General features: G+C 43.6%; 1 protein-coding gene and 1 pseudogene across 1 annotated transcript; both read left to right on the top strand.

The window, feature by feature from the left end:
- The first annotated feature begins 24,318 nt into the window (after positions 1-24,318).
- LOC115506905 lies at positions 24,319-25,063 on the top strand (annotated as a pseudogene).
- A 2,860-nt stretch (positions 25,064-27,923) lies between these two features.
- Positions 27,924-60,117, top strand: F9 (coagulation factor IX). Its single transcript, XM_030305992.1, has 8 exons — positions 27,924-28,180; positions 34,295-34,458; positions 34,660-34,684; positions 39,719-39,832; positions 46,590-46,718; positions 49,273-49,490; positions 58,552-58,666; positions 59,323-60,117. The coding sequence occupies exons 1-8, from the start codon at positions 28,093-28,095 to the stop codon at positions 59,868-59,870; spliced, it is 1,401 nt and encodes a 466-aa protein (XP_030161852.1). The 5' UTR covers positions 27,924-28,092; the 3' UTR covers positions 59,871-60,117.
- The last annotated feature ends 831 nt before the right edge of the window (positions 60,118-60,948 follow it).

Genomic DNA, 60,948 nt, shown 5'->3' on the forward strand with positions numbered 1-60,948 from the left:
TTCTCTCCCTGAGCTAGGCAAAGCGCAGAGCGAAGTGAAAAGGAGAAGATGAAATTGTACCGGCAACGCCCCTAGAGATCATCATTTTTGGCGTGAGATTCTCTGGCCCAGCTCTGCGCAGGCTGGCTCTTTGGGCCCTCATCTTCTGAGCATGCTGGCTTGTCTTGCTGACCAAGAGCTCATCTGACAGCAGTAATTATTTCCCAGATACACTGCAGCATGAGGGTTATTTATTTTGTGGATGGCTTAAACAAACCTGGGAGGAGAAGTCTCACACCTAGTAACTCAGTTGCTCCAACACTATGTTCAGTCATTGTTTTTTTCAACCTCTACAATACAGAGCAGTCTGTTAATTACTTTTAGTATTCTCTGCATATTTAATCATCATTCTCATTCCATAGGCTTTGGTGAAAAAAAGGATAGTCACCAACTGTTTTTACTCAAAAGTTCTTTATGAGTCGATTGTAACGGTTTCCCTTTCACAGGCCGCACTATTCAAAACTCGGAGTTATCTCGACCGTGAAAGTGTAATGGGGGCGTTTCTCAGGACCACCCTTTGGTGGATCCCTTTGAACCCGAGGCATGCTCTGAGAGCTGTGTCTGCATTAAATTCTGAACCATCCTCTGAGCCCATTTTGAAGCCACAGAGATCAGAACTCGTGAATGACGAAGACTTAATCAGAGCATTTAACGCTCCCAGATTTCTTTCAACTGATGATGTCACATTTCAGAAAAACTGAACAAATCAGTCAGTCGCAACAAAAGTTATTATGGTCCTTGGAAATTTGTGATCACAACCCAACCCTCTTTAGTGGGATCTGTGAATGGATTCACATAAATTATGGCCTAATACACGGAGGGTACTATTTGTTACAGTACAACTGCGGGTGAGGTACAGAAATAACCGCAGTGATTTGGACTTATAATTACAGAGGGGCACACAGGTGCAGCACAAAAAGCTTAGGCTTGGGAATTAGACAAACCTGGAGCCAAGTTCTGATTCTACCATTTTCTAGATGTGACTTTCAGCAAGTTGCCTCATCACTCTCAGGCCCAGTCTGCCTTATGTAAAGTATGGAGAGCCGAACTACCAGCATTACAATGTCGTTGGGATGAAAAGAGAATAAGAACGTGAGAAAAAGCTCTGGTAGATGGTTCACGTTCAGGGAGTATCACTGACATGGTTAAATACATCTTAATGATTCAGACTCCGTAGCGAGTTGTTCACACATCCCGTATTCTAGCAAATCTCAACTACTTGGAAAGCAGAACAGTGCTGCTGCTGGTGGTGGTGGTTATGGCAGTTTCCCTTTATTGAGCTATTTATGTATATTACTCGGCAGTTTCCCTTTATTGAGCTATTTATGTATATTACTCTGCTGAGTACCTTACACTGATTGTCTTATTTAATCCTGACAACTCTAAGAGGTAGGTGCCAACATAGTAGCTAGCCACAGGGTTCTGAAATGAGGAAGTTCTGGATTTGAATTGTGGCTCCCCCAATTCACATCTGTGTGACCTTGGACAAGCTACAGAACCTGTATGACTACAGAGTGTCAATTTCCCCCATCCGTAACAAACATCATTCCTATTGCCTGGAACTGTCACTAGGATTTAAGGGGTTAGTGTATAAAAGATCCTGGCACCTAATAGGTGTTCAGTGATAGGCTTCCTTCTTGCTTTATATTTTAATAAGGAATGGGCAAAAGAATTTTTATATTACCTTATCACTCCTTAAATTTAAAAACTAAACCAAACAAATCGTATACACTGACCCCTTAAATCCTAGTGACAGTTCCATGCAATAGGAATGATGTCAGCCATCTTGAAAGAAGTCAGGCAATGGAAAGAAATTGGAAAGATTTTTTTTTTTTTTAGCTTTGCTTTTTTCCAATGTTAGTCCTGAAAAAAGTGCTATTTTTATTTGAATGTGGTATTATTTCTCAGTTTTATTCACTTGACAATGATAACTGCTTCAACAGTTCTTCTCTAGGGTCAGGATTACTGGAAGAAAGCATATAGTGACATTTGAACAAACCATTTTTTGAGGCTCCATTTTGGCCACAGAGAGACCATGCAGATGGCAGGCAAGCAGAGTCAGAAATTAATTTAATGGCTAACTCCATCTTAATGGTAACGTGCCACAACTGTCGACTCCTAGAAAGTTTTTAATTGGCCTTTTCCCAGGAAGAAACAGGGCACAGCCCTTTACAGTGCTTTAACAAGCTGGCCCTGCCACAATCTGACACATTCCCAGTGTGCACAAACTCATTTCCTCAACTGCCCCCCTGCGCTCAATCCATACCTTTTTCCTCACTCTCACTTCTTTTCCACTGGCCCCTCACCACCCCAACTTTTTTTTAAGGTTATTTATTTTGAGAGAGAGAAAGGGAGAGCACAAGAGGGGGAGGGGCAGCGAGAGAGAGAGCGAGACAGATTCCCAGGCAGGCTCCCCGCGATCAGCGCACAGCCCGATACAGAGCTTGATCTCACAAATAGTGAGATCACGACCTGACCCGAAATCAAGGGTTGGATGCTTAACTGACTGAACCAGGGGCCCCTGGCCATTCCAACTTTAAATCACCCTCTCGGATGGACAGATAATCTCATCCGTACAAACTTGGCTTCCCTTCTGACCGAATGTTTCTATTCTCTCTCCCTCTCGCATAGGCCGATAACTTGCACGATAGCACCCTTTTCGATCAATCTGGCCCCATAGAAAATCCTGCCCATACACTGCCTCTGTGTACAGCTTCCCAAACCTGTTTGACCGTGGCTTGTGTACAGGCCTGGACTGACAGGGATGAATGAGAGAGGGGGACCAACACTGTAAGAATCGTCCCTACAAAAAGCCTGAACTCGAGGGCAAATAAGATTCTTTTTTTTTTTTAATTTTTTAAGCATTTTATTTTTGAGAGAGAGAGAGGCAGAATGTAAGGAGGGGAGGGGCAGAGAGAGAGAAGAAGACACAGAATCTGAAGCAGGCTCAGGCTCTGAGCTGTCGGCACAGAGCCTGATGCGGGGCTCAAACTCACGAGCTATGGGATCATGATCTGAGCCGAAGTCGAAGGCTTAACCGACTGAGCCACCTAGGCGGCCCTATAGCAGGTAAGATTGCTGAGGAATAAACATTCCCATTAGGGTCCCTCCACGTCGCTGTTTTCACCCCTTCTCCTTGCATTGTACCAGTTCTAGTTTCTTTTAAGATCAGCCCCCAGTACCACAACTTAATGCCTGCTAACTCTTCTGCACCTAGCCGTTTAGACTGGCACCCCCATTAGCCAAGGCAAGTGACTGCCGCAAAAGAACAATCTTTGTGACTCACTACTGAACATACCAGTAGCTTGTGTAGGTTCAAAAGGCTCAGCATGACATCTGCCCTTCCATTTAAGAAAAATACTTTGGGGGCACCTGGGTGGCTCAGTCAGTTACACGTCCGACTCTTGAGATTGAGCCCCAAGTCAGGCTCTTTGTGGATGGCACGGAATCTGCCTGGGATTCTTGCTCTCCCTGCCCCTCCCCTGGCACGTGCTCACTTGCTCCCTCTCAAAATAAATTTTAAAAAAATGTTAACAAATAATTTTTTTAACTTAAAAAAGAAAAATGCTTTGGCTTCTATGGGCACAGCTACAATGTTCACCTTGAGACTTCTGTGACATTCAAACGAATTGTCTATACTCCTCGTTACCAACAGGTAGCTTACTATATGTAGAAGTTTAGGTAGCTTACTAGATATATAATATGATATACTTTATTTTCTATTTCGTGATAAAGTAAAAACTGTAACTAAGATAAAAGGTAAAGAAATCAGGGCCAGGTTTAAGGGGAAAAAAAAAGGCAGAAAGGTAAAAACAAAGCCAGGAGTAAAGTTAGGACACAAAATGTCTACTGAAAGTCTGGAAGACTTGCTAACAGCAAGCTACAAAATTGGCGAGTGTGAAGGAAGAAAAGTAGTTACGTGATCTACAATGTCTCCAGGAAATAAGGCAGACAAGAGAAGCGCAAGTATTCCTAGTGTCAAGACCAGACGTGACATTACACCATCTGTAGTAACACCTTTCACAGGGCTGTTTCCTATTGGATCGCTCGCTACAGGCTGCTGATTTCAGGCCAAAGCACAGTCCCGCCAAAGCACTTCTAGAGGGAGGCAGAGTGATCGGACCCAGGGAGGCAGATCCGCAAAGGTCTGGCTTAGAGAAAAGCTGTAGCCTTTCCGTAGGAATGGGTAGATGACATAATTTGTACGCAGTTCTCCATAAATATGGTTCCCACAACTGAGCTTTGGTCTTTAGCATCGGCAAGTCCTAGGAAATGTTGCCTGACAAGTCACTGAAATGGAGCTTTCTGGACTACCAACTAAGCACAGACTCGTGTACTTCAGCAGTGAGTGTGGTTACAGGAAATCAAATACTCATGTCAGTTATTTAAAAATACATAAAATGATCATAAAATGTCTAACCTAGCACAGCGTACATTTCTGGTATGTACTTTAAAATAAATCACGGGGGGGTAGGGTGGCGCCTGGGTGGCTCAGTCGGTTAAGCAGCCGACGTCAGCTCAGGTCATGATCTCACGGTGCATAAGTTCGAGCCCCGCATCGGGCTCTGTGCTGACAGCCCAAAGCCTGGAGCCTGCTTTGGATTCTGTGTCTCCCTCTCTCTCTCTGCCCCTCCTCTGCTCATGCTCTGTCTCTAAAATATAAATAAATATAAATATAAATATAAATATAAATATAAATATAAATATAAATATAATAAATCACAGGGGCATCTGGATGGCTCAGTTGGTTAAGTGTCCAACTTTGGCTCAGGTCATGATCTCACAGTTCATGAGTCTGAGCCCCACGTTAGGCTCTGCTGTCAGCCTGCTTGGGATCCCCTGCCCCCCCCCCCCCCCTTCTCTGCCCCTACCCCACTCACATGTGAGCACGCACACACACAGTCTCTCAAAAATAAATGAACATTTAAAAAATTAAAATAATTCACAAAGTATGGCTGATAAATAAATCATAAGGATCTCCATGATGCCCTTCTCTTAGTGTCCACCTTCTTGTCTAACACCTTCATCCAGACCATGGCTGGGACACGTGACTTGTTTCTAAATAATACAAATGGCCAAAGTGATGAGACGTTACTCCTGTGATTAGGTTACGCTGTACAAACGTCATTTTGTTAGCGGCCTGGCTTCAGAGACTCCTCGCTGGCTTAAAGTAAGTGGCCATATTGGGGAAACCTACATAGGAAGGAATCGGGGGTGGCCTCTATGACCTGACGGCAGCTGCCAGTCAACTTAAGGCCAGGGGGCCCTCGGTCTTCAAAACCCCAGGAGACTGAACTGCAATCACCTGAGTGAACATGAAAGCAGATTCTTCCCCAGTTAAGTCTCCAAATGACTACACGGCACGCTTGGGACCTTGACAATCACCTCGTAAGACCCCAAAAAGAGGACCCAGCTAAGGTAGGCCTAGACTTCCGACCCACAAAAACTTTGAAATAAGTGCATGTTGTTTTAAGCCATTAAGTTTGTGGTAACCTGTTGCACAAAAATAAATTTCTAATATTCCAAGATAGACTCGCTCTAAAACATATGCCAAAAGAGCATTTCATTTGTTAATTAAAAGACAGTTAGAGGGGCGCCTGGGTGGCGCAGTCGGTTAAGCGTCCGACTTCAGCCAGGTCACGATCTCGCGGTCCGTGAGTTCGAGCCCCGCATCGGGCTCTGGGCTGATGGCTCGGAGCCTGGAGCCTGTTTCCGATTCTGTGTCTCCCTCTCTCTGCCCCTCCCCCGTTCATGCTCTGTCTCTCTCTGTCCCAAAAATAAATAAAAAACCTTGAAAAAAAAAAAAAAAAGACAGTTAGATGGTGAGGACCCCTTGCCAAAAATAAAAACTTTAGTTTTAGAATAAAATACAGAGGGGCGCCTGGGTGGCTCGGGCAGTTAAGCATCCAACTCTTGATTTCAGCCAAGGTCACGATCTCACAGTTGTGAGATCGAGCCCTGAGTCAGGTTCCATGCTGGGTATGGAGCCTGCTTAAGATTCTTTCTCTCCCTCTTCCTCTGCAAACCGCCCCCCCCAAAAGTTTAGAATAAAAAACAAAAACTCTTTCTGGCTACAAATAGATAGTAGGGATAGTTGATTAAAGTCTCCCGGTTTCTGCCAACATAACCATTTCATTTTCCATGGGCTGTGTCCTTGCTGGGTGCAAAGCACCATTACTGGGCTCTAGGAGAGAAGAACAGGAATAAAAACCAAGATCCCATGCCCTTGAAAAACTCGCAAGCTGCTCAGAGACACCAAATATACAAAATGAAACAACTTACAAACAAATGCCAAATAAACAAATGCCAAATAATTGTACTAATGCAAATTAACAAAGATGTGGGGAATTTCATCGGAAAATAACAGGCGTTTTAAAATTAATTTCCATTCAGCTTTAGGTGTTTTGGGTGCTTACATCTGATTGTGGATACGCCTGCTGTTCTGAGGGTTTACCTCAAAACAAATAGGAACACCACAATGTGCCTCTTATCCCCTCAATTCTTCCAATGCGCTGTAGGAAAGAAGCTGGTTCATTCTGTCATATCAATGATGCAAAGTTTACCTCCCCTCACAATGGCTCCAGAGCAGAGGTGAGAGGGGAAAAGCTGAGATTTTATGGACTCTTCTACTTCCTGAGCACCACTGTAACTGAGGACATAAGCTTCAGGAGTTTTATTCTTAAAAAAATACACGCTCATTACAAAAAAAAAAATTAAATCATAAATAAGGAAAAAGGAAAAATAAAAACCTACAACCTAGCCCAAGCAAAATACAGTTTGAAAACTTTGGGGTAATCGACTTCCAGAGAAGATGGTTGAGTAGGAGGATCCTAAGCTCACCCTTGTCCCAAGAATACACTTAGATAACACCCACATCAGTGTAAATAACCCACAAGACCTGAAGACTGGCAGAACAGACCCTCCACAGCTAAATGTAGAGAAGAGGCCACATCGAAGAGGGTAGCAAGGGTGGAGACGCAGTCAGAGGCTAAACGGATCCATGGGACTGTCCACAGGAGGGAGGGACATGGCAGCCGCAGGAGAAAGAAACAGACCCGCACACCAGGCAACCTAGGCACGGGGAACCCACACGAGGAAGATGAATCCCTGTAACATTTGGCTTTGAATACCAGAGGGGCACAATTTCATGAGTTCTTATAATCAGCAGAGCTTAACACCTGGAACTTTGAAAATCAGCTGGCTTAGCTCCGGGAGAGCCAAGAGGGTGAGAGGAAACTGAGTCCCCACCCTTAAAGAGACAGCACAACAAACAGGTCCCAAATGAAAGAACGGGACAAAAATCACAGCAAGATAGTTAAACAAAATGGAGATAAGGCATATGCCTCATAGGGAATTTAAACGAATGCTGTTAAAGACACGCACTGGAGTTGAGAAAAGAGTAGAAGACTTCAGTGAGACCTTCAAAAAAGAGCCAGAAAAGATTTAAAAAAAAAAAAAATCAGAGATGAAGAACTCAAAAACTGAAATGAAAAATACACTAGAGAGAAAAAACAGTAGACTAGAGGAAGCAAAAGAATGGATCGGCAAACTGGAGGACGGAGGAATGGAAAGCAATTAGGCTGAATAATAGAAAAAAAGATAGTAAATGAAAAAACATCGAATAAATGAAAAACATCGAACATAATAAAATATGCATTACAGGGATCGAGGAGAAGAGAGCGAAAAGGTGGCAGAAAAATAATTTGAAGAATTTGAAGAAATAATCTGAATAACTTGAAGAAATAATAGCTGAAAACTTCCCGAATGTGGGGAATGAAAGAAAAATCCAGATCTGGGAGGCACGGAAAGGGCCCAACAAAATCAACTCAAGGAGGTCCACACCAAGACATAGTAATTGAAACCGTAAAAGGTAGTGATAAGAGAAATTTAAAAGCAACAAGAGAAAACAGGTGCATACAAGGGAAACCCCATAAGGCTATCAGCTGATTTGTCAGCAGAAACTCTGTAGGTCTGATGGGAGTGGCATGATACATACAAAATGCTGAAAGAAAAAAAAAACTTGCAACCAAGAATAGTCTATCCAGCAAGGCTATCATTCAGAATAGGAGAGATAATGAGTTTCCCATGCAAACAAAAATTCAAGGAATTCATCACCACTAAAGCAGCCCTACAAGAAATGCTAAAGGGGATTCTTTGAGTGGAAAGGAAAGATCACAAATAGGAGCAAGAAAAGTAGGAAGCACAAAAGCAGTTAAAATTAGTACCTATAAAAATCAGTCAGGGGATTCACACACACAAAAAGTATAAAGTATGACACCATATACCTAAAATGTGGGGAAAGGATGAGAGTAAAATCAAACATAAACAACCATCAACTTAATATTGACTGATATATGTATAGGACGTTATACATAAATCTAATGGAAAACAAAACCCGGAAACTGGTTACAGGTATGCAAAGAACAGAGAAAAACAGAGAAAGGAATCCAAGTATATGACTAAAGAAAGTATACAATTTAATGGTTTTTATTACATTCACAGAGTTGTGGAACCATGTAAAATTAATTTTAAAACATTTTAATCACCACCAAAAGAAACTCTGTACCCATCCCGTTTCCCCTCAACCCCGTTCCAAAGCCCTCAGTGACCAACTCATCTACTCTCTGTCTCTATGGATTTACCTATTCTGGACATTTCATATAAATGGAATCATACAGGGGCGCCTGGGTGGCGCAGTCGGCTAAGCGTCCGACTTCAGCCAGGTCACGATCTCGCGGTCCGGGAGTTCGGGCCCCGCGTCGGGCTCCGGGCTGACGGCTCGGAGCCTGGAGCCCGTTTCCGATTCTGTGTCTCCCTCTCTCTCTGCCCCTCCCCCGTTCATGCTCTGTCTCTCTCTGTCCCCAAAATAAATAAACGTTGGAAAAAAAAAATTTTTTAATGGAATCATACAAAACGTGGCCTTTTGTGACAGGCTTCTGTCAGCTGGCACAATGTTTTCAAGATTCACCCAAGTCGTTGCATGGATCAGTCCCTAACTCCCATTTATGGCTGAATAATATTCTCTCACAGGGCTATACCATATTTGGCTTATCCATTCACATGTTGATGGGCCCTTGAGTTGTTTCCACTTTTTTGCTATTGTGAATAACACTGCCATTAACATTTACGTACACGCTTTTGTGGGGGCATAAGTTTTAATTTCTCTTCAGTACGTACCCAGAAGTAGAACTCTAACTTCTTCAGAAATCAACAAATTATTTTCCACGGCAGCTGCACCATATTACAGCACCAAGAGCGATGTATGAGGATCCCAATTTCTCCACATCTTCCCTGAATTTATTTTCCATTTTGTTGATTAGAGCCATCCTAGTGGGTTTTAAGTGGTCTCTAATTGTGGTTTTGAAAAAAAAAATTTTTAATTGCAGTTTTGATTTGCATTTCCCTAATGACTAATGTGAACGTCTCTTCATGTGTTTTTTGGTCACTTGTAATATCTTCTTTGCAGAAATATCTGATCAGATATTTTGCCAATGTTAAATTGGGTTGTATTTTTATTGCTGAATTGTAAAAATCATTTATACATTCTGCTTAAAAAGTCCCTTATCAGGGTGCCTGGGTGGCTCAGTCAGTTAAGGGTCCGACTTGAGCTCAGGTCATAATCTCGTGGTTCGTAAATTTGAGCCTTGCAGCAGGCTCTGTGCTGACAGCTCGGAGCCTAGAACCTGCTTCAGATTCTGTGTTTCCCTCTCTCTCTACCCCTCCCCTGCTCATGTTCTTGCTCTCTCTCAAGAATAAACAAACATTAAAAAAAAATAAAATAAAAAGTCCCTTATCAAATATAATTTGCAAAATTTTTCTCCTGTGTGTTGTAGTTTTTTTGGAGACAGAGAGAGAACATGAGGTGGAGGGGTGGCGGGGGGCGGGGGGAGAGAGAGACAGACAGACAGACAGACAGACAGGGAGAGGGAGGGAGGGAGAGAGAACTTCAAGCAAGCTCCACACTCAGCATGGACCCCAACACGGGCTTGATCCCACTACCCTGGGATTGTGACCTGGGCTGAAATCAAGCATCAGATGCTCAGCCACTGAGTCACCCAGGTGCCCCTGCAGGTTGTGCTTTCATTCTCTGCTAGTGCTTTCTGATGCAAAAATTTTGATGAAATTCAATTTATCAATTGTCTCCTCTGTTTTTGTGCATGTAAGCTTCAGGTGTCCTAAGAAACTATTGCCTAATACAGTTTCGTGAAAATTTATGCCGAAGTTTTCTTCTAAGAGCTTTGTAATTTTCATTCTTACATTTAGTTCTATGATCCATTTTTGAGTTATTTTTTTTTATATAACACAAGGCAGGGATTCATTCTTTTGCATGTGCATATCCAATTGCCCTAGCACCATTTGTTAAAAAGACCGTTCTTTGACCCACTGAATTGTCTTGATACCCCTGTCAAAATCAATAACCATAAATTTGAGAATTTATGGACTCTCAGTTCTAATCCACTGTTCTGTATGGGAGGCTGAATAATGGCCCCCCAAATATGCCCACATCCTAATCCCTAGAAACTATGAATATGTTGCCTTATAGAGCCACAGGGACTTTGTAGATGTAATTAAGATCTTGAGATGGGAAGATTTCACAGGACCATCTAGTGGGCATAATGTAATTACAAGGATCCCTGTAAGAGACAGACAACAGGATCATAGTCAGTAGGAGGCAATGACTATGGAAACAAGAGACCGAAATTAACGCAAGGAAGGAGCTATGAGCCAGTAATGTAGGCAGGCTCTAGAAGCTGAAAATGCCAAGGAAATAAATTGGCCTCTCTGAGCTTACAGACACAACTAGCCCCAAAAACACTTTGACTTTAGCCTCGTGAGACTGATTTTGAATTCGTGACCTCCAAAAGCATAAGATAATAAATTTTTTTTAGAGCCACTGAAATTGTGGCAATTTCTTACAGCAGTAATAGGAAACTAATACAGTCTGTCTATCCTTATGCCAGTACTATATTGTCTTGATTACTATAGCCTTGTAGTAAATTTTTAAAAGAGGAAGCACAAGTTCTCCAACTTTGTTCCTTTTATTTATTTATTTATTTATTTATTTATTTATTTTAATTATAGGCATAACAATATAGAGCAGAACTCTAGGACTTATTCATCATGCATGACTAAAACTTCATACCCGTTAAACAGCAACTCCCTACCGTTTGGGCTATTCTGGCAAAGTACATGATGTTAATGGCTCAACAGTCAATTGTTTAACTGGTACCAAAATTCTCATTGTTGGATATTTGATATTTGGATTGTTTTCAATAGTTCGCTATCACAATAACTGCAAAATATATCCTTTGAGACCAGTTTTTTTGTACACTTATAATTATCTCCTTAATTTCTATGTCAAAAATACGCATTTTTGAGGCTTCTGAAAAGGCCTAAATGACCTCCAGAACTCTATTCCTACCAATAGTATATGTGAGTATACTTTCCCTATACGTTCATCAATCCTGTTATCAAATTGTCGACTTAAAGATTAGAAGTTTAGATGCGAAAGACAAAGCTATAAAGTTAGTATAAAAATGTAAAAGAATAGTTTTATGACCCCGTGGCAAGGAAGTATGTCTCAAACAAACCTTAAAAAAACCCCAGAGATTATAAAACAAAAACTGATGAAATTAATAAATTCAAATTGAGGACTTCAATTCAACAAAGCATAAGAGAATCACAAAGTCAGTTGACATGTGACGGAATGGAAAACATTATTTGCAATGTCTAAAGCTGATAATGGATTAATATCTAGAACATTCAGAAAAGCCTTCAATTTTATAATTCTAGTACAAAAGTGGGCAATGATTATAAGCAGGCAATTTACAAAAGAGGAAACCCAACAGTCTGAAAAGCACAAAGGGATATGTTCTAATTCATAGTAATAAGGAAAACACCAATTAAAACAATAAGATAGCACTTTCTCTATTAAACTATCAAAAATTATAAAGGAGAATAATGCCAAGAATTGGCATCAATATGCAGTATAGACATCTACACGCACTGCTGGTGGGAGTGTAGATTGGTGGAGCCAATCTGAAGAAAAATCTGGCAGCAATTAGATCAGGAATATGTATATCCTAAGACCCAGACATTCTGCTCCTGAATATATATCCCAAGGAAATTATCCCATTATTCCAGAGGGGTTGTGGCAGTATCTGGAAGTAGCCATCTAGATGTCAATACCTCGGAGAGATGTTAGGGAAAAAATATGGTATATGCACATCAGGCAACAGTTGGAAGCATCAGACCAGATAAGAGCATAGAAATAAAAATGAATCTTAATATGAAGGCACTGAATTAAAAAATTTAAGAAAAACAATGAGATATGTAATACACACGCATTTGTATACATTCAAATATATGCAAACAGAATTGACAGCTCAATAACAAACTCATATGTACAGAGTCAACTGATTTCTGACAAAGGTAACAAGATAATAAGAAGGGGGAAAAGGTAGTCTTATCAATCAATAGTACTGGGAAAAAAATACATATATATTTTTTTTAATTTTAACGTTTATTTTTGAGAGAGAGAGAGAATGCAAGCAGGGGAGGGGCAGAGAGAGAGGGAGACACAGAATCGGAAGCAGGCTCCAGGCTCCGAGCTGTCAGCACAGAGCCCAGTGTGCGGCTTGAACTCACAAACCGTGAGATCATGACCTGGGCCAAAGTTGGACGCTTAACTATCTGAGCCAGCCAGGTGCCCCAAAAATCCCTATTTGTAAAGAACAAAAAATTAACCTGAAATATTAACCTCACTTCATACACAAAATCTTTTCAAGATATATCGTAGGGGCACCTGGCTGGATTAGTCAGCAGAGCATGCGATTCTTGATCTCAGGGTTGTGAGCTCAAGCCTCACGCTGGGTGTAGAGATTAAAAATAAAATCTTTTTTTTAAAAAGATGTATCACGGGGCGCCTGGGTGGCTCAGTCGGTTGAGCATCCGATTTAAGCTCAGGTCATGATCTCACAGCTGGTGAGTTCGAGCCCCACGTCGGGCTCTGTGCTGACAGCTCGGAGCCTGAAGCCTGCTTCGGATTCTGTGTCTCCCTCTCTCTCTGCTCCTAACCCACTCGCATTCTGTCTCTGTCTCTCTCAAAAATAAAGAAATGTAAAAAAAAAAATTAAAAAAAAAGATATATCATACACTAAAAACTAAAAGCTAAAATGATAAAGTTTTTATAAACTCAAATTAATGTTCTCAAAATGGAATGTTTACCCTCCCAGAGGTACCAATAGTTCAAAAAGAACTTCATGAAAAAGCAATGTTTATCACAAATGAAATACTAATGGAGTGTTAGTTTTCTATTGTCACAAAACAAACTGCCATAAACTTAGTGGCTTAAAACAATACCCCTTTATTATATCACAGTTCAGTAAACAGAAGTAAGTACAAGCAATCTCAAGTCTCACAAGGCCAAAGTCAAGGTGTCAGCCAACTAGGCTCCTATCTGAAGGCTCTAGGGCATAATCCACTTTCAGACGCATTAAGGTTGTTGACAGAATTAAATTTCATTTGGCTATAGGACTGAAATCCCTGATTTCTTTTTCAAATTTATTTATTTATTTTGAGAGAGACAGAGCACGAGCAGGGGAGGGGCAGAGAGGGAGAGAGGGGGAGAGAGGGGGAGGGAGGGAGGGAGGGAGGGAGGGAGGGAGAGAGAGAGAGAGAGCGAGCGAGCACGAGTGAGCCCCAAGCAGGCTCCATGCTGTCAGCGTGGAGTCTGACACAGGGCTCAGTCTCACAAACCAAGAGATCATGACCTGAGCCAAAATCAAGAGTCAGATGCTTAACCAACTAAGCCACCCAGGCGCCCCAGAAATCCCTGATTTCTTGCTGGGTCTCAGCCAGAAATGGCTCCCAGCTCCTACCTAGAGAACACTCTTTGGTCCTTCCACATGCACCCCCACCCCCACCAATCTTCAAAGCTACGAATACTTCATTGAATCTGTCATGTACTTTGAATATGACTTCTCCTTTTGCTAGCAACTAGAGAAAACTCTCTGCTTTTAAAGGACATACCTGATTGAGTCAGGCCCACCCAGATAATCTCTATATTATAACACCAACTGACTTGGAACTTTAATTACCAAAATAATATTACAAAGGATCTGAATGTTAAATTGGCATTGGAATCACAGCCCAGAAAAATTAACCAGAACATGTGGGCTAGGCCTAACAGCTGACCGCCTACTGAACAGGACCCAGAGTCTACTAACATACTGGATAAAAGGTCCAGAAAACAAATGAAAACCAATCATTACACAAAGAACCAAGAAAATCACAACTTGAATAAGAAAAGACAATCAAGGGGCGCCTGGGTGGCTCAGTCAGTTAAGGGTCCCACTTTGGCTCAGGTCATGATCTCACGATTAGTGAGTCCGAGCCCCGCGTCGGGCTCTGTGCTGACAGCTCGGAGCCTGGAGCCTGCTTCAGATTCTGTGTCTCCCTCTCTCTCTGGCCCTTCCCTTCTTGAGCTCTGTCTCTCTCTCCCTCTCTCTCAAAAATCAATAAACACTAAAAAAAATTAAAAAAGAAAAGACAAGTGATAACAACACTGAAATGAATCACAGGTTGAAATTATCTGACAAGAATATTAAAGCAGCCATCATAAAAATGTTTCAACAGCCAAATACAGATTAGCTCAAAAAATTTTTAAAAAGTAGAAAACCTCGGGGTGCCTGGGTGTCTCAGATAGTTAAGCGTCTGACTTCGGCTCAGGTCATGATCAGGCTCTGTGCTGACAGCTCGGAGTCTGGAGTCTGCTTCAGATTCTGTGCCTCCCTCTCTCTCTGCCCCTTCCCTGTTCATGCTCGCTCTCTCTCTCTCTCTCTCTCTCAAAAAATAAACATTAAAAAAATATTTTTTAATTTTAAATTTTCTAATTAGAAAACCTCAGCAAAAAAGTAGAGGTTATAAAAAAAAAGAAGAAAATGGAAATTATAAAGCTAAAGAAAAACACAATAAACTAAAAACAAAAAAACACATCTCCAGATGGGTTCAACAGCACAGTGGAGATGACAGAGGACAGACTCAGCAAATTCAAAGAGAATGCAGAACTCACCAAACACTGAACAGAATTTACTTGATACGAGAGAAAATACAGACTAATGAAGAGAGACTCAGAGACCTCTAGGACACTAAAATAGACGCAACATTCATGTCATCAGAATCCCAGATGCAGAGGAAAAAGAAAGTGGGGCCAAAGATACAATAGCTGAAATTCTCCCAATTTTGGCAAAAGAAGCAAAGTTACAGATTCAAGATGTTGAATGAACCCCAAACAGTACAAAGCCAAAGGAACTCACGCCAAAATATATCACAACTAAACTTCTGAGAGCTAAAGACGAAGAAAAAATCTTGATGGCTGCCAGGTTTTTTTTGGCACATTATCTACAGAACGGGGGCAATTTGAATGACAGTAGACTTCTCCTCTGAAACACGGAGGCCGGAAGGAAATGGCGCAACATTTTTTCAAGTCCTGGAAAAGAAATGTCAACCACAAATTCTATATCTATGTCTATATTCTATATAGTGAAATTATCCTTCAGGAAAGAAGAAGTAACATCATTGTCAGACAAAGGAAAACGGAAAGACTTTACTATCAGGAGACCTATCTTTAAAAAATGGCTACAGCAAGTATGTATGTATGTATGTATATATTTACTTATTTATACATACTCTTTAGGTGAACTTGATTTTTTTTAAATTTTCATTTATTTTTTTTCATTTATATCCAAGTTAGTTAGCATCTAGTGCAGCAATGATTTCAGGAGTAGATTCCTTAATGCCCCTTCCCCATTTAGCCCATCCCCCCTCCCACCACCCCTCCAGTAACGCTCTGTTTATTCTCCATATTTATGAGTCTCTTCTGTTTTGTCCCCCTCCCTGTTTTTATATTATTTTTGTTTCCCTTCCCTTATGTTCATCTGTTTTGTCTCTTAAAGTCCTCATATGAGTGAAGTCATATGATGTTTGTCTTTCTCTGACTAATCTCGCTTAGCATAATACCCTCCAGTTCCATCCACGTAGATGCAGATAGCAAGATTTCATTCTTTTTGATTGCCGGGTAATACTCCATTGAATATATATACCACTTCTTTATGCATTCATCCATCGATGGACATTTGGGCTCTTTCCATACTTTCGCTATTGTCGATAGTGGTGCTATAAACATGGGGGTGCCTGTGCCCCTTCGAAACAGCGTAACTGTATCCCTCGGATAAATGCCTAGTAGTGCAATTGCTGGGTTGTAGGGTATTTCTATTTTTAATTTTTTGAGGAACCTCCATCCTGTTTTCCAGAGTGGCCGCACCAGTTTGCATTCCCACCAACAATGCAAAAGAGATCCTCTTTCTCCACATCCTCGTCAACACCTGTTGTTGCCTGAGTTGTTCATGTTAGCCATTCTGACAGGTGTGAGGTGGTATCTCATTGTGGTTTTGATTTGTATTTCCCTGATGATGAGACTGTTGAGCATTTTTTCATGTGTCAGTTGGCCATCTGGATGTCTTCTTTGGAGAAGTGTCTATTCATGTCTTTTGCCCATGTCTTCACTGGATTATTTGTTTTTTGGGTGTTGAGTTTGATAAGTTCTTTATAGGTTTTGGACACTAACCCTTTTATCTGATATGTCGTTTGCAAATATCTCCTCCCATTCTGTCAGGTGCCTTTTAGTTTTGCTGATTGTTTCCTCGCTGTGCAGAAGCTCTTTATTTTGATGAGGTCCCAATAGTTCATTTTTGCTTTTGTTTCCCTTGTCTCCAGAGACGTGTTGAGTAAGAAGTTGCTGCGGCCAAGGTCAAACAGGTTTTTGTCTGCTTTCTCCTCGAGGATTCTGATGGCTTCCTGTCTTATGTTTAGGTCTTTCATCCATTTTGAGTTTATTTTTGTGTCTGGTGTAAGAAAGTGGTCCATGTTCCTTCTTCTGCATGTCGCTATCCAGTTTTCCCAGCACCACTTGCTGAAGAGACTGTGTTTATTCCATTGGATATTCTTTCCTGCTTTGTCAAAGATGAGTTGGCCATACGTTTGTGGGTCCATTTCTGGGTTCTCTATTCTGTTCCCTTGATCTGAGTGTCTGTTCTTGTACCAGCACCATACCGTCTTGATGATTACGCCTTTGTAGTACAGCTTGAAGACCATAAAGGAAGTTTTTAAAAGAGAAGCAAACGATAAAAGAATTGGATGGGAAGCAATGGATAGAAAGACGAAGCAATGGAAAAAGCATACATACATATTCATTAGGCTTATCCCTCTCCTCATGAGTTTCACAAATCATGTTTGATATTTAAAACAAAAGAACTAATATCATCTGACTATCAAGGCAATGACATTTGAAAGTGGGGAAGGAGAAGGAACCAAAATCAAGGTAAGGCTTCATACTTCATTTGAAGTATTAAAACGCCAATGCCAGTAGACTGTAATAAGTCACATATGCATATTGTGAAACCCGGAGCAACAGCTACAACAATGACACAATAAGATACACATAAAAATTCTAAATAGGGTGCCCGGGTGGCTCAGTTGCTAAAGCATGGGACTCTTGATCCCAGGGTCATGAGTTCGAGCCAGACGTTGGGAGAAGAGTTTACTTAAAAAAAAAAAAAAAAAGAAAAGAAAGTAAACATCAGAGCAAAGGAAAAACTGGCAGTGAAGAAGGACATTCAATGCTAAAAGGATTAATCCACCAGGAAATCATAAAGATCCTAAATGTGTACACCAAAAGGCAGAGCCTCAAAACACATGAAGCTAAAACTGATCAAGCTGGAAAGATTAGTTGGCAAATCCAAAATTATAGTTGAGGACTTCAACACCCACCTCCAAGCAAGCGACAGGAGTGCTAGACAAAAAATCAGCAACACAGATCACATGAACACCACACTCAACCGACAGGAGTTAACTGACATGCAGAGAACACTCCACCCAACAGCAGAATACCCAGTTTTTTCAAGAACCGTGGAATATCTACAAATATAGGCCATATTCTCGGCCATAAAACAAATTTTAAAACTTTAAATTATACAGCGTATTCTCTGACAATAATGGAATCAAACTAGACATCAGTAAGAGAAAGCCAACAGGAAAATATCTAAACACATGAGAACCAAACAGCTCCCTTTTAAGTAAGCCGTGTGTCAAAGAGGGAGTCTCACGGGAAATGCAAAAGTGCAACAAACTGAATAAAAAAAACACGTAACACATCAACTTGGGGGGATGCAGCCAAGGCAGTGCCAAGAGAGAAATTTATAGCAGTAATGATCACATTCCAATGAAAGATTTCAAGTAAACAATCTACTTTCCTATCTCAAGAAAACACAAGGAAGAAGAAAACAAAGCGAGCAGAAGGAAGGAAATACTAAATATCAGAGCAGGGATCAATGAAATTAACAGCAAAACAATAGAGAAAATTAATTAAACAAAAAGGTGGTTCTTTGGAAAAATCAGTAAAGTTGATAAACCTGTAGCAACACTGAGAACAGAAAAAGAGAAGAAACAAATCACCAGTATCAGGAATAAAATAGAGTCTGCTACTACCGATCCCGCGACCGTCAAAAATAATAAGGGAACACAATATTACAAACAACTTTATGCCCATAAAGTCAACAAGTTAAAGAAACAGACAAATTCCTTGAAAGCAACAAACCAGCAAAACTCAAACAAGATGAGCAAGTTGAATAGCCTTACCACCACGAAAGAAACTGAATTTGTAATCAAAAAGTTCCCCAAAAAGAATTCTCCAGAACCACACTGCTTCACTGGCGAATTCTACCAAACATACAAAGAATGCATTCATGCCGGAACATAAACTGTTCCAGAACATACAAATGATGAAGCATTTCCCAACTCATTTTAGGAGGCCATTATTACCATAAACCAAAACCAAAGTACAAAAAAAGAAAAGACCAATATTATTAATGAAATTACATGCAAAAATCCTCAACAATAGTCAACTAAATCTATCATATGTATATATATATACATATAACATATATATAACATAACATATATATGTATATACATATAACATGTTTTATATATATATACATATACATACATATATATACATATACATACATACTTATTTATTTATTTATTTATTTATTTATTTATTTCATGACCAAGTGGGATTTTCCTAGGTATACAAGGCTGGTTCAGCATTTGACAGTCAATCACTATAATCCACATTATCAACAAGATAAAAAAGGAAAATGCTATGATCCTATCAACTGACAAAAAGTATGACAAAATCCAGTACACATTCAGGATTTAAAAAAAAAAAAATCTTGGCTCAGGAAAGAGGAGTATTACCCTCAACTCAATAAAGAACATCTAGAAAAAGCCTACATCTCACATTGTACTTACTGTAGAAAGACTGAATACTTCCCCACTAAGATCAGGAACAAGACAAAGATTTTTTTTTAACTAAAGCTTTTTCATTTTAATTTCAGTATAGTTAACATAGTGCTTTATTAGTTTCAGGTGTACAATACAGTGATTCAATAATTCTACATATTAGTCAGTGCTCATCATGATAAGTGTACTCTTTAATCCTCATCACCTATTTCACCCATCCCCCCTTCCTCCCTCTGGTAACCATCAGTTTGTTCTCTACAGTTAACAATCTGTTTCTTGGTTTAAGATAAGGATTTTTAAAATTTTTTTAAAGTTTATTTATTTATTTTAATTTTTATTTATTTATATATTTTTTAATATGAAATTTATTGTCAAATTGGTTTCCATACAACACCCAGTGCTCATCTCAACAGGTGCCCTCCTCCATGCCCATCACCCACTTTCCCCTCTCCCCCACCCGCCCATCAACCCTCAGTTTGTTCTCAGTTTTAGTCTCTTATGGTTTGCCTCCCTCCCTCCCTAACTTTTTTTTCCTCCTTCCCCTCCCCCGTGGTATTCTGTTAAGTTTCTCAGGATCCACATAAGAGTGAAAATATACAGTATCTGTCTATTTTTGAGAGGGAGTGAGCACATGCACATGAGTGCATGCGAGTGATGGAGGGGCAGAGAGAAAGGGAGACAGAGAATCCCAAGCAGGCTCTGTGCTGTTAGCCCTGAGCCCAATGGGAGGCTCGAACCCATCAACTGTGAGACGATGACTTGAGCCAAAACCAAGAGTCGGATGCTTAACCCACTGAGCTACCCAGGTGCCCCAAGACAAGGATTTTTTCTCACCACTGTGATTTAACACAGTACTGAGAGTTCTAGCAATTACAGTAGGAGATATAGATATAGATATAGATATAGATATAGATATAGATATAGATATAGATACAGATGTATGTATGTATATATACATAGGCATACAGACTGGAAATGAAGAAACAAAATTATAACTCTGCAAATAATATGAAATTGCAGATTTTATCATAGAACACGTCAAGCAATCTACAAAAAGAAAAATAAACTCCTAGAACCAGGAGTGATTTCATCAAGGTCAGAAGATACAAAATTAATGTGTAAAAATAAACTGCATTCCTGTTTGCTAAGAATGAATATGCAAAGCCAGGTATTAAAAATGCAATATTTAAAATTACTCTAAATAAAATGAAATACATAGATTTACACCTACCAAAACGTGTACAGTTGATCCTTGACAACACGGGGCTTAGGGGCGCCAACCCTAAATAGCCAAAACAATCTTGAGAAATAACAAGGCTGGAGGTATCACAATCCCAGATTTCAAGATATACTACAAAACTGTAGTAATCAAAATCCTTGTATAACTTTTGAGTCCCCCAAAACTTAACTACCAATAACCTGTTGACTGGAAGCCTTACCAACAACATAAGCAGTGGGATAACACATATTGTGTATGTTATCTTACATATTGTATTCTTACAACAAAATAAGCTAAAGGAAAGAAAATATTAATAAGCAAATCATAAAAGGGGCGCCTGGGTGGCTCAGTCGGTTAAGCGTTCGACTTCAGCTCAAGTCATGATCTCACAGTCTGTGAGTTTGAGCCCTGCGTCAGGCTCTGTGCTGTCAGGTCAGAGCCTGGATGGAGCCTGCTTCAGATTCTGTGTCTCCCTCTCTCTCTGTGCCACCCCCACTCACACTCTGTCTCTATCAAAAAAACGAATAAACATTAAAAAAAAATTTTTTTAATAAGCAAGTCATAAAAAAGAAAATATATTTAAAGTACTATAAAAAAAATCCACGTATAACAAAGTAGCAGAAAGAGACATTAAGAAAACACCACCATTTACAACTGCACTAAAAAGAAGAAAATACTTAGAAATAAACTTAACCAAAGAGGCGAAAGACCTGTAACTCAGAAAACTATAAAACACTGAGGAAAGAAACTGAAGATGATGCAAACAAATGGAAAGATAGTCCACCATGGATTGGAAGAATATTGGCAATTGTTAAAATGGCCATATTACCCAAACCAGTCTGCAGATTCAATGCAATCTCTATGAAAATACCAACAGCATTTTTCACCTACCTAGAACAAATATGGAACCACAAAAGATCCCAAAGAGTCAAAGCAATCTGGAGAAAGAAGAACAAGGCTGGAGGCATCACACTCTCAGATTTCAAGATATACTACAAAGCTGTAGTAATCAAAACAGTCTGGTCCTGGCAAAAAAACAGACACAGATCAATGGAAAAGAATAAAGAGCTTCAAAATAAACCCACAATTATATGGTCAATTAGTCTATGACAGAGGAGGGGCGCCTGGTGGCTCAGTCGGTTAAGCGCCTGACTTGGGCTCAGGTCCTGATCTCATGGTTCATGAGTTCAAGCACCACTTCAGATCCTCTGTCTTCCTCTCTCTCTAGCCCTCCCCCACTCATTCTCTTTCTCTCTCTCAAAATAAATGAAATTTTTTAAAAACTCTATGGCAGAAGAGGCAAGAATATACAATGGAGAAAAGACAGTGTCTGCAATAAACTGTGCTGGGAAAACTGGACAGCTACATGTAAATGAATGAAACTAGACCGCCTTTTAACACCCTACACAAAAATAAACTCAAAATGGATTAAACACCTACAGGCACCCTGAATGGCTCAGTTGGTTAAGTATCTGACTCTAGATTTTGGCTCAGGTCATGATTTCCTGGTTCATGAGTTCAGGCCCCACGTCAGGCTCTGCCAGGGCAGAGCCTACTTGGGATTCTCTCTCTCGCCTTCTCTCTCTGCCCCTTCCTCCCTTCTCTCTCAAAAATAAATAAGCTTGTAAAAAAAGTGCATTAAAGACTTAAATGTGAGACCTGAAACCATAAGAATGCTACAAGAGAACAGTCAGTAATTTCTCTGACACTGGCCACAGCAACATTTTTCTAGATGCGTCTCCTGAGGCAAGGAAAACAAAAGCAAAATGTAATTACTGAGACTACTTCAAAATAAAAAGCTTTTGCACATCAAAGGAAACCATCAAGAAAACAAAAACTACTGACAACCTACTGAACAGGAGAGGATATTGCAAATTATGTATCTGACAAGGTGTTAATATCTATAATATATAAAGAACTTATAGTCAACATGAAAAAAATCTGATTAAAAAATGGGCAGAGGACTGGAATAGATATTTTTTCAAGGAAGACATACAGATGGCCAATATACACATGGAGAGATGCTCGACATCACTAATCATCAGAGAAATGCAAATCAAAAACCACAATGAGGGGCGCCTGGGTGGCTCAGTCAGTTAAGCATCCAACTCTTGATCTTAGCTCAGGTCTTGATCTCAGGGTCATGAGTTCAAGTCAGGTCATGCTGGGAGTCTACTTAGAATCTACTTAAAAAAAAAATGAGATATCACTTTACCTGTCTTAGAATGGCCAAAACTCAAAAAGACAAGAAACAACAAGTTTTGGCAAGGATTTAAAGGAAAAGGAACTGTTGGTGAGAATGTAGATTGATAGACTCAATATGGATAACACTGTGGAGGACCCTCAAAAAATTAAAAACAGAAATATGATACGACCCAATAATTCCACTATTGGGTATTTACCGAAAGAAGACGAAAACACTAATTTGAAAAGATCTATGTGCCCCTATGTTTACTGAAGCATTATTTACAATAGCCAAGATATGGAAGCAATCTAAGTGTCCTTCAAAAGACAAATGGATAAGGAAGATGTGGCCATATGTATGATGGAATATGATACAACCATAAAAAAGGATGAGATTGTGCCATTTGAGACAACATGGATGGACCTAGAGGCTATTATGCTAAGTGAAATAAGTGAAACAGAGAAAGACAAATACCTTATTATTTCACTCATAAGTGGAACCTAAAAAAAAAAAATGAATAGACAGAAAGCAACATCAGACCTATAAATACAGAGAACAAACTGATGGTTGCCAGAGAGGAAGAGGTTTGGGGTTGGGCAAAATGGGTAAAGGAGAGTAGGAGATACAGACTTCTAGTTATGGAATGAGTAAGTCATGGGAATAAAAGGCACAATGTACGGAATATAGTCAACGGTACCGTGACGGCAACATATCAGGAAATATGGTAGCTTCACTTGAATTGAACACAGCATAGTGTATAAACTCATCAAATCGCTATGGTGTACACCTGAAACTAATGTAATATTGTGGGTCTACTAAAAAAAAAAAAAACTGCCCATAAGCAGACCTATGCAGTTCAAAGTGTCTTGTTCAAGGATAAGTTGATATAGAAGACCTGTATGCTAACAATTACAAAATGCTGATGAAAGAAATCAAAGATCTAAAGAAATGGACATACGTGTCCATACCATGTCCAGGGACTGGAAAACTCAACAGAGTGAAGATGTAAATTCCTCCAAATACACACACAGGTTTAATAGAATCCCCATCAAAATCCCAGCAAGAGTTTTTTGTAGCTACAGGTTATTTTTAAATGTATAGAGAAAGTTATGGGCCCTAGAATAATTCAAATAATCTTGCCTCAAAATACTGAATCTCCACTGTGAGTCACTGCAGTTTCGTATTTTTTTTTTAACGTTTATTTATTTTTGAGACAGAGAGAGACAGAGCATGAACAGGGGAGGGGCAGAGAGAGAGGGAGACACAGAATCCAAAGCAGGCTCCAAGCTCTGAGCTGTCAGCACAGAGCCTGATGCGGGGCTCGAACTCACGGATTGTGAGATCATGACCTGAGCCAAAGTCGGCCGCTTAACCGACTGAGCCACCCAAGCGCCCCTGCAGTTTCCTGTTTCAATAGTATGTTGGCAGAACCCGGCGCTCGTCCCCCACCCCAGCTCTCCGCTCAGAGCCAGCCCTCTGCCATCTCCTTACGGTGCCCGTGAACCTCCCCATGGCCCCCGAAGCCACTCCAGCACCACGCAGCCACGCACCCTGTCCTTGGCCGTCCTCGGCCACCGCCCTGACGGCTGCCTCCCCCTCACGGGTGTGCCAGAAATACCACCAGGACTCAGAGGCCACCCTCAACCACCACAGCAACCTGGAGCTCTACGCCTCCCCCGTCTACCTGCCACGCCTTACTACTTTGACCGCAAAGGCGTGGCCTTGAAGAACTCTGCCAAACGTTTTCTTCGCCAGTCGCACGAGGAGAGGGAACATGCCGAGAAACTGATGAAGCTGCAAAACCAACCAGGTGCCCGAATCTTCCCTCGGGGTATCAAGGAACCAGACCCTGATATGACTGCGAATAGAGTGTGCATTACACTTGGAGAAGAGCCTGAATCACTCACCCCTGGAACTGCACGAACTGGCCACTCATAAAAACGACCCTGTCCGAGGGACTTCACGGAGACGCGTTACGTGAACGAGCTGGTGAAATTCACCGAAGAAGTCGGCGACCACATAATCAACCTGGGCGAGACGGGGGGCTCTGGAATCTGGCAGGGCCAAGTGTCTATGACAAGCACACCTTGGGAAACAGTGATAAGGACAGCTACGCCTTAGGCTGTCTTCCCATTGCCTCAAGGGTGACCTCCCGGGTCAGCCAGGCAGTGCGTGCGTGTTGGGGTTACGTTTACCTTTTCTCCAAGTTGTACCAAAACATCTACTTCTTTCATTTGTACCAGTCCTTGAAATAAAGTAATTTGGTAACCCCCCCCCACCCCGCAACAAAATAATCTTGCCACACAATCCAAACGTGGGAGAAATCACTCTCCCTGATATAAAAGCTTACTAGACAGCTTTAGTAATGAAGACAGGTGGCGTTGGCAGAGGAAGGCACACATACGCCAATCAAACGGAACAGGAAACCTAGAAATCGACCCAAAACAAGATATTCAACTGATTTGTGGGAAAAAAAAACAAAAACGCACAAGCAATTCAACAAGCAAGGATTCTCTTTTTAAGAAATGGTGCTAGAGGAATCAGACACCCACAGGCCAAAAAAAAAAAAATCGACAACAAAAAAAATCAACCTAAACCTCATACATTAGAAATATTAACTCAAAATGGAACACCAGAACATTAACTCAAAATGGAACACCAGAATAAATCTAAAGCATAAAACTATACAATATTTTTAATGGGAAAAAAAAACTTCAAGATTCATGTTAGTGGAAGAGTTCTAAATGCGACACTAAAGGTATGATCGTTAAAAAATGTTAAATTGAGCTACATCAAAATTTAAAACTTTGGCTGTGCGACTCAGTTACGAGGATGGAAAGATAAGCAATGGTCTTAGACACAGTATTTGCAAACCATGTATCTGAGAAAGGACTCACATCTACATTTTTTAAAAAACTCTAAAATTGAACAAGAAATCGATGAACATACATTTCACTGAAGAGGATATACAGATAGTAAGTTATAAGGTGTTCAACATCACGAACCATTAGGGAAATGCAAATTAAAACACAGTGAGCTATCACAACACGCCTATGAAAGTGTCTAAAGTAAAAAAAAAAAAAAAAAAAAAACCAAAAAACAAAAAACAGTGACAATACCAAATGCTGGCAAGGATGCCCAGAAACTGGATCATTCACCCATTGTTGGTGGGAATGTAGACGTGGCAATCTGTTTTGGAAAACAGTATAGCAGTTTATTTAACATTTATATATTTTTGAGAGACAGAGAGAGACAGAGCATGAGCAGGGGAGGGGCTGAGAGGGAGGGAGACACAGAATCCGAAGCAGGCTCCAGGATCCCAGCTGTCGGTACAGGGCCCGACACAGGGCTAGAACTCAACGAATCGCGTGATCGTGAACTAGGCCGAAGTCAGCCGCTTAACTGACTGGGCCACCCAGGCGCCCCAGTGTGGCAGTATATTTAAAAGCTTAACATTCAACTTTAGCTTAAACATACCATATGACCCAGAAATTGCATTGCTGGGCATTTATTCCAGGGAAATTAAAAAGTTACATCCACACAGAAAACTGTACATTTAAGTTTATAGCACATTATTATGATAGCAAAACCTGGAAACAATCGAAATGTTCCTCAGTAGGTGAATAAACAATTTGTGGTACATCCACATCATGGAATACTTCTCAACAACAAAAAGGAACCGACTATTGAAGCATGTAGCAACCTAGATGGATCTCAAATGCACTGTGCTCAATGAAAACCGCCAGTGTCAAAAGCTCACATACTCTGTGCCTATTTATACAACATTCTCATTACAGAGACTGAAAACTGATGAGTAGTGCCAGGGGTTAGGAATAATTGGGAGGAAGGAGGTGGGTGTGATTATAAAATAGTAGCACAAGAGAGATCTTTGTGGTGATAGAACTGTTCTGTACCCGGACCGCAGTGGTGGTTACATAAATCTACGCGTGATAAAATTACGTAGAATTACACACACACATTATGCCAACATCCATTACCTGATTTTGATGTTATACTACATTTATGTGAGATATAAACATTGGGAGTAACTGGGTGAAAGGTATATGAGACCTCGCTGAACTGTTTTTACAATTTCCTGTGACCCTAAGGGTACCTGGGTGGCTCAGTCAGTTGAGCGTCTGACTTCGGCTCAGGTCGTGATCTCACAGCTGGTGGGTTCGAGCGCCGCATCAGGCTCTGTGCTGACAGCTCGGAGCCTGGAGCCTGCTTCGGATTCTGTGTCTCCCTCTCTCTCTGCCCCTGACCCACTTGCATTCTGTCTCTGTCTCTCTCAAAAATAAATAAACTTCAAAAAACATTTTTTTTAATGAAGGTAAAATGGAGACATTTTCAAACAAAAGTGGGGAAAATTCATCATAAGAAGCCCTACACTATCAAAATTGTTGGAGTATTCAAAATGATGAAAAATTATAACTTGGATCTAAACAAAGAAATGAATTTCATAATGTTAAATATGTGGCTAAATAGAAACTACTTTTTCTCATTTTTAAATTTCTTTGAAAGGCTGACTGCTTAAAGCAGAATCATATCACGTAGAGTTTATAACATGTACAAATAAAATGTATCACAACAACAGCACAAAGAATGATAGGTAAACGTTGGTATACGTCGATGTTTTGTATTGTATGTGAAGTGGTAGGACATATTAACACAAACTATTATATACTACTACTTGTCCATCATATCATAGAAATATGTAAGTGTATACGCACACATACACACACATACATACGTGTGTTCTGAGTAGGGTCCTTACGTTTCACCTTGGGTACATGGCACAAGAAAGTTGAGTCGTCGTGAGAAGGAACATACTAAGAATCTACCAAGCGGCCCAACATATGTGAGCAGTGAGTTTTAAGGTAGGTAACCAAATGACTTTGTTGTCTCTCTTTACTTTTAAACCATATGCCATTAGTGCTCCCTGACAAGAATAAACATGGATCCCACTGATGAAGTTTGCTGCCACGGCCACTCCAGCCATTGTACCCGCTGCACCACCACCACCCCCCCACCCTATTCTAATGATGTGTCATTTCCTGCTTCAGTCTCCCATCAGCCACTGCGGTAGAAGTCCACAGAATCAGAGGTGAAGTTTAAAGATTGACACTGCCTATACTCTTCACTTAACCCAAGAAGCCACTGGAAATCGCCCAAAGACCCACTGGGGGAGATGGACACTGTTTCCCAGAAGTAAATACAGCTCAGCTTGTACTTTGGAACAATTGGTCAACCTTGCCACTTGCACAATCTGTCGGCAAAGGTTATGCGGTGCCTGAACATGATCATGGCAGAACCACCGGGCCTCATCACCATCTGCCTTTTAGGATATCTACTCGGTGCTGACTGTACAGGTTGGTTTCCTTTTTCAAGATACACTGTATGCTTGTCTTTTAGATATAGAAATGTCTGGTGCTATCGTTTCCACTAAATAGTGATTACAGGATTTGACAGCAACATTTAAGATCCCAGTCATCAGCATGTGAGTTGGTCAGTACCGGTTCTCTAGTATCTGTGTCTTCTTAATTGCGAAAACTAGATTTACAATGCCTATGGTACTTTTTTCTTTTTTAACGGACACTGTTAGCCCTATGATTTGACCAGGTAAATTTGCTTTGAAAACAGTCATCTCCTGGGTTAAAGAAAAGTAAAAGTGGGAAAACGTTTTAACCAGGAAACAGCAGAATATGAAACACATTAACTCTGTCATGTGGTTTTTTTTTTTTTTTTTTTTTTTTACTCACCACTTTGAGATCAAAACGGGACACATGAAAGCCACAGTGGTTTTATTTACAGAAAGAGCTTGATTTTTAAGATATCTGGTACACTTCAAAATGTTAGAACTATAAAATGCGGCAGGCTTGTGGCTTTAAATATCCATAAACGCATACACTTTCAATTTGAAGTGTTACTTAAAACGAAGTCTTCGTTACTAAGTTGTTATTCATCCCTAAACTTTTTCATGGATTAGGAGAAATTCTTTTGTCTCTGCTTCTAAACATCTCGGAGTTAATACAGGGGGAAACCCAATACTCACTTGAGCAAAACGAGTCCAAGGCTGACATAAGGAGTGGGAACAGAGTGAATGCGATGCATATCGCTTGGTTTTTTCACAACTTCAGTGACTTTTTAAATTTTTTTAAATGTCTATTTACTTTTGAGAGAGAGACAGACAGAGATTGCGCGCAAGCAGGGGAGGGACAGAGAGAGAGGGAGCCCAGAATCGGAAGCAGGCTCCAGGCTCTGAGCTGTCAGCACAGAGCCCGACGTGGGACCCGAACTCATGGACCGTGAGATCATGACCTGAGCTGAAGTCACCCAGACTGAGCCACCCAGGCACCCCTCAACTTCAGTGACTTTATGCACTTCCCAAAGGCAGGCACGCAGGGGAGGAATTACCCCATTTAGGCAAACGGCGTGTTCCCACAGGAAGCATTTATCACCCTTACTTGTCAACCCACTATAATCAAATCTAGCAGCTGACAGTGCCGGGATCAGGGTGTCAACCCCAAGGGTCCCCAGAAAGCAGACTGGCCCCGTGCTTCCCACTCCAGACATGATGGCACACTGAAATGCAGAAATGATGGTACGAGAAGGCAAAGGTTAAATCAAACTGGCAAAGTGGGTACGGTGAAGAAATTTAGCTGGAAAATTCACCAAGTGGGACAGAAGGCTAAGTCTTTACACATAGCTCATCAGTGTGAGATCTAGGGCCACAAAAGATCCAAGCCCTTCCTTCAAGATAAGTGGTGAGATAACGGAGGTTTCTGGAAGGCTACTGCTCCCTTGAAGACCTCAGATGTTGGGGGAGAAAAAAGGATAAGTATGGAGCGGGGACGGGGAGTAGGATTTCAGAGCTGGGGAAATAATGGCTAGAAGAGATAAACCTGAAGAGAGGCTAAATATATGACCGTCAAACAATTGTGTAGAAAGGCAGAGTGATTCTGGAGTCACTGCAGTCAGAGATAACAGGCCCTGGAGGAGAGAGCCGAGGGAATTTCCCAAAGGATGGACAGTTCTAATGCAGCGCTCTCTTCTGCTGTCAAGCGGTCACTGGCTTCTAAGAGCTGTTTCTATGAATGACTTACGGAGATGTTACATTTTCATGACTGCTGCCATTAGGCATTATTTGCATCAGTTTAGAATTTTGAAATCAAACCCGTTCTGCAGAACTAATTCGATTTTGTAACGTATACGGACTGAAGGGGTCTTTCATTGAGAACGAATGCATGAAATGAATGAATGAAAGAAAGACAGCCTCGGTCTGTATGCTTTGCAGAACTTCACAAGACTGAGTGACCACGGTGCCAGGTACTGGGGTGAGGTATTAGGGGCGCAGGGATCATCTGGACTCCCTCTTTGACCTAAAGTATCGTGAGGTCAGGTGAGAGATTTCAGTGTAACGTGACAACATGTGTACCAGGAGCACAAAGGGATACGTTAACTGGGGAAACACTCGGCACAGAGACAGTATTTGGGGCTGGGTCTTAAAAGAGGAGTAGGTTCACTGTCCTTTAATGTCTGATCTAGGGCATCCTACGCAAAGAGACTCACTCCCGTGCAAAGATCCAGATCCACAAAGAATGTGAGGTCTTTCAGGAACTCAGGGTGTTTTGAATATTAAATATGACAAGCGAGGTAGGATAGCTAGACAGGGTCAGGTCACCAGATAACAAAGGCCTGAAACTAAGGAGTTTGGACAACAGAGCCCAACTGTCGGGTCAACGGACGTGGAAACGTGAATGGCGCCGATGATGGCTGATCTAGAATGCTCGGTCTGGCAACATTGTTATCATTTTTTTCTTATTGCATTTTTCATTTTCACTCCTGTGTAGTTAACATAGAGTGTTACATTAGTTTCAGGTGTACAATATAGTGATTCAGCAATTCTCTACATTACTTGGTGCTCACCGCGACAAGCGCACTCTTTAAGCGCCATCACCTATCATGAGTCTGGCAACATCCTAGTGAACTGTTGGAGGAAGGGGTGGCGAGACATGGGGTGACCGTCTTGAGGCCACTGCAATCATCCTGGGAAGGCATGAGGGGCCGGAGCCTGGACATTAGTTGTGCAGAGAAGAAGGAAAGGAAATCAGGTGACATCCAGGACGTAGAAAGGACAGGGCTTTTACCCCTCTGGCTGTGGAAGGGGAACAGGTTCAGACAAGTGTGGAGTACACATCTGGGGCGTCTGATGTGATTCCAGGACACAGAGTGGTACCTCCGAGCGTGGACTGGGCAGTCTGACTGCCAAAGTCTAAACCCTGGTTCTGACACTTCAGTGTGTTACCCAGGGCCAATTACTTAAACCTCTGTGAACCTCCATTTTCCTCCTTTACAAAAATGAGATGTAGGGATCAATCTCATGGGGCTGCTGTGAGGATGGAATGAAATGATGGCTGCAAAGCACAGAGCATCACATCCAGCACTGCAGAAGCATTAGATAATCATCAGCTCTGATTCGTCGCATGACAGTGTACAGTTAGGGAGCTGGGAAGATGATCTGGAATTCAGAAGATATATCTGACTAGAGATGGCTATTTGGAGCCCGCCGTTGTCGGGGCGCCTGGGTGGCTCACGGGGTTAAGCGTCCGACTTCAGCTCAGGTCATGATCTTGCGGTTCGTGAGTTCGAGCCCTGCGTCGGGCTCTGTGCTGATAGCTCAGGGCCTGGAACCTGCTTCGGATTCTCTGTCTCCCCTTCTCTCTGCCTCATGCTCTGTTTCTCAATAATAAATAAACATCAAAAAAAATTAAAATGCAAAAAAAAAACCCCAAAAAAACGGAGCCCACCGTTGTAGAAACCGCACTTACAACCGTGTGTGAGGATCCAGGGAGGGAGCACGGATAATGTGGTATCGAGCACAGCGCCTGACTGCAGTGAGCGCTCAGAAAATGGTGTTGAGGGGCGCCGGGGGGGGCTCAGTCGGTTAAGTAGCCGGCTCTCGGTTTCAGCTCAGGTCATGATCTCATAGTTCATAGGTTCAAGCCCCACGTCAGGCTCCACGCTAAAAGCACGGGACCTACTTGGGAGTCTCTCTCTCTCTCTCTCTCTCTCTCTCTCTCTCTCTCTCTCTCTCTCTCTCAAAATAAATAAACTTTAAAAAAAGAAAAAGAAAATAGTGTTGAAAGAGTCAGGGCTGGACTAGGGTGAGGCAATCAAGGCACACACAGCATAAATGTACTTGCACACACTGAGAGAGAGCGTCTCCTTAAGTTCTGTGCCCCAGATGCCTCGGGTACCTTGCCCGAGTCCCAGCCCTGGTAGAGTCAAATGGCATGAAAAGCCTGAGGCAGGAACCTGGGAGAACTCTGGACATTTAAGGGGCAGGCAGGCAAAGGGGAGTGAATTGATTCGAGTGGTGGATGAGTAACAGGAGCTACAGCAAAGAGAAGAACCAGAATGGGATGGCCTCGTGGAAAGAGAACCGCGGAGAGACGAAGCATTAGAAATGTTACGGGGCGGTCAAGAAATGCGTGGAGTCAAAGTTACCCTTCAGGAGGTCACTGCCGATCCCGACAGGAGTCATTTCAGGATACGCATGGGAGCAAAGAAGGGAAAGAGCCCCAGAAAAGGGCACCAAGGAGCTACAGAGGGAATTGAGCAACAGGAAGGCAGGCCAGCACGAGAGGAGCGGGGAGAAAGAGGGCAGAGCCCGCGTCCGCCACGTGCTGCGCACGCGTATCCGCTCACCGATCCCCGTCCCACAACACCGTGAGCTCAATGTTCCTATCGTATGACTGCCTACCCGTTTTGCACTTGGCCGAGGTAAAGCTTCGGCGCTCACGTCACTCGCCTGGCGTCCCCCCAGCCGACGGGTGGTCGACACGGGACTCATATCCGGGTGGGTCGGACCTGGCTGCAAACCCCTGTTTCTCCGCCCGGCCCACGCTGAAATTGGACGCAGACCCAGAGGCCATGGTAGGGGCGCCCGGGGCCAAGCAAACGGATCGCCAGGCAGAGAGGAGGGCCCGCTGGGCAAGGCTGGGTGGCGGCAGTGGGTGGCTTTCTCCCACGGCGCCCGGGCTGCCTCGGAAGGCAAGATGGGCAGGTGGCCGCACTGATCTGGCGGCAGGGAACCGCAGGATCCCACGGCACGGGAGAGGGAGCGAAGGGAACCGAGAAAGTTGGCAAGGGTTGGAGAGGAAGAGTCTGCTGCATCCAGCAAAACAAGCGACGCCCCAGAGGACTTGCAGAGCCACAGAAAAAGCGAGGTTGCCGAGGGACTAGAAGTGTCCGTAAAGTGACCAGCTGCAAGGAAAGTAAGGGAATATGGTTTAGTCTGTCTTTGTCTTTCTCTCTCTCTCTCTCTCTCTCTCTCTCTCTCTCTCTCTCTCTCTCTCTCTCTTTTCTTTGAATTCATGAGCAAGCAGTCCCAAAATGCCTGGAAAGTTCATCTTGTAAGCACTTGGTCCTGTTGACATGGGATCGGTCCCTCGAAGAAAGGAACAACTCCGGCAACTTCTCGAGTTCCTGTTATTAATAATAGACGTGGAGGGGCACCTGGGTGGCTCAGTCGGTTAAGCATCCGATTCCGGCTCCGGTCGTGATGGCACGGTTTGGGAGTCGGAGCCCGGCATCGGGCTCCGTGCTCACAGCACAGAGCCTGCTTGGGATGCTGTCTCTCCTTCCCTCCCTGCCCCTCCCCTGCTCGCACCTTATCTCACTCTCCAAATAAATAAATAAACTTTAAAAAAAATGATAGAGATGGATATGTTTTCTGTATCTATCTAGAGAGACAGAGACAAAGAGACAGAGAGAGAGAGAGAGAGAGAGAGTGAGTGAGTGAGTGAGTGAGGGGAGGGAGGGACGGAAGGTGACAAATAGGTTAGAGACCTCAATCCTCCAGAGTTCAGGACTGCCCCACAGGCAGGCACATCCTGAATCCCAGAGACAGACTTGTCACTGTAATTCCCGTAACACGTGCCAACCAATGGTGTTGTGAGTCTGGAAATAAACAAATTAGTGCAATGGTTTTTCTTTAACATCTAGTGAGAGACACTGGGGTTGCATGTGCAGCGGGCCCACAATCAGGCTTCTGTTTTTCCCAGAGAAATTTGCTGCAAAGTCATTTGGGCAACCGCATCCTGAAAACACAGCCCGGCCACAGTGACGGATCACCTTGCACGGATCTGCAATTAGCTATTTTCAAATGAGGACAAAGTGTGAAGTTAACTGCTTATTTGAGAACTTTCTTTTTTCATCCAAAGTAAATCCAAATACAATTGAAAATCTGACCGTTCATTACTGGAGCTCTCTTGACTAAAAGCCAAATTGAATTTTAATTCCTAAAGCTCCGTGTGTATACAGTGCTGTGAGGACATCATAGATTTTTGGCTCTAGGCCCCAAAGATAAATTGGCTTTGGGATTCCTTGGATTAAAAACAAAGCCCTTCTTAAGAGATGTATTTAATTTTCACGATGCTTTCTTTTTCCTAAAGCTAAAGGACGGTTCTTTTAAATTGCAGTTTTTCTTGATCATGAAGATGCCACAAAAGTTCTGAGCCGGCCCAAGAGGTATAATTCAGGCAAACTGGAAGAGTTTGTTCAAGGGAACCTTGAGAGAGAATGTATGGAAGAAAAGTGTAGCTTTGAAGAAGCACGAGAAGTTTTTGAAAACACTGAAAAAACCGTGAGTATCTTCCTCGTAACATACTTCAGATGCTAAGAACAGAAAACCTAAAAAGAAAAAGAAGAAGAAAAAAAAGAACCCTCTCTCTGAAATTTTTAAATAGCTACACACATAGATGTATGACAAATGTTACAGAAGGGAAGCAATCAAATCCAAAACATTTTAAGTACTGCCATTAACTTGTCCTCTTTTTCTTTATAGACTGAATTTTGGAAGCAGTATGTTGGTAAGCAATTAATTTTTTCCTCTGGCTGGGACACGAAACATTTGAGAATTACGTTTCTTTTCTCTGTGTAAACAGACAGTACGTTAGACTCCGTCCAAAGGGTCCAACTCTTTTACTCAAGACCCAACGGTGATACGTGACAGGTTTATGCCAGCATGGGAGGGATCAGCGGGCGGATAAGCTCACTCCGCCCCAGGGCTTTCAAAACATGGCGGCCGGAAGGAGGAAGCTCAGGTTCCTGTGTCTGGGGACTGAATCAGAGTTCGCAGTCTTCAGCAGAGAACGTGAGAATGCTGACGGACTGAGATGTGTATTGTCTAGTACAAGTCCTCCTCCTTGTGATGGCCCCCAAGGCTCCCCGTGATGGTCCCGGCCCTCCCTTTCCACTGGCCCTGGGACCCTCTCCTCCTGCTCACCTCCTCACACACAGTGGGAAGTAGGGGGGAGAGGGGGGTGTTCCCCAGTCATCCTGGCCTCCCTGCGGCTCCCTGCACACCCCGGAAATGCCGCGGGAACGCTTTGGCTTTGGCCTTTGATCCGGCTGTTCCTTTATGGTGTCAGGTTCTCTTCCGCCAGGTTCCCCTAGGCGCGCTCCCTCCCCTCTTTCAGCTCTTCACCCGAGCGTCACCATCTCCATGAAGCCCACCTTGATCATCTATTAGTACTTCAGCCGCCTCCCCATAACCCCATCACCTAGCAACCGCATCCTGCTCTATTATTTTTCGTAGCACTTTTCACCATCTGAGGTAACATATAATGTTCTTATTTGTGCCACTTATTATCTATTTTCCCCACCTCGTGCGAATGTAAGCTTCCCGTTGGCGGGGGCGTCCAAGTGTTTTGTTTACTGACGTACTCCCGGTACAGAAGCGCTGAGTAAATATTTGTTGAATGGGTCGACCAAAAAGAGGAAAAGCCAAACTTTCATGACAACTGAGCTTCGCAAACTCACGTAGAATCCAGCAGCAGGATTCTGAGGCAGCGTGAGCCCCCAGGTTGACGTATCTGTCTGCACGGATAAAACCTAGAGAGCAAATTCACGGAGTTTCCAACACTTTGAGATCTAGTTCTATTTTCCAGTTGCTATTCTGGGGACACTATTAGACTTATTCATAGGCTGGTAACTCATAATGTCTCCGCTTTTGTTTTTATTTTTTTAAGATGACTTTCTAAGTAGTCTCTACACCCGACATGGGGCTTGAACCCACAACCCTGAGATCAAGAGACACGTGATCTAACCGGCTGAGCCAGCCAGGTGCCCCGTCCACTTTTGTTTTTAAATCGTGAGGAACTGGGGCGCCTGGGTGGCGCAGTCGGTTAAGCGTCCGACTTCAGCCAGGTCACGATCTCGCGATCCGGGAGTTCGAGCCCCGCGTCAGGCTCTGGGCTGATGGCTCAGAGCCTGGAGCCTGTTTCCGATTCTGTGTCTCCCTCTCTCTCTGCCCCTCCCCCATTCATGCTCTGTCTCTCTCTGTCCCAAAAATAAATAAAAAACGTTGAAAAAAAAATTTTTTTAAATCGTGAGGAAGGACGAGGTGCACTCTATTACGTTCACTTTGCCTTTCCTTGTTAGTAATGAATGCGACCGTGGCAATTCTCTCCTCAGGTAATTCCCCTGCAGTTAGCGCAAAGAAGTCTTTTTATTCTCCGTTTCTATTATATTTACAACTTTAAATCTTGTGATACATTTTTATTTTTTTCAAGATTCTATTCTTAAGTAATCTCTACAACCCAACGTGAGGCTCGAACCCACAACCCGGAGATCAAGAGTCGCATGCTCCACTGACTTGAGCCAGCCAAGTGCCCCTTGGGACGTGTAGTTTTTTAAGTTTATTTATTTATTTTGAGAGAGACAGAGCGAGCGCTGAAGGGGCAGAGAGAGAGGGGGAGAAAGAGGGAATCCCGAGCAGACTCTGCGCTGTCAGCACAGAGCCTGACGTGGGGCTTGGACGCACACGCCATGAGATCTGAGTCGAAACCAAGAGTCAGACACTTCACCGACTGAGCCACCCAGGTGCCCTGTGAGAAATTTTTAAAGCAAATCAATTTCTACCTCCCTTCCCCCCCCCCCCCACCCCCCGGCTGTACTTAAACCCCCACGACCGCTTCTTCGCTCACCCCACCCCCCAGCAGGGTTGGCCCAAACCTCACAAGCACCGCACCGCATTTTGAAGCCGGGCCCCTGCCTTCTAGGTCACAGGCCGCACTGTTTACTGTATCTGGGGCCAAGATTATCTCGGAAACATCAGAGGCGCGACTCTGTCCCTACCGCTTCGTCCACCAAAAACAAGAACAAAAAAGCAAAGAGAAAACCAAAACGCCATGCCGTCTTTCGCTTGCAGCAGGAAACAGCCGATGCTATTTCTCACCGGGCGGGCTTTTACAGACTGCGGGGCGCAGGGCCCTCACTCGCCTGCTTTATTCTCTGCTATCAACTCACCCCGGACAGGGCCCGGTTGGAGCAGAAAGATGTCCGAGCACATTAGCTCGCATGGGTCAAGCACCTTACAGCCTACAGCGTGCCTGTCCTATTTAATCCTCACACCGACTCTGCGAGCAAAGCATTATTCGCCTCATTTTACGGAGGATGCTGAGGCTTAGGGAGGCTAAGAGACTTGCCTAAAGGTCACCCAGCTGGGGTGGGGGTGGGCACAGAGCCCGGAAAAGAACCCAAATTCCCTAAGGTGCAAGCCTTTCTCTTTCACAATCACCCCTCCCGGCCTTGAAATCTGAATGCAGTTATTCATTAAACCACCACCTAGTAGCCTTAAACGGGAATCTCTCGCTTGGCAAGATCTTGTCCCTTGTTGTCTTTGACCCCTGCCGTCCGTGGCTTTGCCCGAGCCCAGGGTACACGCAGGCAAGCACCCGAAGGAGGACTAAATGCAGGATAAAATGACACTCGGTTTAAAGATATGTCTCAGCAAATGAGTTGCTGCGTCGCTGGCTGCAAGCCCAGACCCTTTCAGCGAAACATCCTAAATAATTCAGACCCGTTGGTCTATAATATAAAGCGCAAATGTAGCTCGTTTTTTAGACCAGTTCGAACATCAATAATAATAAACCAGAGATAACGTATTTTGTTTTCAGAGCTTTGGAACAAATTGAACTAGCTGTGCAAAAGCACATTGGATCAAGGGGCAGAGGGGCCAAGGTCTAATCTTTACGGCAAGCAGCCTTCCCAGAGAAGGGACTATTTCTGAGAAAGGGAGAGGAACCCCGGGTCGACGGGACCCGGATACACAGTGACTGGGAGCACGACAGATGCGCCGCCGTCCTCCCTAGGGCAGGCACACGGACAGGCTAGGTGGCAGGGAGTTTGGCTCTTGAGTATGACTGACAACGAGAAATGCCTCTTTTGCTGCCCTCTTCTTCTTTCTTTCATTCTGATGTCAGCTTTTACCTCTTCCTCTTGCAGATCTAGCTCCTATTGTTTTCTTCCGGGCTGTTTCTCTTAGCTCAAAGCGTGTACCCGTCTCCCCTCTGGTTCTATTCATCCCTTTCTCCCGAAGCTTCCTTAGAAGTGTGGATGGAGCCGGAGCGTTCAGAAACCAGACTGAAAGGCTCCCTTCTCATCCTGACCCTTCCCCTCTTGCCGATTCTTTCCTCCTGTTTTCTTTCCACCGGTGTCTTCAAAGGCTCTCGAGGACTCTGGGAAGGTACAAACTTCAGGAAGGGCGGACAGGACACACAGCCCATCGCTACATAAATAAAGCAGATCTTCAGCTCTCTTCAGACTTTTTCATTTTTAATTCTTTGTATTAAAAGTTGTTTCTCACCTGAAACCGATAGGACGCTCTATGTCGACTGACTGAAATTAAAATAGAAACTTAAACATTTGGTTTTAGGGGCGCCTGGGTAGCTCAGTCAGTTGAGCGTCCGACTTCGGCTCAGGTCATGATCTCGCGGCTCGTGGGTTCGAGCCCCGCGTCGGGCTCTGTGCTGACAGCTCGGAGCCTGGAGCCTGCTTCGGGTTCTGTGTCTCCCTCTCTCTCTGCCCCTCCCCTAACTTGTGCTCTGTCTCTATCAAAAATAAATAAACGTAATAAAAAAATTTTTTTTAATTTGTTTTTAATTTGTTAAAATTTAATTTGTTTAAATTTTTTTAAATGTTTTTAATTTGTTTTTTAATTTTGTTTTAAAGTGGTAAAGAATTACCACTTTAAAAAACTTAAAAATAGATAAAATAGGTTAAAAAAATAGATTAAATAGATAAAATAGATAAAATAGATTAAAAAACTTAAAAATAGATAAAAACTTAAAAATAGATTGTAAAATTGTTTAATTTGTTTAAATTTGTTTTAAATTTGTTTTTGTTTTTTAATTTTGTTTTAAAGTGGTAAAGAATTACCACTTTAAAAAACTTAAAAATAGATAAATAAATAAAAGCTGCTTCCCACTTGACCTAGACCGTTTGGGACCACTTCCCAGACAGCAGAATATCTTTAAGCAGCGAGAGATGCTCCCGGCATCTCTTCCAAGGTTTTGAACCACTACTGCCTGCTGCAATGTTTTACAAAAAGTGAGAGGATAACACAAGGAAGTAGATGCATTTGCTCCAAGCTTAGGCTGCCGGTTCCTTGAGTTGCAAATACCATATGCTACCATGCTCGGTGTGTTCGGCAAGACCTTTGATAGTGGGCCCTGAATGACACAGAGATAATAATGGTTGAAGTGATGTCACTTGATTTAGAATTCACTTGCCATCGTTCTACAAGAAAGGAATGAAAACCCTTCTCTCTCTATGCTCGCACAGTCCACTTCTAACCTCAGACCTTCTTCCCCCTCTTCCTCGTCCCTTGGGTTGCATCAACTACGAGCAGGGCTGCCCCAGAGCCATTTCCTAGGACGGTATTAGCCGGGGAACCTCTGTTTGGGTTGTTTTTAGGAACTCAGGAAGGCAGGGTCATCCCACAAGGAGCAGGATCAGCAGTCCTGACCCTGAAATCAGGCTCCCCTCCCCACGAGTCGGTGCAAGGAGGCATTCTAAGCGGTTCATGTGCTAACGCAACTTTATCTTAACCTATCTCAAAGATGGAGATCAATGTGAGTCCAATCCCTGTTTGAATGGCGGCATATGCAAGGATGACATTAATTCCTATGAATGCTGGTGTCAGACTGGATTTGAAGGGAAGAACTGTGAGTTAGGTAAGTAACTTTTTTCTTAACGTTTATTTATTCTTGAGAGAGACAGACAGAACGCGAGCAGGGAGGGGCAGAGAGACAGGGAGACACAGAATCCGAAGCGGGGTCTGGGCTCTGAGCTGGCAGCACAGAGCCCGGCGCGGGGCTCGAACCCACGCACAAGCTATGAGATCACGACCCGAGCCGAAGTCACACGCTTAACTGACTGAGCCACCCAGGCGCCCCGGTAAGTAACTCTTTTTTGATTACTCATGGTTCCATGTTTGCCTGTGGAACCAGATGAAACTGGAAAATGTAATATTTATGTAGAAGTTTCTCTGAAAAACGTGCTCTTATTGCAGTAAAGAACTAGACACCGTGCTGTACTGCAAGCACATCTCTAGAACTCACTCAGCTTGCAGAACTCAAACTTTATACCCACTGGACAGCAGCTCCCCATTTTCCCCTTTCCTCAGCCCCTGGCAGGCACAACCGTAGTCTCTGTTTCTGTGTTTGACGGTTTTTAGACACCTCAGATGAGTAGAATCAGGCAGTATTTGTCCTTCTGTGACTGGCCTCTTTCATTTAGCATAATGTCCTCCGGGTTCATCCATGCTGTCGCATAGGACAGGGTTTCCTTTTTTAAAAAGGCCGAATAATATTCCAGGGTATGAGTCATATACTTCCAAACCTTATAAACATTCAGTTTGTCTGTAGTCACAGTTTCTCGGACGAGCTCAAGAAACTACGGCAAGAGCAATACTATTTGGTAGCTAATCTTACGTGGTCATGATGCTCCCCCCTTGCTATTATCCCTCGATGCAACCATATGCGGTCAGTCCCATTATTATCCCCATTCTGTGCAGATGAGGAAACTACGGCTCAAACGGCTCAAAATCATAGAGGCAATAAATGGTTGTTGAGCCAGAACTTGAACTTCAGTTTGACCAAAACCCATGCTGCTAACTACTGGCCACAAAACGCAAAGAAAACCGAACCCATAAAATTGTTTGCGCTCGTGACTAAACTGTTATCAACATAGGCCGCGGCAGTCGATTAAGTACAGAACTGAGATACGGGGAGGAGGCCGATTCTCCCCAAAACAGGCGCTTTTTGGCACATACGAACCGCTTCGCATGTTACATTTGTTGACAAAAATCAGAGCTCGCTCCCAAATCTGACCACGTGGATCACACTGAAAGAGTTACATGGCAAACCTACGAGCACTGTGCATCTTTCCTCCTTATAGTCTAGAATTTTTTTTTTTTTTCTTTTTTTTTTGCTGAGGTTTTGGCAATTGGAGCATTAAATCCCAAAGTCCTCTCCTACTTGCTTATTATCTCTGGATGCAAGATTACTGGTATTATGGTTGTGAAAGACAGACCACGCTAATGACAGATCCTCTTTCTACTCTGAAACTCTGGAAGAATGGAGATGCAATCCTAGGGAAAGAATTTAACAGCACAGCCTACGTGACTAGGGGCAAAGAGCAGAAAATTAGCAGGAGTCTATTAAGACTTTCTAGCCATCCACCTGCCAGACAGATGAAAAAGGTATAAAACAAAATGAAAGTCACCAGCTGCAATTGTCCTGCAGAGAAAGGAAAGAAAAAAAAAGTCGCCTGTAATGTCGTTTAGGAATCTTTTCAGCACTACAGAGAACTCCAGTGATCATCTTCCTTTGAGAGCTAGAAGATAAAAAAGAATAGAAGATAAGAAAAGGAAAAGGTGGCCGGGCAAAAACATGCGAGAAGAAAAGAGTGGATGCAGGCGGATAGCCCTGGCTTGGACCCCCACCCCTCAGATTTCCCAGCGTGGGGGCAAAGCCTCCCGATCCCTTGGGTGTGGTTCACGATCTCCGCAGCGCTTTCATTGGGAAGGTTCTAATTTCAAATTCAGACTTACCTAGATAAATCTGATCCTGCTATTATGGAAACATACGGAAATCTTTGCAGTAGTTACTCATTATCAGCTTAAATAATATAACCATTGGAGCTGAGGGAATGAATGACTCAATTAGTCTCTGTTAAAAATGAAGGGCACACTGTAGTAAAGTATAATTGAAAATAGTGGTTAGTGAGGTGCCTGGCTGGCCCCGTCAGTAGAGCGTGCAACTTTTGATCTCGCGGTCCTGAGTTCCAACCCCACGTTGGGCCAAGAACTTACTTTAGAAAGTAAAATTAAATTAAATTAAATTAAATTAAATTAAATTAAATTAAATTAAATAAGGAGCAATTTGAAAAAAACAGCATCTAGCGTTAAGTGTTCCTAAATGTCTTTAGTTTAAAATAAAGCACTTTAGGGACGCCTGGGTGGCTTAGTCGGTTGAGCATCCGACTCTTGGTTTCGGCTCCGGTCATGATCTCACAGTTTCTGAGTCTGAGCCCCATATCGGACTCTGCGCTGACGGTGCAAAGCCTGCTTGGGATTCTCTCTCTCCCCCTTTCCCAAGCTCACTCACTCGCTCACTCTCTCACTCAAAATAAATAATAAACTTAAAAATAAAATAAAACAAAACAAAGACAGTTTAGTGGAGGAGAATCACCCCAAGGAATGTAAACGTAAGCACAAAACTTCTGTAACACGTTCCATCGCCCGCGTGAAGTTAACGGGCCACACAGCAGAAGTGCTAAGTCTACAGCTGCCACCGGCTCAGGCCTCAGGTCCCCCACATTCTGCTTTGGTCACAGCTCTGCAGCTGCACCACCTCTGGCCCCTAGGGAGCCTCGATCTCCCCCAGCCTGCCTGATCAAGGTCTAGAAAAATCCTCTCGGCGCAGTCGGTTCAGAAACAAAGTGGGGATCCTCTCAAAAATCTCTTTATCTCAGACACCGGAGGCAAGCAGAAGCATTTACAAACTCCCATTTAAGCTGTCACTTCAAACTGATCCACAGACTGACCTCAAAGGCTGCTGAGTGGCACAGTTTATAAGAGAACCGAGGCCCCGAGTTTCTTGCCTCACCCTTGTCTCCAGAGGGGGGAAAAGGGAGACTTCCATTGTCTCAAGATCATGTTACTTGCTTTGTCCCTTGTTCATCAGCCTCCTCTCCAGAGAAAGGAGTACAAACATTTAGGGCACGCTTTCTAGTTAAAAGAATAACAATTAATTGGCTGTTGTGTCCCTTTGGTTAGAATAATGACCACCGTGTGTCCCCATTTACACGTTACATCTGAGGCCTTTCCAGACAGATCAAGGTGTGTAAGAACTTGGGTCACTCCTGTCCCCTCTAAACAGCGTAAGAGGCATCCACCGACAGTAAGCAAGGATGGAGAGGAAAACAAAATCACAAGCAACATAAACACTTTTTTCACTCTGGGAACACATCATAGACACCACACTCTCATTTACTGAGTATTTCTGTGGGATGGAGAAAACACCTTGAGTTTAGCTGAATAAGAGCACATGCTATGGTAACCTTGCGAAATAGAACATCTTTTGTCCAAGCTTTGGTTTCACAGGAGTGAATATATGAGGGGGGATGGCGGCAGAGTAAAAGAAAGCCGGACAGGATAACTTTGGCAGTAGGCGTGAGGAAAATTAGAAAGAGGCCTTCGTGCTACCATGAAGTGAAAAGAACAGATGAGTTGAGAGGCTCAACAGATAGTCTAGAGGCACAGAGACCAGCCTCGGGACCAGGGAGAACCCCTACCCAACACAGTGCCTGACATCTAAATGCTCAATAAAGCACTGATGAATGAGCCCCATAGTAACGGTTCCTTAGATCCTGGACTAGGGACGTCTCCACTGGAATTCCTTGAGCTATTATTCTATCTCCAGAATCTTGAGTCCTTTATCTGAGAGCAAAAGACTGCCGATTGGACAGCACCACTTCCCACTGCACATACAACCCAAGCCATGAAAAAAAAGGGCAGATGAGGAAAACAGTAGACAGGTCTAATCACTTAGCCAAGGACACAGAAGCAGAATTGGGAAAACCACACGGAGTTCATTCATTCCCGTTGTGCGGGGCCCGAACCAAACTAGGCCACAGCACCTACCACCTACCTCTGTTGACTTACCCCAATGTCATATTGACTGAACACTTTCTACAGGTGGTATTTGACTTGGCTGAACACTTTAGCATTGCTTTGTAGCAACAAAATGATAGCCAATAACATGAAAAGGGCCAGGGATGTAATCACCACGAGTGAGGAGAAAGGTCTTTGAAAACTAAATACAAAGGACCAAGTGCCATCTTTTTGGATCATGCACTTAGTGGATTATTGGCAGCAAAGGTTAAAGCTCAAGCTGGTTCCTTTGCCTCCCTGGCAACAGCTGATTTGCCTCCCCTTAATTCCTGTTTCGGCTCCACACCCAATGTGGAGCCCAACACAGGGCTTGAACTCATGACCCTGAAATCGAGACCCGAGCTGAGATCGAGAGTCAGACACTCAACCGACTGAGCCACCCAGGCGCCCCTGCCTCCCCTTAATTCCTTAAGTGTCAGGAAGGAACACCAGCAAATTATTACGTTAACCTATGCTAGCCGTGTAAAATAAATTTGAAAATTTAGATCTGTCACTCAAGAATCCATAATATACTCCAAAACCATATAGTCACTCTATTAGACTGGATTCTTCCAGAAAAAAAAAAAAAAAGAGTCTGTGACTCAAGCTTACTTATTAGGGTGTGCGATCCTAGAGGACAAGAGTAAGGGACGGGGGGTGGGGGGTGAGGCAGGGAGGAAAGGAGAACCAATAATAGAAAGGGTCATCCCTCCTCATCTGCAACTGACTACTGGATCTCTTGGGACTGTTTTCCAAGGAGCCACAGAACTGGCCTCAGCCTAGTCCATCTGAGAGGGGAGAAGATGGGAGTTTGCCCATCAGCACCTGTCTCCCAGTGGTCAAAAGTTTAGTCGAGGGGGTGTTAACCCCCCCCACATCTCCAGGCTGTACGTGCTGGGGCACCCGGAGAGGTCGTACAGCATCCCGTGCCTCGGCCTCAACAGGGAAGAGCCAGGGTAAGAGGGAGAGGCCCGTAGTGCAGATACGAGCCCAGGCAATTCAAGGCTGCACCCGTGTGAGGTCAGGGGAAGTCAAGGCAGAGCTGACGGCCTCAGTGCTGGGAAAGGACACCCATGAGGCTGAGAGGAAGGAAGGTGGCACACAGGAGGCGTCTAGTATAGTCCCTCGCCTTCAAACTTTCCAGGGTCTAACCGTACCCACAAGTGAGCGTTTCTGTTGTACGTGGCTGAGCAGGGATCTCCTAGTCAGCGTGTTCCTGGGCTGCTCTAGAGACAGAAAGAGGCCCAAGGGCAGAGCCCGCGTCTCTGAACTCAGCGGGTCTCGGCTAGCCAGCCCTGAACCATGCTACTTCCGGTGGTCGAGATCGCATAAAAGAAACCAAGGGAAAGCACAGTAGTTAAAAAATACCGACTAAGATGGCAGGACTAAGCCAAAGATACCCAAAATCAGCGTGAATGTGAAGTGGGGTTAATGGCAGATTTTCAGGCTGGAGTGAAAAATAGAATTGTATGCTGTTGACAAGAGAGGTACCTAAAATAAAATTACACCAGGAGGCTAAAATACAGGGATATAAAAAGATTTTTAGGTAAACGCTAACAAAAAGAAGCTGGTGAAGCAATCTTAATCTCACACAAAATAGAATCCAAGACAAAAAGCATTGCAAGAAACAAAGAACAACACTTCCTATGAATAAGGGAGACTGTATAGGAAAGTCAAGAGAATGCGGGCCACCAGAACGCTCATCCTTGCCAACACATAATGTCTTTGGCATGGAGCCACCTTAAGGGACCCAATTTCATTCTCCTGTGTTAATATATACCCACCTTGGCCAGCTTCAAGTGTGCTCAGATAAATTGGATTCTATTAAAACCATGAACTTCTATTCAGCAAAACACACTGAGACAAAAACGCAAGTCAGAGTGGGAGAAGAAACCTGCATTATGTACGTCTAAGAACTGGAACTCTCACACACCGATGGTGGGAATTTAAATTTGCACATTTTAGAAAACGCACTTGGCAGTGTCTACTAAACCTGAACAGATGATCCAATAACTGCGCTCATAGGTATACATCCAGTGTTTGTGCGCATATTACCAAAAGATACGTATAAGCACATTCATTACAGCATTATACATAAGAGGCAAAAACTGGAAACTCGACTCGAATATTCATCAACAGTAAAACGGATGAAGATAGTAATATTCGCGCGATGGAATACGACACAGCATGTCGATGAACTGCTGTACAAAGAACACGGGTGAATCTCACAAAGTATTAAATGAAAAGACACAGAGGAGGGCACACTGCGAGCTTCTACTGATATAAAGTTCATGAATAGGCAAAATTCACTGTTAGAATTTGGGGGGGATGGCGCCTTTGGAAAGGAGGAATGGTGCAGTAGAAGGCGGCATTAGGAGAGCTTCTGAGATGTGGATCGCGTCCTACGCATTGGTCCATTGGGTGTTTAAACCGGTGGACACGCTTTGTGAAAAATTCACCGCGAGGTTTTGGGGATTTCTCTGAATGTAGACTATACTCTAATAAACAGTTTTTTTTTTTTAATTGCAGTCCAAGATTTAGTGAAAGCAGAATATCCAAACCTTCAGTTTTATGCCAAATCAAATATATTGCTGCCCTTTTGATGCCTTATTAAGAATTGTATCTTGCTTTCTACGCTTAGCTCGAGGCTCCCAAGCTTCTCTCCATGAACGCCCCCTGCTTAGATCTGACCTTCACATGAGTGAGTAGTTTCATGTACTTTTTAGAAATGCATGTGAACTGACGCTATTACTTTTGATGTGGCTTTCTTTCAGATGTAACGTGCAATATTAAGAATGGCAGGTGCAAGCAGTTTTGTAAATTGGATGCTGATAACAAGGTGGTTTGTTCCTGTACTACCGGATATCAACTTGCGGAGGACCAAAAGTCCTGTGAACCAGCAGGTCAAAATCTAAATAAGCGTTGTTGTTGTCTGCAAGCTAGGGGGATGCATTCTCCAAATCTCTATTTGAACCTTCAGCATTTTAACTGGCCTATGTACTTTCATAATCTCTACTTGTTTCTTTTTTTAAATAATTCTGGTGTTTTGTTAATTATAGGTGGACTCTTTTCCTGATATATTTTTTAATGTTCATTTTTATTTGTGGGAGAGGGAGAGAGCGCGCGCACGCATGAGCGGGGGGGAGGTGCAGAGAGAAGCGGGGACCGAGAGATCTGAACCTGGCTCCACGCTGACAGCAGAGAGCCCGATGTGGGGGCCTGAACTCACAAACCGTGAGATCATGACCTGAGCCGAGGTCTGACGCTCAACCGACTGAGCCACCCAGGCTCCCCTCTCCTTTGAGATCACAGAAGAGATTAGTAGCTGGGACAATTTTCCAAATTGCATAGTCATTTTAAATAGAAATTCTATGGCTGTATTCAGTCTGAATTCTTCACTGTGCCCACTTTTTTCCTGACTTTTATATCATGAAGCAATCAATTTATATGATTTCTATAGATCTGTAATTAACCAAGTCAAATTAATATAGTAATCCCAGACCACAAAAAGGTACACAAATGATGGACCGATAGGCTTCTAGCACAGGGAATGGGGAATGTAACGCAGGACTCTGCCAGGGTGTGGCTGGCTTACTCTGAGAAAGTCATTTCCCATCCTCGAGTCTCGAGTGGAGTTTACGCGCTTGACATCAGAATGGTTCTGACGACCATCTGTTTCAAGTTGTGCCAGGCTGACTCACACGGTCCATCTCCACAGCAGTGAACAAAACAATGTTTCCCAGTCATGTCGACCGGGCCACCACGCTGACAGCTGACTGGTGGTACTCAGAACATCTCCACTCCACGCTCATATTGCTATCCTCTGAAAATGAAAGCAAGAGGAACTTTGATTAAAGAAAAAATAAAAAAAAAAAGTAGGCTCCGCAGGATCAATTATAGTTGATAAATGAGGGGCCTTTTTGAAGCAAACTAGATATAATTTCTTTTGCATTTTCAAAGCCTGATATTAAATTGGTACATTAAATCATGCACCAATCCTCTGTAACTGGGTTCGATACCTATCTCACCAAAGCACCCGGCAGAGGAAATTAAAGAAACGACCAGAAGCCAAGGGTATACATGCTGTTGCAACTAAAACGAAGGGCAGTCTCTAATGCTTCAGGGACCTACCCACCTGTCTTCTGCCTGGTTCTTCACATACAGTGCTTCACAGCTAGCTCACCTCCAGAGGAGAGTATCTCTATGTTTTAACCTTCAAATCTGAAGTCGTTTTAAAAATAAAATGATTTATATTCGGGGGGGAAAAAAAAGCCTTCAAAATCTAACTTCCAGTGTAGACAGATGGCATAGTAGCTAAACCCTTATAAGCCCTTCCACGTTAGAAGGAAAAAAAGAATTGAGAACCACCTCTTACTATTCAGTGTTATATTTGATTATAGCCTTATCTTTAGCAAAGTAGGCCAAACCTAAAATGAGCTTTTCTGCCTTTCAATAGTAATGGTCCTTCTTCTCCAGCCATTGTTGATTTATATTTATACATAAGTATTTTGAACTAATTTCCTGTTTTCCCAACCACATGCTGTCTTCATGATACTTTGCTACAGCTGGTTGCTATAGAAATGTCTGTTATAAGGAATGTGGCTAGAAGGAACGTGAGAAATGAAAATCAAATGTGAGGTGACTTTGCTTGACTACAGATTTCCACTCTGGTTGTCCCCAATGTATCAGTACATGATTTCCTGTCTTTAGGAAATAAACTGACCCAAGGTAAAAGGGTGGCTAGGTCCCAGGTGGATGTGGCTGCGATAATCATATTAGCAATTTATTTGGGTAAAGTTTTTTTTTTTTTTTTTTCAGTTTAAGTCATCTCTACACCCATTGTGGGCTCAAGCTCATGACCCCGAGATCAAGGGTCACATGCCCTTCCGACTGAGCCAGGCAGGTGCCCCAGCAATTTATTTGGTTAATGCTTAACCAAGCCAGATAATTAAATCATGATTTCTTCCCAGCAGATCCTTAAACCCACCTTGGAGTCTAGAAGGCATCCTAGTCTACAAAAGAAATCCTGGTTCACAAAAAGCAGCGGAGGTCCCAAGTACCTAATTCTAAAGCTAAAGTTCCATGGCACCACTCAGAATTCGATTTAGGGACAGGCCTTGGGACTAAGACTTTTTAGAAAAGAAACACAACAGAAAGTCATGAGACTTTATAAAACTCTCACAAAATTGGATTCTGGAACACCTATTCTATTTCCGTAAAGATGATGGATTCCTGAGCCAAATGTTCTTTTCATGAAGGGTTTGAAAACTTTCCATGAAAATAACGCAATTAACCTTTTAGTTTGAGACTATATTCATTGATTAGATTTTTTTAAATATTGATGGGCCTGCTTCTCAGAAGTGACAAGGATGGGCCTCATTCTCGATTTCTGTAATACACGCTCTGCTTGCCAATGAGAAATATCAGAACACTAATTTTTTTTTTCCATTTTTCTAGTGCCATTTCCATGCGGAAGAGTTTCTGTCCCACACATTTCTACGACGCACACCCGCGCTGAAACTCTTTTTCTCAATACGGACTATGAAAATTCCACTACGGACTATGAAAACTCCGCTGAAGCTGAAAAAAATGTGGATAACGTCACCCAACCATTGAACGACTTGACTCGAATTGTTGGTGGAAAAACCGCCAAACCAGGTCAATTCCCTTGGCAGGTACTCTATATTAATGGTGTGTCACAACTGGAGCCCAGAGGGCAAGGGACAGGCCAGGTGGGGGCTCATGTTAGGACACCAGACAGGTCTACTGGGGTGAGGGAAGCGTTTGGGCAAGTTTCCGCGCTAAGCAATATGAAGAAGCCCTCACTGGTGGGGAGCTAGTGAATGCGAAGTCCAGGGACAGCTACCACACAAGGTCAAGGAGAGTCTGACATCATGGAAATAGCATAGCAGCATTCCAGACATGCAACAAGGTCTGGGAGTGAGGTCGTGCTCCTTGGGGTTCAGGGTGCTACTTCCGCTCGTGGGAGAAGTGGTGAGAGAAAGTCTCTAGGTCTAGAGACACTGATTTCGAAGGCATTTTTAAAAGGACTGACGTAGGAAGGAGTAAGGCAAGAACTGAGTTACTGGAACTAGGGTATGTGACAGGGGCTTGGTCGAAGCCTCAAAGTGTGCCAGCATCAGAATCACATGAAAACTTGTTAGCAGTTTTCTGTGCCAGCACAGAATCACCTGTGCACATTTCTGGGGCAACGTCCAACAGCTAGATTTGTAGCAAAACTTGCAATTGACCCTACAGCTAAAGCCTAAGTGATTCCATCTGAGAGAAGAAGTAGCCCCCCCCCCCACCCCCTCCACCCCACCCCAGAAGCAAGGAGCCAGGCTGGCCCTTATATAAAGTTGTGCTGTCCAATAACATAACTACTAACCACATGTAGCTATTGAACTCTAAACACCATTAAGTAATGTGCTCGCTTCGGCAGCACATATACTAAACACCATTAAGTAAAATTAAAAATTCATCTCAGTCACAACTGCCACATTTCAAGTGCACTATAGCCACATGTGGCTGGCCTGTACTGGACAGCACAGATACAGACCATTTCCATCATTATGGAAAGTTCTATCAGACATGGCTTATAATAGTTTAGTCTAAAAACTCCCTAGTAGCCACAATTATATGCTTCTGTGGCTATTTCAAGGATGCTTCACTCCAAAATATTTTCTCTGCTGAGGTTGGAACTTTTGCCATCAGGAACCAGTAGCTTCAAAGACTTTTCGATCATCAAACTGGTTAACAGTTTAAGCCACGATCACGTAATCATCCCAGGTTTAACACCACTGGAGTTTTCTAAGACTATGTACCTATTCAGGATTCTTCAGCATTTTCCAATATGATGGGTGTAATATATTGAACATATACCTGGGAGGCAGGTATTGGACAGACATTGCAGACGATGGTACTGAAGGGTGGTAGACCATCACGACCAAGACTATATTTTCTGTTCTTTTACCTTGGCTTTGCTTTTAAGAATATCTGTTGGACTTGATCTTACAGTCAATAAAATACACTGCATGTTCCTTTACGCCCCCTCTACCCCCAATTTAGGCCTCCTACCACTATCTCTTCCCTCATCCACTTCTTTACCGTCCTTCATGACGCTTCATAAGACTGACCTTCTACATTGACCTTTCCTTGAACAACCCCTATTGGATCCAGCAACTCTAATCATGCTTTCATTCTATTTAATGTCCATGGATCTAAATCTATCTAATTTTGCTATTTGTGTTCTTGTGCATTCTCTTTCTCAATATGTATCCAACTTCCATGGATAGGTGGTTGGAACAAAAGACCCTACTTTATAATAATGATCTTCCTTGGGGTTGTGGGACATAAGGCAGTCCCTAGGCTGGAGGATCCACAAACCCAGGGGTGTTTTATTAGCGCCAAGATGACTATTCTTTTTTTTTTTTTCAATTTTAATGATTGCTTATTTTTGAGAGAGACAGAGACAGAGAGTGAGTGGGGGAGAGGCAGAGAGAGAGAGAGGGAGACACAGAATCCAAAGCAGGCTCCAGGCTCTGAGCTATCAGCAAAGAGCCCAACACGGGGCTCAAACCCATGAACTGTGACATCATGACCTGAGCTGAAGTTAGACACTTAACCGGCTGAGCCACCCAGGTGCCCCCCAAGATGACTATTCTTAAAAAAAAAAAAAAAAAATTTAAAAAAAAGGATAAAAAAGTATGTCTCAGGATGCACACATTGTGAGTGAGCTTAGCATTGTCCCCTTGTCAACCCAGAAGTGAAATTGCCAAACACGTTTAAATAAGAGCTAAGGGGGGGGGGGGTGTAACATAGTGTCAATTTAGTCACATAATCTCTCCATTCTCCACCCACCCCCCTTAAACCAGATGCTTGCCAAGATTTTATCAATGCAAGTCTTTCCTAATAGAAATTTTAGTTGCTCTATTTTTTTTCTTTTAAGCAGAACAAACTATTAGATGATGGCTGTGAGGAACAAGGTATGATACACATCATCTCAAATCTTTTCATACCCTCCTCACTGCACACTTACATAGTTAGTATACCTGTTGGCTCTTTCCTATCAAGCCTAGCTAAGCTCATCTGGAAAGTTCAAGATCACTCATGCACATGGTCACTCCCTATGTCATCCGTATGAAGTAGGACTGCAGACCGGAGAGGCACAAAGCACTAAGTTTCAGCCTTTTCCAAAGGTGAAAAACTGAGCTACTCTGCAGCATAGCCCAACAAGACCCCAAAACACCCCTGCATTGGTTCCTTTTCACCCGAGAGCACTCTCACCACACCCACCTCCACCCAGTTTCTCACAAAAGGCTACCGGTTTTCAAAACCAGGAGGTAAACTGAGGGTCCAAAAGTCACTTGCAGACAAAGACCAAGCAGGAAATGCAACGAATCGGACTCTCTCGTGTGTGGACGCGCCAGCTCCACGGCGCGGCTAATCTGCAAGGTGGAAACACTTGACTTGCTTGCACGCAAGACCGGAAACACACCTGCTGCCGCCGAGGCCTCAGGAGAAAGCAAGCAACAGCTGGGGTTTCAGTGGCCACAACAGTAGATCTAGGGCTCTGAGATACGAAACAGTTTCGCGATCTCACCTAGACAGGATTCAACATTCCCATGCTTCAGAAAAGGGGGCTGGGGGAGATAAAAACGACCACTTGGGTGAACGCATCGCGCAAAGAAGAACGTAGGGAGGTCACTTTCATCTGGAGTAATGAATGGCGGGAACAAGCTGGAAAGGTTTCGTTGGCTAAGGAAAAGGCTTAAGTTGGCGGTCTGCAAGAGCTAAGGGGCCACAGAGGAAAGGGGAAGACAGCTTTTTCTTTGAGGGCTTACGGGTCAATCTCCCAGGCAGGCAGGCAGGCAGGCAGATTCTGACGCTGGGTTAAGAAAGCCCTTTCCAACCGGTGTCGGTGCCGTGGGCTGAGCAGCTCTGGGAGGAAACGTCGGTTGAACAAATGTTCGTTGAATTGTTAACTGGAAGAGCTGTTCCGTCGCTGGGGACGGCCCCGGCCTGCTAAACCGGCAGGGAGAGCGTTGAGGGCCTTGGCTCGCCCGGTGGGGGGATTAGAGCAGGACAGGGGACCACTGCCACCCCATCCAGGCTTGAGACCCTAAGAGGTGAGCTTCACCTTCCCCGTAGCTCGTGCGGGGCCGCGTCGGGTTCTTACCTTTATTCGAGGGCTTTCACTTCAGCTTCCGAGCGAGAGGCGAAGCTGCACGGAACGTGCCCCCTGCGCCCGGCGCTTCCCAGAAGCCCCTCCGGCTCCGGAGGCGCAGCCAGCCCCGCCCCCACCCAAGGCCAATGGCGCAGACTGAGCGCGGGACCTCTAAACTCGCTGCGGTGGGAGACGCGAGGCCGTGAGCTCGGAGAGGAAGCTAGAGGGTCAAGTGCACTATATGGGAACAGAAAGGATGTTTCCTAGCGTCTCTGTATCCTTAGAGTGGAGAACTAAAACAAGACTCCAATTTCCTACAGCTGCAGAGGGAAGCCATGAAAACCTTTGAACGTTAGAGAATAAAGGGGAAATACTACGAGATCACCTTCATCAACAGCTTAAAAGAGAGATTTGAGAGAAAGCAACACTACGTTTCTGCTTTCTAAAGCTTTACTTTGGTTTGGGTCCCACGCCCTTGACCCTGTCAGCCAAGTCTGAGCCCGAGCAAAATTGCCCCAAGAGCCCCTCCCACCTCTTCCGCTTTGGGCCTTGAATGTGAAGTACCTGGTCTATTTTCTGTTTTATCATGGGCCTCAGCTCTGTGGTAGTCATATTTATTCCCTTTTTTAAAGATCATTTATTTATTTTGAGAGAGAGAGCAAGACGGGGAGGGGAAGAGAGAGAGACAGGGAGAGAGAGAATCCCAAGCAGGCTCTGTGCTGTCAGTGCTCAGAGCCCCGGAGGGCTCCAACTCATGAACTGAGATGATGACCTGAGCCGAAACCAAGAGTCTGTGGCCCAACCAACTGAGCCTCCCAGGCACCCGAGCCATATTTATTCTACATTTAATAATTGGGAAATCTTTCTACCAAACTGAAAAAAAATGGAATACAGTGGGCACCAAGTGACCTTTGTATCAGGTTGTCTCATATGCAATTGCCAATATTCAACCATTTCAACCAGCAAAATGTCTTAGAAACACTGTCTTTTCTTTCTTCTGCTCTTGGCCTAAACGATCTTTAAACTGTCTTCACATTTTCCCCAGTCTCGGCTTTCCTCAGCTTAACCTGAAGCTGTCCTTAAAGGTACCCGAGCTCTTGACCTGTGCAGCTACCTACACGCACCCAATGCTTTCCATTTGATTCGGACACACACCCGTGACAGCATGCAGTTACCATATGCATGAATCAGAACTTTCTCTTTCTTTCTTTCTTTTTTTTTTTTTTTTTATTGGAAGAGGAGAGGTTTGGGGAAAAGGTTTTAGAAGGTCCTAAGACTATAGACATATCTTCACCTGGAAAAAGTAACCCTCTAGTTTTCCTAGCTCAAGTGTCAATTAAGAGAAATAAGATGATGACATATGTAATCTCACCTGGCCCCACAAAACTATTTTAGACAGAACATTTAGACTATTATTCTGTGTATGTGTATTTTGTGGCTGGAGGTGGGTGTGTTGGGAGTGCCTCTGTGCATGTGTCACAAAGAGAGAAAACAGGCTCCTCTTAGGATTGTACAAACATGAAAATGTTTGACAGATCAGAACTTGGATGCTTTGCTCTGAGCACATGCCCTCCCATTTTCCCCTTCATTTGCCAAAGGGATGTCTTACTAGAACTTGTCCTTGGCCAAGCAGACAGCTCATCCCCAGATAGCTCATATTTAGATAGCTGTGATCCTCAGGTAGCCAAGCAAACATTCCAAAACCAATGTAGTATCTTTAAATGCAAATATATTTTAGGGCTTTTTCTTGGCAAAGATATTTGCTAAAATTTCTAATACCAATCAGAGATTGGCAAAAAAAAAAAAAAAAAAAAAAAAAAGAAGAAGAAGAAGAAAGAAAGAAAAAGAAAAAGAACTCCAGTTACTAGAACAGGTGTCTTCAGATGTGACCATTCAGATCCGTGTAGGACAGTGTTGCCCAAATTTGCTTAGTGATAAAATATCCCTTGGGGTCAGGGCCAGCTTCATGAGCTTGTGACCAGTGTACTTGCGTGGGGCCTTGCTTTTGGAAAGGTCCCAAATTTGGAGTTTAATGCTTTGTATTTTGTAACTCAAGTCTGATGAGACAGTGGAGCAGCCCTGCGCTGAGAACTTGGAACCTCTCCCCACCTCCCGGGGATGGATTCTTGACCCTCCCACTCCCTGTCCCCCCTGCCGAATGACCACTGCCACCCCTCAACCCGTGGCACGCTGGCATACTTCCGTCCTCGTCTCCAACAGCTACCATTGTCACCCTCCTCTTGCACAGGCACAGGGAGGCTTGAGGTCGGGTGCACGCATTCTATGCCGTTTGGGGACGGGTCAGGGCCACAGAGCATCTGAGGACCAGATGTTTGTCACAGCACATTTGGAGGGTGAATGGTGGGAGCAAGCTTCTTGCCCACCTCCATTCCAGGTACCGAGCACATCCCGGCATGGAAGCTGTAATCCCTTGGGAATCCCCCCTCCGCTGCTGGTCGCTGCAGTGGGCCAGTGAGAAGGGAAGATTGACTTATCTTCCCTTGGGGCTGGTGGGAGAGGGGACCTGACGGCCAGGGGCATTTGTGCTTGCATGCTAAATCACAGGGTGCGGCTCCTGGGCACCCATTAGTGTCTGCTCTCTCCCAACAAATATCCCCCACACCTGAGAAAGCGTGACATTAAGTAATAAACTAAAAACACCATGATAGCTCTCAAGAGACCACAGAAGAAAGAGAAGAGTTTTGTATGTTAGTGTTTTCAATGGCATGTTTTTTCCTGGTCTTTGAACAAGGGGCCCCACATTTTCATTTTGCATTGAGCCCCACAAATTATGTAGTCAGCTCTGGGGTGAACTGAGCACTTAAAAAATGTTTTTAATGTTTATTTATTTTTGAGAGAGAGAGAGAGAGAGTGAGAGAGTGTGAGCAGGAGAGGGGCAGAGAGAGAGGGAGGCAGATTCCGAAGCAGGCTCCAGGCTCTGAGCTGTCAGCACAGAGCCCAACGCGGGGCTTGAACTCACAAACTGCGAGATCATGACCTGAGCCGAAGTCGGACGCTCAACCGACTGAGCCACCCAGGGGCCCCTGAGCACTTTTAAAATAAAGGTCACCAAGCCTTGGATATTCTAAAACAGAATTTCCCCAACTTAATTATGCATAAGGATATTCTGGAGATCTTCATCTTCGCTGCTCACACCCACCAAATATTCTAGTTAAGTCCGGGTGAGCCCCCAAATCTGCATTTTACAAGCATCCCAGATGATTCTACTGCAACTGGCCCAATAACCCCACTTGGATACATACTGTGTGCTTAGGAGCATCGATTACGAAGCCAGGCAGACTAGGGTTTATTTCCTAGCTTCACCACTAACTAACCTAAGTAACCTTAGGGGAGTGAGGTCATCTGTAAATGGATATGTTAATATCTCTCCATAAAGTGTTGCTTTAAACGTACGTAAAACACTTAGCACAATGATTAGTCCATAGGAAGCGATTGATAAATGTTCAAAAAAATTAAGAAGACGGTTAAGTCTGAGTGGTGGCTACACTGGTGTTTATTATATTATTCTGTGAGTTTTCCTATATTTTACAACTTTTCAAAATAAAAAGCAACAGCTAGGGCTGCCTGGGTGGCTCCGTCTGTTGAGCGTCCCACCCTCGATTTCGGCTCAGGTCATGGATCCAGCCCCACGTCAGGCTCCACGCTGAGTGTGGAACCTGTTTGAGATTCTCTCTCTCTCCCTCTGTCCGTCTCCCCCCACTGAGCACCCGGGTGGCTCAGTCAGTTGATCCACCAACTCTTGATTTCGGCTCAGGTCATGATCTCATGGTTCGTGAGTTTGAGCCCTGCGTTGAGCCCACTCTTTTTTTTTTTTTTTTTTAATTTTTTTTCAACGTTTTTTATTTATTTTTGGGACAGAGAGAGACAGAGCATGAACGGGGGAGGGGCAGAGAGAGAGGGAGACACAGAATCGGAAACAGGCTCCAGGCTCCGAGCCATCAGCCCAGAGCCCGACGCGGGGCTCGAACTCACGGACCGCGAGATCGTGACCTGGCTGATGTCGGACGCTTAACCGACTGCGCCACCCAGGCGCCCCAAGAGCCCACTCTTACATGCGCTTTTCTCTCTCTCAAAATGACTAAATTTAAAATAAAATAAATTTTTAAAAAGCAACAGCTAGAATGAGAGAGAAAGCTAAAATATGGTAAAAGGGGTCAGAGGCTTACAGTGGGTCAGCCCCATAGGTCTCGGTGGGGCGGGGGAGGCCAATGCTTCAGTGTCTAGGACTTAGTAGGTGTTCAGTAAATTGAATTCAGGACAAAAAGAATCTTCACTAGAACATGCGCCAAGGACCTTCTCAGACTCCCACTTAAGGGGACTGACCACTCTCTTTCTCTAGTCTAGAAACAGATTTATGCCTGGGACAAGGCGTGCTTTAGGAAAAGGGCAGGAGTTCATAGGAGTTACTCAGCAACTTGCACAAGGTTTTCCAAATGTTCAGTGCGCCCTCTAGTGTCTGTACTTCTCAGCTTTTTTTTTTTCCCTGAGCGGGTGGCTCAGGGTGCAATGGAAGTGAAATTTTTCAAGTTGATCTAGATATTGAGGTGGTAAAAACATTCATTGTCCACTCTGATTATACAATAAACGTACAGATGAAAGAATGGATCGGCCTCTTGTCTAATAACGCCCAGGCTCAAACCAGGCACCCAAACACCTCTGTCCACTTTGCCCAAGCACAGCTAAGTAGACCTTTTCAGGACAGGCAGCTTGCATATCTAGCCAAGGGGTGTGAAATATGGCTAGGGGGACAAGGGAAGGAGTGCATGTGTCCTGCTGTGTCTCACTGCCTGGATGGCTGTAAGCACCGCCTTTATGGAGCCCAGTGGTCTCAATTCATAAAGAGACCTCACAGAGGGGCACCCGGGTGGCTCAGTCGGTTAAGCGTCCGACCTCATCTCAGGTCATGCTCTCGCGGTTGGTGCGTTCGAGCCCCACGTTGGGCTCTGTGCAGACAGCTCGCAGCCTGGAGCCTGCTTCGGATTCTGTGTCTCCTCCCTCTCTGCCCCTCCCCTGCTCACACTCTGTTCTGTCTCTCTCTCTCTCTCTCAAAAATAAACATTAAAAAAAAAAAAGGACCTCATGGAAATATCAGTAGTTTTTCTCTTGCAAATCACCCTCTAGCAAGAGTTCCTCACGCAGGGACAGAAGACCCAATAACAACAATGGATCTGGAGGAGTCAAGTCAGCGCATCTCTGAATTTACCTGCCATATCCCCATGAAACGATGTGTGTGCCATCAGAGAATCTGACTCACCTGGAAAAGGCATCCAAGGGCCACAAATCACCGAAGCTGTTCCCTCATATTTGCCTCGTCTAGAGCTCCCCCTGGCTCTCATTGCACATTCTCTTTGAGACCGTTGCAGAAATGGCTTTTTTGATCGTGCTCCGGAAACACTAACTCATCTGCAAAGCTGACACTTTCCAGAAACGCTCCAGTTCTGCCAGCACCTAGAATCCAACGTTTTCCCACTCCTATCAACAGCACCTGAATTTATTTTGTTCTAGATCAAGCACATGATGTAGTGAGTTTCACAATTTTGTTTCCACAGGTCCTTTTGAAAGGGAAAATTGATGCGTTCTGTGGAGGCTCCATCATCAATGAAAAATGGGTGGTAACTGCAGCCCACTGTATTAATCCGGATGTTGAAATTACTGTTGTTGCAGGTAAATAAACAAAACAGGATAGCATCTGTGGTATCACTGTATGCTGTGTGTACTTTCCTAAGGTCTAAGAAGAGCTTTCCTAAATAAGTTGGGCTAGTGCTAGAGGAGACACATTTCCAGAACCCAACTTGTTGCATCCACCAAGCCCCCCCACTGTTCCTTGGGTGTGCCTATGTTAGCGCCCGCCTCACAGGGGTAGAATTATTTACTGAGGTGCGCATTTCTCCAGCGCACTGAGCCTCCCCAAAAGTCACATCACATCACTCATCTTTGAGCCTGTATGTAGCGAGCCTTCGGCTAACATCTGAACGAATGAGCAAATGAATGTGTTATCTGTGCTCAAACAGGGGGTCAAAATACTTGAAAGTAGGAGAGTCTAGGATCATTCGTGACGCACAGATTCCTGATCATCCGTGAACGATGTAAGAGTTGTATCAGCCTGGGTCAACCAACCAGCCCCACGATGGTCCTGAATGGGTTCTGGGTCTGGAAAGTATGCATCGGCCCTCGTCACGTGTTACCAAAATCCTAACGATGTAAGATTGGGATCTTTGACACTTGGCTACCAGTGAATTCAGTGAGGCCGAAAATCTTGGAAAATCTATTTCTTTACGGGAGAGACTATTTGTGACTGAAGAGAAATTTCTTTTCCACAGGTGAACATAACACCGAGGAGACGGAACATACAGAGCAAAAGCGAAACGTGATTCGCACTATTCTTCACCACAGCTACAATGCATCTGTTAATAAGTACAGCCATGACATTGCCCTTCTGGAACTGGACGAGCCCTTAACGCTAAACAGCTACGTAACACCTATTTGCGTTGCTGACAGGGAATACACGAACACCTTCCTCAAATTTGGATATGGCTACGTGAGTGGCTGGGGGAAAGTCTTCAACAGAGGGCGACCGGCTACAATTCTTCAGTACCTTAAAGTCCCCCTTGTTGACCGAGCCACATGCCTTAGGTCCACCAAGTTCACCATCTATAATAACATGTTCTGTGCTGGCTTCCATGAGGGAGGGAAAGATTCGTGCCAGGGAGATAGCGGGGGACCCCATGTTACCGAAGTGGAAGGCATTAATTTCTTAACTGGAATTATTAGCTGGGGTGAAGAGTGTGCAATGAAAGGAAAATATGGAATATATACCAAGGTGTCCCGGTATGTCAACTGGATTAAAGAAAAGACAAAACTCACTTAAAGTAAAATGTATTTCCAAGGTTGACATATTGGGGGTTGAAAATGGTCAGGGTCCTTTACTAACGAATCACTTTCCTATCTCTTTAGATTTGACTATATACATTCTATGACTACTGCTCTCTCTCTTTATGGGGAGAAATCTATCTAGAATTCCTATTTTACTGGAGTAAGTCAATTAGAAAATGTAATCACTATGGGGACCTGGGCGGCTCAGTCGGTTAAGCCTCTGACTCCAGCTCAGGTCATGATCTCATGGTTCACAAGTTCAAGACCTGTGTTGGGCTGCATGCTGACAGCTCAGAGCCTGGAGCCTGCTTTGAGTTCTGTGTCTCCCTCTTTCTCTGCCCCTCTGCTGCTCATGCTCTCTCTTTCTCTCTCTCAAAAATAAACATTAAAAAAGTGTTTCTCTCTCTCTCTCTCTCTCAAAAATAAACATTAAAAAAAATTTTTTAAAAAGAAAATGTAATCACTACAGAAATATACTTTGATAGGAAATTGTGACCATCTCTACAGGTCCAACCCTTGACAACATTGTAAAGTTAAGTTCTTCATCCTCCATTGGGGCAACTCTCTGATTCTCCACCTTGGCAGCATTCCATGTTCCAGAGCATTCTTACCTCTCCCACCAAAACATCACAATTTATTAGATCTGTATCCAGGATATTTGGTCTAGTTCACGATAAGGCCAGCACCACACTCATGAAGGAAGAACACAGGAGCAGGTGACAGGGTGAAACTCACCAGAAACACCGTTCCTCTTCTGTACCCTTATTCCCGCTTCCTTTATCTCTTCCATTTCCTAATCCCAAAATCAGCCCCCTCCCTTTCTCCTTTTCCCTACATGGGCATTAAAGGAGGGAAGGGCCACATCATTCTGTGTGACCGCTGTCCACGGTTACACATGTCTATCAAACCCAGACTTGCTTTCGGTTTGGTCTTTGACTTGCTTTTCAGAGCAAAGGGATGACGTAAGGGGCCTGAGGAGCTTGAGGGGAAGGATCCTCTGAGAGAGTCGTGTTATTAAAATACATGCATCATGGAAGGAATGGCCCACCAGAACAGTTCTCTAAGAGCCTGCA

The sequence above is a fragment of the Lynx canadensis genome, chromosome X (genome assembly GCF_007474595.2).
Source record: "Lynx canadensis isolate LIC74 chromosome X, mLynCan4.pri.v2, whole genome shotgun sequence".
Lineage (NCBI taxonomy): Eukaryota > Metazoa > Chordata > Mammalia > Carnivora > Felidae > Lynx > Lynx canadensis.

What these genes read in the sequence shown, in the direction of transcription:
- F9 (XM_030305992.1), top strand. Translation starts at nt 28,093, where the DNA reads ATGCGGTGCCTGAACATGATCATGGCAGAACCACCGGGCCTCATCACC. An exon ending in TTGAAAACACTGAAAAAACC is followed by an intron (nt 34,459 to 34,659) that starts GTGAGTATCTTC and finishes TTTTCTTTATAG; the next exon opens with ACTGAATTTTGGAAGCAGTA. An exon ending in CAGGTCAATTCCCTTGGCAG is followed by an intron (nt 49,491 to 58,551) that starts GTACTCTATATT and finishes TTGTTTCCACAG; the next exon opens with GTCCTTTTGAAAGGGAAAAT.